The sequence below is a fragment of the Oreochromis aureus genome, linkage group 4 (assembly GCF_013358895.1).
Source record: "Oreochromis aureus strain Israel breed Guangdong linkage group 4, ZZ_aureus, whole genome shotgun sequence".
In the NCBI taxonomy this organism is placed as follows: domain Eukaryota; kingdom Metazoa; phylum Chordata; class Actinopteri; order Cichliformes; family Cichlidae; genus Oreochromis; species Oreochromis aureus.
The window spans coordinates 10,945,713-11,017,801 of NC_052945.1; the positions used below are offsets into that span (position 1 = coordinate 10,945,713).

The following is a 72,089-nucleotide window of genomic DNA, read 5'->3' on the forward strand; positions in this document are numbered from 1 at the left end:
CTACAAATGTCATTTTCTGAAATCTGTGTAACAAAGTATCAGATATTGTAGAAACTTGTATTTAGAAGCAATCTGTGGGATACGAGCACATATCAGGCAACAGCTTTATAATATTCTGCTTCATTACTCAATGGGATTGCAGTTATGTGAACAAAAAACAAAAAAATAACCATCACGATTCCTAAAGTATTGTGTTATTTTACATAGCCCTGTAAATAAATGTGTTTCAGTATTTTGCTTTGTTTTTGTCTGTTTTTATTTCCTGTTATGGATCTGTGTATGGTTATATATCATGAGCATTATTGGAAAACTCTATTATATTAGTTTATACTCCACTGTCTGAGATAAACAGGAGCTCAAGTGTTATATAAAGATGCTTTTAATACCTTCTGTCTGTGTAAGTGTGAGAAGGAGCTTTCCTAAAGAATGTGTGCATTACTTTGCATTTGTGGAGTGAAGTTGAAGCTTTACCTGGATTGTGTAAAAAGTCAATAGTGTTTCAAAACTGAAGCATGAATATATTTAAAAGTTTTTCCTCCTTTTGCTCTTGAATTTTAATTCTGAGTACACATTCAAAGCAGCTACAAGTATGAATGTCCTTGCAGACTAGAGCCATTCTTTCATGTTTTATTTTTGAGTGACAGTAACTGAACTGTCTTTGACTCAGTCTGTCAGTTTTGCTCTTTAGTTATTACTCTCTCAATGGAAGTGATACATATGTTTGGTGAAGACAAACATGAAAGACTGGTCCGGTCAAAGATTCAGTTATGTGTCAGGAGTTAGGAATTTACAGGAAAAAAAACAAATATTAAACTTCTATCTTACTGTCTGTTTTCCAAGAACAACAGTAACTATTTTTCCGTCTTTGAGCTGAAATCAGATAGACAAATGTGGAAAAAAGGCAAAAGCAAATGCACTTCTGAGTTGCAAATGTTTTGGAGCTGGTTACATCCCTGGACATCATCCAACATCAGCTTCAGGTGAACCGATTCTGTCTGGTAAGCAGCGCAGGGGGGCTGACAGATTATTTCATTAAAAATGTTCAGCTGCAGTAGAAGTAAAAACTTGCCACTTGTTTGTTTCCAAAAACACAGCAAAGCAGCATGGTGGAAAACCCCAAGGAGCCCTGAATGCTGTCTGTTTATAAAACAGCACAGAGTCTGCTGTCTGTCAATATTTCCAAAATGTATGTGGATGTTTTCTGAATTAATTAATAAACAAGTTGTTCAGAATCTCTGCAAAAATCTCTGAATGGGCAACAGGTGCACTGGAAGAAAAGCTCCAAAGAACAAATATAATTCCAACACACTGTCTCACTTACGGCTGATACGTGTAAAAAAAAAAAAGGTACCGTACAAAGACAGTGTCCATATATTCACACACACCCAATCAGAACATGCTGGTTGATTAACACACCGCACATGTGTGCGCCATTAATCAGACGAAAACATCAGTTTAACAATGCTAATCATAAATAAACACAGCATTTTTTCTCCTCTACACAAACATCTGCATAGGTCAAAGGTAGCAACAAACAATATAAACACAATGGCAATCCCACACTGACTAAATGTATTAGCTGTAAGCAATGTGAGCAGGAGGTATATTCAACCATTTTGTGTATTAATTAATAAAAACTGGCAATTTTTCTGTACAACACGATCCCAATTTACATATTTCTTTTAAATTAAAGCAGCAAGTTAATGATCAAGAAAGAGAAAAATATACTATATGCACATATGCATACTGAATGTGACTTTTAAGTTCTGTGTGCAGCGGAAGAGCTAGAAAATGCAGATATTAAGCTTCTGCCTCATTCTATTTATGAGGAATTTCACCTTCACCTCCATGCACCTAGCTGCTTAGTTTTATGTACGGTTTGAGTACACTTTTATCATTAAAATCCTTTATAAAACTAACTTTTTCACTTTTGTGCTTCACTCTTTTGTAGAGTCTGTGCCTTGAAGCAGCAGCTCTATGTTGCCACATAACTCAGCTCTGAATATCTCCCCTTCCAACCATTTCACACCCTTTCTGTTGCTTAGACTGTGCTTCAGAGGACACCGATACAACACACAGCTGCTACAAATGGATCCCAAACTTCATGAAAAAGGCAGGGATGCATCTGCACAGGGCTGGAGACGGAAACAGAATAGTAATATATTACATTGATATTTTTGCTTTAGAAATCTATCCACTCCTACATATTTAAACAAACTTTAACCATGGCACTGAAAGAGCCAAATATCTTTGCATTCCACCCCACATCTAGTTTTTTATTATAGTGACACTGAGGAACCGTGATCTAATGCTCAGGTGTGCGTACAGAAAACGCTCGACATGTAGAGAATTCCACTCAATCTTGATTAGTCATTTTGCTTAAAGTAGAAGTTAAATATGTAACGCACAACAGGAAACTTATTTTAAGGGTTTAGAAGCAGCTGTGAACACCTTTAAAGTCAAAGGGTTGGCTCTAGGAGATCTGAGCCACCAAACACATTAATTCGGGCCCAGAATAGATTCAGTTCAGGTTTATTTGGTTCATTTTTGGGTAACAAGAAAATTGCTACAGCTTGTTTGTCATCCAGATCTGGCAAATAGGAGGGGGCTATGCAGGCTGCATTATTCCACACAGTATGTGGTGTGTGCTGCCTAGGATGGGGTGGTGAAAAGAAAGAGCACAAAAAATATAACCCAGATTTAAGCAGCACACAAAATACTTTCATGAAATTAACTTTGTGACTCACCATGGCTGCAACAAGTGTTTCCCACCCATCTTCATCACTTTTTAATTTCCTCTAACTCATTTTTCCTCGCCTAAATGTTCCACATATTATATAAAATGTTTTCGCAAGTTGCTCAGTGTCAAACTTTTAGGGCAGATTTAGAAGATATTATGAAGCTACACGTCATAATGGCCTCAAGTTTCAATAGGCTCAAGCACAGTTTACCTTTTTCAGGCACTTATAATGAAACCCAAGTTGAAATGATCCCCTGCCTGAAATATTTGGGATGTTCCTTTAAAAGATAAACGTATATAGAATTATGATCTTGTGCATGACGTCAGAGGGTTGATTAAATATTTATACCTGGTAGTCTAAGTGCATATATCTTCACAACTTCATTATGAAAGGGAGAGGCGCGCCACGCATCAAAATCCCCACGAAGGAGAGCAGAACGCTCGCGCTGCAAAGAGTTTCAGAGACACCGAGGACGCCTTGGACTTTTTCTTCTCTCACACAATTGACACAAGAGAAAAGGAGAAGGAGGGTAATGATGGGCGTCGAATTCCTTCGGTATACGTTTCGAGACAGTGCCACCAGTAATTGATCCAAATGACTCTCTTCAAACTACTTACAAGTTGTTTAAAGGAGTGACCCATTTTTTCTCTCTGTGGTGTGATCATATTCGGCTGGGCAGCCTATGAAAAGAAATAACACGACTTATGCGCAGCTGATGCCTCCAAGAAACCACCCCTATCCTCATATGCCAGCCTGTCTGACTTTGGAACCCACATTACTACCGGACTCCGACCGCAGACCAACAGAGAAGGCAAGCTCCATGGAAAATCATGCAGGACTTTGAACCCATGGAGACATGGCACATAGGTTCCTTTCATCTGCGAACAGATTCAGCGCCAGATTCGCCTTCATATTCACCGTGTCACTGTCTTGCACCTATTTATGCTATAATATCATTTTTTGTCGCGGCACAATCATGACAAATCAGGGCTACGAGGGGAAACGATGTCCGCCAGGCAAGAACGCAGGAGGGAAGAAACTTCTTGGAAAATTGGACCACTGCGCTTTGCTGAAAGCCAGGTCCACTCTGGATGAGTCTGCTGCCCAGCGAGGAGCAAGCGATCTCCGCGAACAAAGTAAAGCCCCCTCCTCTTCTGACGGTCACTGGACTGACGCAAAGTTGAAAAACATGAGTGTTGCGCAAAAATATGGGAACAAGAAGCTGCCCAACGCGCTAATAGTCGGTGTAAAGAAAGGAGGAACCAGGGCGGTGTTGGAGTTCATCCGGATACATCCAGATGTGCGCGCACTTGGAACAGAGCCGCACTTTTTCGACAGAAACTATGACAGAGGATTAGATTGGTACAGGTGAGAAAAACGAAGCAAACACTGAAAACTAATTGTCCTTTCACTAAGATAAGTACGTTTACATTGTTGTTATCGATATGGCCAAATACCGCACATTTTTCTTTTTCTCTTTATGACTTGCGATTTATGATACGGGAGCTCTTCTAGGTGCATTAAAGTGGATTTCTGGAAAGCAAAATTGCGTAATTAAAGCACTTATCATTTACTCTCTCTTAAATAAGCTAAAATTAATTTGAAGGAGCTTAGTTGATGGGACTACTACACACACAAACACACGCATATGTTGTGTATTACAAGCACACCTACATCAGCTTCTAAGGACATAAACTGGCTCTGCTTTTTACAAGGTGTAATGTTGTGTTTTTTCAGCCATGCACATGTTAGCTGTCAGAGCTCCATGGTGCTGAGCAGACAGCGCCATGAGGCTGATGTAGACTGATGCAGTTCACACACATACACACACACGCGCATCACAGTCAACACCACAGCTGACAAAGGCAGCCCCCCAGGTTACCAGCTCCTTTCAAACAGGTTGCACCAGAGCACAGAATGTTCTTGCATTGGCAGGTGAAAGGACCCACAAGCGCAACAAGCCCAGGGCTCATCTCTGCCTACAGGTGTGTTGTGTTCACTAGATTTCCATCTGCATGGCCTTTTATAAATCTGACATGACACCTTTCTGACTTGTTTTTAACCCACAGAGCATTTCCAAATCTTAAACTCTAAGAAATAAATTGATTATAAAGCAGAAAGTAAAAAGTATCCTCAAAACCAAAAGCACACTAATTGCCATGAAAGCGTGAAGTCTGCAAGTGTTTCCCCAAAACAGCTTGATGGTTGTTGTCTCATCTTCCCAAAAACATACCTACTATGGCATCAGCACTGTGCATGCCATTGCTTGCAAAACAGGGAGGAAGTCTGTTCTCAGGCTGCACTGCAGGAATGAACACCACGGACTGCAGCAAATTATCATGTATATGAGTATGTGTCCATCACGGCTCAGCTCATGTTTTCTCAGATGTCTTCAGACATGCAGTTTGAGACATTTTAGCAGCAAGATTAAAGCACATTAACAGAATTTGTATGTTAAAGTTTTAGACAATAAAATCTCTTTTGTTTAACTGGAATTTGAGCTGCTAAAACCGCTAAAAGCTGTAAGACGGATTGATTGGCAGCTAATTCTTAAAATAAATCATGTTAACGTCTTTTAACTTGAAATTTACACATCTCTGGAATAAACTTATAATTTTAATGCTATTACTATTACAACTACTATTACTACTACACCAACATTTTTATTTTTTATTTTTTACAGTACATCCAATTCACCATTCGGTCATCATTCCACACCAGATTTTTCCCCGTCCTAAAATTAAAGTTGTGTATAAAGTTGCAAAATAAAAAAATAGCCTTTACCAAAAATGATTTTTGATGAAAATATTCATCATTTGTGGATTCCACATAGAACATGTTGGAACTCCATATTTATAATACATGTGTTTTTCTTGAATACTGTATGAACAAATTGTACTCATGCAAATATAAGAGAACCGCCAACACACACAACACACACACACACACTCACACACACACAATACTTTGACCTAAAGATTTCTAATACAATGGAATTATCACAAAAGCAGATCCCTACTGATGCAAAGAGAACTGAAAATCCTTTTCATCCCAATCTAGTGAACCAGAGGCTAATATTAAAAAAATTATCACAGTAAGACATAAAAGGTAACACAGAAACCTCCAGCAATGTTAAAATAGTAAACCTTTAATTATTTAACAATATTTTCACGTTACTAAAGACTTTACCACTTTTTGAGATTGATCTTAGTTTTGCTTTCATTTGTTATGAACCTTATATTGTGAGATAATTGTGTTTGCATGCTCAATAAGGAACTTAATTTTGAAACAGTGGAGTCGAACTTTCTAACCAGCTTCTTTATGGACATGGAGTCTTTATTGTTGTGTGTTTTGCAAATGAAATTGATTTAGAAACAATTCATTCACAAACAAAGGATCTTGGAAACAGTTAAACAGCATGAGGTGATAAGATGGCTAAACACTTCAGCAAGCACCCAGTAAACTTTCAGAAAGGCCCAGAGGACTGCATCTTTTCATTGCTGAAATTGGTGGATAATTTATGAAAACACTTGCGCACAACACAGTGTAGACATATCGCCAGTCGCACATAGTGTATTCATACACAGACCTTACAATAACAAGCATCGACACAGCGACAACAACAATACAATTACAGAAGAACCAAACATCTGAATTTCAATACAAAAAGATGAAGCTTCTGACCTCTGCTAGTCCATTGCTTGCTACAGCAACCTCCCATTGTCTAAATATGGCATTTAATACAGCTTAATGACACACAACAGTAACTGTTCACATCATTAGCAAACTACCATACTAGAAGTTCTGCTCCTGAGTCACTGAGTCACTCCAAATTTACACATAAATAAACCGAGGTCTCTCACTGATATGATGCACTTGTGGAAAATTACAAAGCTAAAATGTTGCACACTTGTGGCAAACTGACAGTTCATATACACGAGATAACCACTTAATTAATTGAAACTTTGTGTCCAAGGTATTGTTTAAGGCTAAAACAACTGTTATTCAACTGGATTTTATTGAGTTACTGAGGGATGTTCATTGTATAAGACTGGACCTCGGTGATTATGTGTCACAATGTTTGGGTTTTTGGCAGCACATCAAATTTCATTTAATTGTGGCATTTCTTTCCAAAGGCAAAGAAGATAATGCATTTATATAGGCTGTATGCATTTTCCTTGAAAAAAAAAAACAGAGCGCTCTCCAGTAACACAACTTATCAACTGGCATATTTGTTTATCACTGTGTGTCAAAAACAGCTGTTTTTTTAATTATAGTAAACAATACATTATAATTAATTTGTAATTGTCATAAACAATAAAACAATCTGGTCCCAACTAATCAAAATGTGACACCAAACGTTCACAACATCTAGCAAATTTTTGCAAGTGAAAACAGGTTGTACTCAGTCATCGTTTCTCAGACTTTAGCCACGACCGTTAAACATAATAAACTCTGCACAAGTTTAAACTGACTTTTGTTCATCAAGCAATAAATACAATACAAAACATCTGCTTGTTGAATTAATCATTGCAAGTATTAAACACGCAAACTAATTTGCAATAAAAAAAACTGAGGTGAGATGTAATTAAATATCCATAAAATAAAATTTTAAAGAGTAGTGTTTATAAATCCACAGTAATAATAAAAGCACTCAAATTCAGAGTAGACAATGAGACAAACTGAAAATGCCACAGTATGTGGTATCCCCTTTATTCAAGAGCAAGCTGCCCACTCTAGCCTATCCAAGTGAATATTAATAAGCCATTGCAGTTTACTTTAAATATATATTAATATACTGGACAGTTTATTGAATAGATCATACCTCATTTGATATTTTTTATAGTAATGTAATGATTTTACATTTAAATAACCATTTGTAAGTTTCACGTTTAGGTCGTAAGACAAAAAATAAATGTTGAGATTCGTCACAAAAGCAACTTGTGCCATTTTAAATCAGCTCTAATTCATATAAAATATAGACTAATATAAAATAGTCTAATAATTGTCATCTGGAAGTAAAACATCTTGCAATAATCAGTTGCTTTAATAAGTAGCTTGATTCTTATAGTCATGAATTAGTTTGTGATTTTGCAAAAGACATTTTATGATGTCATTCTTGGCTTTAGGACATTTCACAGCCATTTTCACTGTTTGCTTAGAAATCAAATGATTCATTCAATTTTGATGCGAAAATAAACCCATCATTAATATTTGAGAAGTTGTAAATGAGCATATTTTGCCCACATTAGTCATGTGGCTCTCCATTGCTGATTTAAAGTAAAGGATTTCCGTTACAAAGGTTCTCTATTTGGACAAGAGTACTGAGCCACGTATACGTTACACCAGTGTTTCCCAATCACTGTGTGCTGCGAGAAATGATCAGGTGTGCCGTGGAAGATTATCTGGTTCCACCTTATTAGTAGTCTAAGCAATTGCTGTGCGTTACGGGCAGAACGATTACATTCTCTTCCACTAGAGGGCAGTACAACTACCTGCTCTAATTAAATTTGTTACAAACTGCCAGTAAAACAGAAGAAGATGAAGAAGAAATTACATGCTGTGAGATGCAGCACGCAATAGCAAAAGATAAGTATTTGAAAAGAAAAAGTAGTCAATCTGACCTGGGTTCTGGAGAAAATTCCACCCAGATGAAGGCCCTAGCATGAGTAGTGGTCAGAAGAAAGCAAAAAAGGTATACTAGGGACAAACTGAACCAGTTACACCACACCAGGTGCGCGGGGGAAATTATCAATATGCTTTTTGTTTGGTGGTGTGCTGTGTGATTTTTCTAATGTGAAAAAGGTGCCGTGACTCCAAAAGGTTGGGAAACACTGCGTTACACCCAAACACTGTACATGGTCTGCCAATGAGTTGCTGTGGTTCCTAAACACTTCCACTTTGCAATAACGCTGCTTACAGTTAATTGTAGACTAGCTAAAAAGGGAAGACAAAGTGACTTGTAATCATGACTTCCTATTATAGTACTCAAATTCACTCATCTCCTTAGAACCACCACTCTATTTTTTGTTGTATTTATTTATTTTTACAAATGTTTAAAAAGGCAGACTGAAGAACTTGTTGAATGTTTTTATCTTTGGCAAATAGGACTGAAAAAGATGTGGATTTAAAGATTAAGAAATACAGATACAGCCATTCAAAAAAGCCAGAGGTCAGCTGGCAGCTGGGAGTCACCCCTCCTTCCCTTGGGAGGGATCTACATTTCACTATATGTCCTTTTCACTTCATTGCAAAATGTCACAAAGAGATTTCTCTTTCTTAAAAAAACAAAAAAACTTTGACTTGAATCGTTCGCTATAGCTGATTTTCTCAGTATTATTGTACGGTTTTTACCTTCTACACAAATGAGCAATGAAGCCACTGTTTTGATTTGGTGATACATAAAAAAAAACTGAATTGAATTTCACATTCTTTTCATAGCCTTTGTTGTAACCCACCCAATAACATAGAAATGTATGTTTTGAAAATGTAAAATAAATGGATAAAACTTTCCAGTCAGCTTGCCTATTCATACATTTTATACTGCAAACCACTAAAACTATTTCCTAGAAAATGAAATAGAGAAAAATATTATTCTTGCATACAACCTTCCTCGTAGATCCCAAGCCAGATGTGGAGGTCATTTCTGAGATTGGTAAACTTAATTTTTCATTTATGTTATTGTTTGTTGGGTTGTTACTTCTTCAGACCTCTGTTGTGATTATGGGCATTTTTTCCTGTTATGTTGAAACTCATGATTTTGATTTGTTCTTTAGGTTTCTTAAAACCTTAAACTGTGCAAAAGTCTTGAGCGATGCATAATTTCTCTATATTTTGCATATAGAGGAGCGACTTTCACCTAGTTTCTTTTTTACGTGCTCTCCAGACTTTATGAATGTATTTCAAAGCTGTTCTTTGGACAGTTCCTACTTTATAAGTCATTTTCAGTCCTGTACCTTAGAGGGGGGTGTCTTTCTAAGCTGTGCTTTTAACTTTGCAACCACAAAAATGAAAGTGTATTAGAAAGTGTTAATTTGACAGATGTGTGTGGGTGTGTAAATCTTGTCAGCTGTTTGGACTTTGGGGTTTTGTGGGAGCTGTCTTTGGAATTGTGGGACAACACTGAGCAAACAGAAGCAACCTCATGGTGCAATCCTGAAAATGGGACATGGGACTACCAAAAAAACGCAGTCTATACTGCTATGTAAATTTACGGTTTTCTTCCTTGAAATTCAGTTTCTGATATTTCTGTTGAAACCTTCAGTTTGTTTCAAGGAGGAGATTGCATCCTTCCACAGACACCCCAAGACAAAAAGGACTGATATTCTGATGTTGGATTTTTCATGAATGCAGTAGAAGTTACTTCTGGTTACACTCTTATGAATTCAACATGATGTCACAAAGATTGCAGATGTATTAACAACGGTAACATACTCTGTGCTGCCTACTTTTAAAAATGGGAATTAACTAAGGAAGTTTTACTGACAGGTAGAGATCGTAGGGAGGGCTTGCTTGTCTGCAGAAGGTTCTTATTCAGGGGGAGGGGGGGTGGAGAGCTGTTTGAATGTAATGTGTGATAAAGGAATCCGTTGAGATGTTAATGACAGTCTGCGCTCTCTTGTGTGTAAAAGTTAGTTTTGGCCTTAAAGTGATTTATCAGACATGTGCAGAACTTGGAAGGAGAGTTAAAAACAAAAACAAGCGGTTCACTGTGAGCAATTTACTGCATTTTAAAATAATGTAATCCATTCTTTATAAGTAAAACTACTGTTAAGACAAGCTGTTAATAATATAATAATATTCTCTGGGGGCAGGGAGCGCTGTTTGCATAGTCACTAAGACTGGGTTGATCGCTAATAACTGTTATTGCTCTCCTTCCTGTCAGAACATGGAGATTTCACTTACAACTAACTAGCTAAATAAATAAATAAATCTAATGTAGAACTTGTAAATGGCGAGGATTACCAGTAGTTTTAAGTACAATGTCAGAGTTTCATGGTTCTCTCCTACAGCAGCGTTTCACTGACTTTATTAATCTATCGAAATGTTTAGAACAAAGCGCCACATCTTTCTGGCATAAATACACACGTGTACTACATATTATTGCGCAAGTGTAGTGCGCGCGGAGCAAGCCTGTAAATGAATGAGCCTCCGTTTTTCTTAAATACTACTAAGAGGCATTACTACTCATGGTTGCATCGTCCATGTAGGTTTCCATCATGGTCCTGTCAGGGATGAGGCAGCCATTTTAAGTGGCTGTATCTGTATGGGCTAATACTTTTGTGCATACACTCAACTATTTATGAGTACCTTCTGCAGAATGTAATGGTCCATATTTGCATAATATTAACATGATAGCATCACACAGTTGCGGTTGGGCTCATCTATGATGCGAGTAATCCATTCTACCATATCCTAAAAGATCTCAACCAAGTAGTGATCTGGTGATCTGGAGTGCAGTGAACTCACTGCCATGTTAAAGAAACCGGTTTGAGATGATTTGAGCTTTGTGACAAAGATGCTTCTGGTAGCAGTCATCAGAAGATAAATACACTGTAATCATAAACTGATGGACATGGTCAGGAACAACACTCAGGTATGCTGTGGCGTTTAAACCATGATTTTATGTTTTTTAATGCCAAATAAAAACAAAAAACTCTGTTTGATATTGGTACAGATCTGCTGTCATGTGTTGAGTGTTACCCTACCTTCCAAAGGTTGCGGCAGAAATTGACACTTATCAGACGAGGCAACATTTTTCCTTTTATTTTCCACTTTTGGTGAGCCAGTGCAAATTTTAGTCTCAGTTTCCTGTTTTTTGGTGTGATCCCCATTTTCATAACATTGTTCTAACAAGTGGCTATTTGATTCATTGTCGCCATCCTCTCAAGTAATCTGGCCAGGGTCTGACCTTTGCCATCAACAAGTTATTTTCACCCAGATAACTGCTGCTTACTAGATATTTTCTGTTTTTCAGACCAGTCTCTGTAAACCCTAGAGATGGTTGTGTAAGAAAAATCCCAGTAGATCATTTTCTGAAATATTCAGCCCATCTGGCATCAACAACTCTGCCACGTTTAAAGTCACTTGAACCTTTCTTCCAAATTCTGATGCTTGGTTTGAATTTCAGTTGGTAATTTTGACCATGTCTACATGTCTAAAGACGTTGAGTTGCTGCTTTTTAATTGGATGATTAGATATTTGCATTAACAAGCAGTTGTACAAATTAGCAAAGAGGTGAACCTAATAAAATAGCCAGTACATGTATATGTAAAAATGCCTTTAAAATTGGCAGCATCCTTTTTTGAAGATGCTTTAAAAAAATCATACATTTTTTTCTTTTGTTTCTTGCATTTTCATTCATTCTCAGCAGCTTATAACTGAGAAACAGTCAAAAACATAGAACATGTGACACGAAATTAACTCCCCTAAGTTTCAGTAGAGTGGCCAGTTGTTTTGCACACTCTGTCTTGTTACATTAAGCGTGTGACAGACCATTTAGGCTCAGAAGAAAAATGGTTCAGTGTTCATTACTGTGCTTCCTGAACAGAACACACACATGGCCTCATTTATTTTGTGTGAGGGTACTCGCATAACCATACAGGACCTGATGAAACAGACATTTCTCTGCCACCAATTTCCTCACACGTTTCTCACCACTTTCTCCATTCTCAACAGAATCATAAAGATCAAACAAAAAAACCTTGCCATACACCATCAAGACTTAAAAGGGCATCTCAGCCCTATTGATTTCACAGGAGTCAGAAGCACTTCCAGTTGCTTCTCTGAAAAGTGTTGAAATTGTACAAGAGGCTGCATCTACGAATATTCTCCTGGTCCACATTAATTGGCTCGGGGAGGCAGGGAACTCTGGAACAGTATCATCAGAAAGGTTGATGAGGACAGAAAGTTAGATGGTTCTCATTTAACACAGAAAACTACGCATTATAGACTGAGGGATGGTCAAGTCTAACTCTGCATTATTAATAAGCTGTCTTTATTCTAGCGCAGCTCAGAGACATGCAGTGGTTATCATTAATTACCAAACTACTTTTTTTGAGTAGACAGCCTGAACTAAGAGAGTGTACTTTTGTCCTTATAGAAAAGTTCAGGATATAATCTGATCACGCATAAACTCAGCATAGATCAATGTATTTTGCTGGAAAATCACATTTTCCACCACAACTTTATTCATTATTGATTAGTAACGAGTAAATCAGTTCAACCTGCGGCAAGATGCATAAAACTATGTGAAGATTCAGATGTGTGTTATTTGTGTCATCAGATATATAAATAACTAAACATATGGTCCTCTTTTATAAATGTCAGCTGTTGTGAAATTTTACACATGTGCCCAAAGGTGATTTTCACTCCTGTCTTTAGTCGGAAATGCCTGCAGAAACTCCTATATTTCACTATTTGCAAATAACTATATAATTTGTTGCACAGTTACTGCAATTAAAAACAGGCTGCTTCCCTATATCAGGGACAGATGAAAACTACTGAAGGATAAAAATAATGGAGGATATCAGCTCTCTAAGTTTTGAGCAAAGGATGCTGGCAGAGGTAAAGAAAATGATTGGGAGGGGGGAACCATGGTCTTAGACATCTATGGTCCACACATTCTTCATTTTTCAATATTCCTAGTTCATGAGGAAAGCAGAAGAATTAAAAGCATATTTTTTGTGCGCATACTTCAGTCATACATCAAGCCCCAGACCGGTTAGCTTTTGGTCCAGACAGAAATATCTGTTACCATGACATTTTCTGCAGATTCAGTCCCCAGATAATGTATTATAACTTTAGTTAAACCCTGGCTTTCCTGTAAGATAGACTGTTGTGAAATTCATTCATATGATCCTCTAGAAGAATTCTAATAACTTCCCTTGGCTATCCTTGTGGCAGAAGCTTCCAGAATGTATCACTACAAAAGAAATTTAACATAACTAGAAAGAGTCAAGGATTTCTTGCAAATATTACCATTTGTTAAGAAACAAAAGAAATAACCAAAATTAATGACTCCAAACACCCTGAGAAGGGTTGCGGGATTTGGTGTCCGTTCTAATTTAATCCAGAGAGAGACAAAAACAACTTCCTGCTCATCATTTATATGTTTGCAGTTCATCAGACCAGATACACCTGTGGGAAGATCATAAGTAACAGATAAACCAGTAGGGGAAGGGAGGACTCAACACAGGTCAGTCAAACCAGCCTCAAAATTTACTAAACATGGTGAACAATGTTGTTCATATAGTTCATGTTGTCATTTTGATAATGTAAGCAGTTTTCTTAGGCTTAATCTCAAGGCATGACCCTGGATGTGAATCCTTGTAACCAGAGTCATGGTCCTATATATTGTGCACCCATCATTTACTCCCTCTTATGTACCATAAAGAACAGAATACTAACTTTTCAGCCCAACTGATTTGATGCCCTTTACAGAAAATAATCTGGTAAGCTTATTGTTTACTGGTACGCACTATTTTTTTTCAGATGGTTTGAACACAAACTTCAGCAAAACCATTACTTGTTCTAAGAGACAAGTAATGATATTGTAAGTATATTGTTTGTCAAGCAGCACATGTATGACAGTGATCTGACTGTGCAGTTACGTGCATAGAAAAAAGTACATATATTCGAATTTTTAGTTTCAGTCATCCCTCTACTAAATAGTAGGATTAAAATTACTATCATTTGACGTTATGATTGTGGAAATAGTTTGCTGTCAGCAATCTTTAGCTCACTTTTAGTAATCGTGAGCTTGTTAACTTTTTCCTCTTGGCTAACCCAGCGTGTCCCTGCTGAGCAGGGATCAAATCCTGTCTGAGCTTCCTCTTCTGTCTTTGCTCTCTCCTTTTGTAGTTTCCCATCATCTAAGTAAACATCGAAAAGCTCTAAAGGTGTGGAATGTGCTTCTCGTCATTTATAAATATCCTTGACTGTCACATTGCTAGAGGCTATACTGTAAACTCAGAGAGAACTGCTAAGGGCTTCGGTGTTGATGTAAATTCATGGCATCTCGATTCATGTCAGTTAAGATGGTGCTGTAAAGATGAACAACTAGGTGAGAAACTGAGGGGAAGTGTGAAGGGACAAAATGTAATCTGTTTATCAGTGAATAAGACATTCACAGTGTCATAATGTGGGGTTTCATGTAAATTCAAAGATACTAAAGCAGGTTTTTTTGTAGATATACAAATAATGCAAAAATATGAATATAGCAGTTCATCAACTACAACTTCAGCAACAGTCCAACCGCTTTAAATTCATTTTAAAGAGTTTTAAAAAATATATGGAATGAGCTGTAATCCTCCGGTGAGAATATGCAGTTTAGGATTTCAGAGGCTTTCCTGTCTGTCTCAGTGTCTTTCAGTGTCCATGGATACTTTGCCTTGCCACATGTTAATGTGACAGCTCGTAACTCAGTTCAATTGAACGTGTTATTGCTCAAGGAGAGCAAGTGTCAGTCATTTCCCTCTGCAGGCCAAACCATGAATAATTGTTATTTCAAGGAAAACAGGGGTCTTGAGTTGAAATGACAGCAGTTAAATAGGATTTTGTTTAAGGCTAAAAATTTCATGCATTTTTTACAGTGCTGCAGTACTGCATTGTACAGCATTAGATATGTTTTGATTTTATTATGTAGCTGACGACATGCCTGGTGTCAAAATGAACCCCTGCTGCAACACATCTGACTCAGTCAGTCTGCTGTTTTCAGCCAATTAAATTAGAGAAGTAGATGCTTGATTCTCAGGACACTGAATTGTTATTCACCTCTTTGCCTCACGTAGCCGAAGCTGGCCGCAGGTTTGCTGTAATCGCCTTGACTGCCCTTTGTTAACTCTTAATAGACTTTTGAGGTGGCAGGCTTCTGTTGCTGGTGATTAATGATCAGATGTCATCACAGCTGTAATCGAAGTGAGTGATAGTTTAATAATAGAGCCGCCTCACCAGTGGAGACTGGATCTGTGCTGTCATATCAGGAAAAAGGAAGATGCCATTTTTAGGAAGCACATTGTCACAGACATTATGAGAATCACGCAGCATAAGAACATTTTCTCTGCACAGTCTACCTGTGTAATACAAAGTGCTAATGGATTTAGACGGCATGGAGCAGGTCTGTGCATCTGTGGTATTGGCTTTTCAGGACATTTCAGGACAAATGGTTTGTACAGTTCAAAGAAATCATGCAAACAAAAACATCTGAAAACACTGGAATCTGTTTTTTTATTATTTCCAATTGGACAACTCAAGTTTGAACTGATTAATTTATAAAAGCAGCAGAACATTGTTAGTTTGGTGCTCATGCTCCATAAATATGTTGTATATAAAACTGAAGAGAGTAAACTACAGGTAGATGATGTGGTGGTGAAGGGGTTGCAAGAGGAAGAAATTTAAACAATCTGCAAAACTGGATACTTGTATTCAATATATGGCATGAGGAAAGTGAAGAATCTAAAGTATGTATGGCGCACAGCATCTTGAGCTGCTTATCTGAACTAGCTCAGACTTCACAATCTAAAAAGTGATTAAATGATGCAAGTAAATTCATCACAACTAACTTGCTGTATCTTAAATGAAACGGTAATGTAGATGAAGACTCTGTTTAAAAACATTGTATCCAAAGACATTAAAAAAATTAGACCAATCCTTGTATAATAGGGCACTAAAACAGTACATTGTTCAGACACTAATTATACAACAGGTTACACTAAAAAGATTTTAAAATTAGGTAAATGATTCGACTCAGTAATAAACATTTTTCCCCATGCACTACTGCCATACAAGTTTAAGTTGATTCTAGAAAATGCCTTGTTTTTGCTTTTACACCCAACTTTTTGTTCATTGCTAAGGCGTATGACTATCATTACTCTGCATGCTGCTTATTCCGATAACACACTTGCAATGAGAGCCCAAGTGACTTTTTCTTATAATTTATTGGGTAACTGTTTCATTGTTAAATTACTCCTGAGACTGGATAAACACGGCATGTAATGGATACTTTATTTTGGGCGTCTCTGCGGTCAGTCTGTGAGCTTGCATATTGTTTAATGGGCAGGGTTCATTATTACTCCTTCTAATGGCAAACACTGGTTGTCCGATGGGAGGTAAAGACATTCACTAAATTTCTTTGCCCCTGCAGAAACACTTCACATTGTGATTAATGGTTTCTAAGCTAAATCCCAAACAGATTTGCCAACTCATTAAACTGATTTATTAGTCATACTCTGTTGCAACACCTTGATTGATTAAAAGTTATAGGAAGGATGGTGTGCAGAAAACACTGGTTAGTTCCTTAGCTCTCACAGTCAAATGTGTTTTCTTCCTAATTATAAAAAATAATGTTGAAAACAATAGTTGTTAATGGAATATAATAATGATCATTTAGTTTAAATTAAAAAAAGGAGGAAATAAACCCCACTGAAGTCATTGTTGTAATGGGTACATCTAAATAGTGAAGCAAAATGTTCATGCTGCATAAGCTCAACTGTGATACAAAAATCATTAATGAGCAGCCATTAATACCCCACAAACATGGCACATATCTCACATTAATAGAGCAAAACTACAAAGCACAGCAATGTAGCAAAGATCTCACATTGAGTCTTCGATTTTAAGGAGGCAGTGTGGGTAGCTATGAAGAGGAAGAAAAGTGGAAACATGGTTGATCCAGATGACATACCTGTGGATATATGGAGATGTCTAGGGATGGGGTCTAGGGGAGGATACCCGAGAAATGGAGAAGAAGTGTACTGCTATAAATTTTCAAGAAGACGGGTGATGTGCAGAGCTGTGGTAACTGCAGAGGGATAAAGTTGATGAGCCATGTCAAGCTATGAGAAAGAGTTGAAGCTAGGTTAAGAAGAGAACTGATGATCAGTTCCTGTCAAGAAAGAGCACTACAGATGATCGGAAGGAGCATCGTTTCTTTGGGGATCTAGAGAAAGCGTAAGATAGGGTGCCAAGTAAGAACTGTGGTACTGTATGAGGAAGTCAAGAATGACAGAAGTATGGGAAGTACTGAGAATAGCCAGACAGTGGTGAAGTGTGTGGTAGGAGTGACAGATGGGTTTAAGGTGAGGATGGGATTACATCAGGGTTAAGCTCTGAACCTTTTATTTGGAATATTGATGAACAGGTTGACAGATGAGGTCGGACAGAAGTTCTCAAACTATGATGTTCACAGATGATATTGTCATCTGTAGTGAGAATAAGGAGATAGCAGGTAGAAGAGAACCCAGAGAGGTGGAGGCATGCTCTGGAGAGAAGAGGAATGAAAGTCAGTAGAAGCATGACAGAATATGTGTGTGAATGCAATACATGAGGGAGAGAGCTGTAACAGTGAATTTGTAATGAGTAGAGGCAGTGAAGGCAGATGAGTTTAAATACCTTGAGTCAACCATCCAAAGCAATGAACAGTGTACAAGAGAGGTGAAGAGGAGGATATAGGCAAGGTGGATTGGATGAAGACGAGTGTCAGGGTGATTTGTTACAGAAGAATAGCAGCGAGAGTGAAAGGGAAGGTTTACAAGTGATGTGTGGTTTGGAGATGGTGTCAGTGACAAAAGGACAAGAGGCAGAGCTGGAGCTGGGAGAGTTGAAGATGTGAAGGTTTTCACTGGGAGCGACGAGATTGGAATACAAATGAGTTTCAGAGGGATAGCTTGGGTTGAGTATTTTGGAGACAGAGTTAGAGAGGCAAGAGTGAGATGGTTTTGAAATGTGCAGAGGAGGGATAGTGGATATGTTGGACAAAGATCTCCATATTCAGTGGGATTGAAAGGATTGAAAATGGAGCTGGCAGTCAGGAACAACAGTTTGGTATGAGTTTAAAGAGGAAAAAAAAAATCTTTAATCAAATCAAAATGTATTTATATAGCACATATTAAAACAACAGTGTTGACCATAGTGCTTCACAGTCAGTAAAAGCATGAGGCAATTAAAAACAAACAATAAAAGAGGACAACAAACAATAGGTAACACCACAACAAGCTAGACCAGCCAACTAGTCAGAATCAAAAGCCAAAGTAAAAAGATAAGTTTTAAGACGTGATTTAAAAGACTGGATAGACTCGGCAGTACGAATATGAACAGGGAGGTTATTCCAGAGTCTTGGTGCCACGGATGCAAAGGCCCGGTCACCTCTCGACTTCATTCGAGACCTAGGTTGTGCTAGGAGCCTGTGATTGGACGATCTAAGTGCTCTGTTGGGATTGTATAAGTGGAGTAGTTCAGAAAGATAGCTGGGCGCTAAATTATTCAGAATTTTAAAAGTGAACAAAAGAATTTTAAAATCTATGCGATATTTAACAGGGAGCCAATGTAATTTGGCTAAAATTGGAGTTATGTGTTCATAGATTCTCGTACCTGTTAAAAAGAAGCCAGCAGCTGCATTTTGAATTAACTGAAGCCGGTAAAGAGAAGAGTGTTGGAGGCCCGAGTAGAGGGAGTTACAGTAGTCCAATCTGGATGTAATAAATGCGTGGATAAGCTTTTCAAGGTCCTTTAAAGGAAGGAACGGCTTTGCTTTGGATATCTGACGCAACTGGTAAAAGCTGTTTTTTACCACAGTGGAGACCTGTTTCTCAAGTTTAAAAGAGCCATCCAGGAACACTCCGAGGTTTCTTACAGTGAGCGAGAGATGGCTAGCGAGAGGGCCTAGGGCATCAGCTAACTGGTCTGGCGGAGTGTGACTACCAAAGACTATGATTTCAGTCTTATTCTCGTTCAATGTAAGAAAATTATGTGACAACCAAATTTTAATTTCATGCAAACAGTTGAACAGAGGTTGCAAAGAAGCAGACACATCGGATTTCAAAGGTGAATAAATCTGGATATCATCGGCATAACAGTGAAAGGAGATGTTGTATTTTCTAAAAATTAATCCCAACGGCAACATGTACAAAGAGAAAAGAGCAGGACCGAGCACGGACCCTTGAGGCACACCACAATAAACAGGGGCAGAAGCCGAGGAGTGTTGCCCCATAGCAACAGAGAACGACCTCTCTGAGAGGTAGGATTTAAACCAAGATAAAACCGTACCTTTGAGACCAACATGTTCCAATCTTGACAGAAGAATGTTGTGGTTAACCGTGTCAAAAGCAGCAGTCAAGTCAAGTAAAACTAAAACCACGGAATAGCCAGAGTCAACAGTTAAAAGAAGATCATTAAAAACTCTAAGTAAGGCTGTCTCTGTGCTGTGGCGAGGTTTAAACCCAGACTGAAACTTTTCATTAATACCATTTGCATCTAAAAAGGCCTGAAGTTGTTTTAGAATTACCTTTTCCAATATTTTGGAAATAAAAGGGAGTTTGGAGATCGGCCTGTAGTTAGTGAGACCATTAGGGTCAAGATTTTTCTTTTTCATAATAGGTAAGGTCAACTGTAGAATACAGAATAGTTCAACCAAACCAAACCGGTTCAAAAGTAACTGTATTTTACTGAAACTGCATCCAAGACAAAATTGCAACTTCCCAGGTTGTCATGCCCAACTGATTGTTGCAATTTTTGTGGCTGTAGTGCTCCTCCTACCCACTTCAAAGGGGTGTGTTTGTAGCCAGGAAAGAAGGTCCAATCAATCAAGTCAACAATCCAATTTTACAATTTAACAATTTTACAAAGTTTACAATCCAAGTCAACTCCATTAGCAGAAGAGCAATATGGACTGAGCAGGTACAGCACAACTATTGCCATCTTAATTAAGTAGGAGATGAACTAAAGAAACTTCTGCATCGGCTTCATTTTTCTGAATTTCCCATCTGGTATACTGTCTATGGTATATATGAGAAATGCACAAGTTACAGATGCACTTATATTTTCACTGAGAGAATGAACAGAGAACTTATGTTGAACTGGCAATATGCAGTAGTGTTTTTTTAAGTCCAAGCCACAGTAAAATGACAGTAATACATTCTGAGTTCATTGATTGTTCACAAGGAGATGATTCAAAGCTGACCTTTACTTGTTCTGATGGTCTGCATCCCTGATGAACCTGCATTGCTCTTTGGAAGTTTAAGTTGTTCAACAAAGCGCATCTGGAGAAGATCAGTTCTTTCTTTGCCTCAGTCTTTCTGTGCTGGAAGTGACACAGCAATTTGCAGCTATGCACTTTGTAGCCTATTAACAGTGTAGCACACATGCAGGGTCACACATAAAGGCCTGCTGCCTCATTAACAGTTTGAAATTAAATTCTGCTGAATTTTATCAGCGCTAGCTAACCATTTGTTAACCTAGGCTTTCTGCTTCAGGCTCTGTGCCACTCACATCACAAGGGGTGTTTTTCTTTACATGACTCATACTCTGCACAAAATGATCACTAATGTCACCTGCTCCAATCAGAGACGTTACATGATGATGATGATGATAAATTGGAGACAAGTGGAATTAATTTTTACTAACTGAATAGGTATTATTGGTGATAGTATTGGTGAAAGTACAAAAATGTGCAACAATACAAAAAAGAAACATGACTTGGTAGAGGAAGGTACTAAGATGGAAGACTGAATGCTTGAATATAGCTTGCTAGTCTGACTTTTCTGTCTCATATGTGTTCTCTATTTCCTGGCTAAATGACTGGTCGAGAGCAGGTTGTGTGTTCAGGGTTTCAGTTTAAAACTACATGTGGGTAGATGTGCCATGTTTTCATTAATTCTTTAATTTACTGTATGTTTAAAGCGAAATATAGATTCTTTACTGTAGGAATTTATTGTTTATGTTCAATTTGTTAAGCTGAACTATCAACATCAGGGGATGAAGCCTACTTGTAAAGTTACAGCAGCAAAAACTGTGTGTTACATTATCAGTGGGATTTGTACATATTTAGCTAACAATGCAGGAAATGTGTGACGGTTCTAATTCTTGTGATAAGTCTCTTTTGCCCTGCTGGAATTGCAGCTGCTAGAACACAAAACACACCAAGAACTCCTATTCAGTCAGTACCATTCATTGTACTTTGATCTGTCAAAAAAAGTGAAGCAGTTTCCACAACTTTATTATGCTATTGGACAAAGTCAGAGCTGAGCACACTCAATCACCTTTAATGTTTAAGAGTATCTAGTTTATAGTTTCAGAGCTCGAATGTGCAGGCATAACTTTAGAAAGAAACAGCAGCACAGAGAAAACAGTCAGAATTAAAATAGTTATCTAGTATTAACATGTTTGTTTGTTTTTCTTTCTTTTAAATTGCACTGTGTTTTAAAGCCCAAGATTAATGATTTCCTCCGGCATTAATTTCCTGTCAACACTGCTGCATTTTACTGTTATTTTTTATATGTTCTCTAAAGAATTTTATTACCATTTTATCATCATGTGATAATATCTTTGATTGAAGTAGGTGGCACTCATGGAGACCAGAGTCATATAACATGTGGAAAACCCTCTATTCTGTGTGAGCGTGCTCAAAGCCTGAAACAGAAAACTCAGTTTAAGTGAGAAAGCCGATAACTACTGTTGTGATACCCATTATCTCTCACTGGGATCTTAGGTTTTGTCAAAGCTGCTAACAGAATGAAATCATCTTTAATATATACCCCTCAGGTGGCACACAGAAATAACAACAGACATTGTGACAAAGCCTGAGGAAAGGCAGGCCTGTTTACACGCAAGGGCAATCGGGGAAGTGGCGGCAGCTGTGGCAAACTAAACACAGGTGTAGACAATCAAGACAATCACACAGGAAAAAACTAATGGAAGGAAGGAAGGAATACTGAGGAAACTAAACACAAATAACAAACTCCATGTAACAGTAACTGGGACTCAACTACAACAAGAACTAAAGGCTCACAGTGGGGAAAAAAGAACATAGAATCACAGTGAAACTGAACCAAGAAATATAATATTTTAATAACAATTTAATAATATTATTATATTATATAAAATATTATTATAATATTAATATTTTAAAATATAAACATATTTCTAAAATAACAATAATGAAACTGAAAATACTAGATGAGAAAGGGGACCAACAGGAAATCGAATCAAAATAATATAATAAAATAATATAGAAATTACGAAAATAATCAGAAATTATGAATAATAATGAAACCAAATTGAAAGCACTACAAAAATACAAAACTTACAATACTGGGACAAAATCCAAGTAGTGTAGAAAAATTAAACTTCCAATTAAAGACTTCAGAGAGGTTATGTTTGTATTTTTGTGCAGTAATCGTTTGGTGTTGAATTATGCTGTATTGATAGAAAGCAGTCTGGGATAACCTAATTTAAATCTTTATGTTGTCAGTGCACAGTATAGTCATAAGGATGAGGGTAATAAAATTTTTAATAGATATGTTAATAACCGTAACATAATACGAATTAACTGTAACAACAATGCTGCATATTGCACAGGGCAGTGCTTACATATACTGCACCTCCGGCCTACTGCAGTTGACCACAGAAAGTTGCTGTTCTTGTGATGGGTGGCAAAATGAAAGGATAAAAGAGGTAGAATCTTGATTTTATTCTCCGTCCTATACACATATATGTGTGTGTGTGTGTGTGTGTGTGTGTGTGTGTGTGTGTGTGTGTGTGTGTGTGTGTGTGTGTGTGTGTGTGTGTGTGTGTGTGTGCGTGTGTTATTTGCAAACAGATAATAACAGGCAAATGCTGTACCCGGGTTTAATAGGGAATCCTTGGTACTTCAAATAAAGATATTCATATTTGTAGGTTATTAATTTTGTAATGATATAGCAGCATCCAGGGGGAACTCAGCATGGAGCCCAGACCTCCTGCTTCCACATTGCCAACAGAGAAAATCATTGAGCAAACTAGCCAGCAAGCCTTTTCACGTTCACTTTAATATTTAGACTAGCTTTCAGCATACTACACTTCATTAATGAGAGGCAGTGACTGTCGTGCTTTCTGCAGTTGACCCCAACAAAACTGTAGATAAGAGATGCAAAAGGATGTTCATTTCTGTGTTTTTTCTTCCTTTTCTCATTAATATTCTACCACAGCACTTATCTATAATGTTTTCAAAAATGTTTTATATGACGCTCATACCGACATTGTAATTATTATCAAAATGGTCAGAGCAGTTATTCTAAGACTAGCTCCAGTACAAATTCTAAATATCACCACTTCTATCATTTAAGTCAGTGTGTTTAAAATTATTAGTGTGTTGGTAAGAAGTAAAAACGTATTACTGTGACATTAATACATTAAATCAGCTGTTGAATTTAAATATTAACTAAAAAAAAAGTGCAATTGCAGATTCAAATGCAGTGCTGAAGCATCCAGAACAAATTAGCTTTCATCCATGTTCTCCAGGAGCCGGCCTCATTTACTGTATTGAGCAGATCTTCCACCCATGAGTTCATTTTCTTGGAGTGATTAAAATGTCAGAGCCAAGACTGTAATGCATCCTGACTTAAAGTTTGACCAAGAATTGCGAAGTAGATTGCAAATTACCCCCAAAGAATTTACTACTTATTCTGAGTGAGAAGGTGGTAATCAATCAAGGCACTTCACTCAAATGTCAGTTAATCAAGGTGTGTGTCTGGGTTTTTGTGCATGTGTTTGTGTTCGCAGGTCCAAAAAGCAAAGTGTTCAAATGGGAGTGTATTTTAGTTCGAAGCATTTTGCTTCAAACTTTCAGAAACAGTGACTGCCCCCTAAGCAAGTCTAGGGGAATTAAAATCTATATATTTTGCAGTTACAAATAATTATTATCCACAGAGTTCGTGAGCAGCTTTTGCGTACCTGCTGCTGCAGAAACCCTCAGTTTTATCTTTTTATTTCAGATGCCGTCTGCAGTGCTGATAGTTTCTTGGTATGGTGAGGAAAAAAAAAAAAAAACGCTGAAAAGCACAATTTTTGATGGTGGGTTCAGACACCTGCCTCAGGTATCGCATATTCTCCTTCGGGCTTGATTCCTGCTATCTCGGTAACGAAGAGACACACAAATGAGGCTGCTACTACCATATGTTTAAGTGAGCAAAGGTGTATGATTTATTAAAATAAAATATTTCTGTTTCAGCTAAAAATCAGCCATACCCGACCGAATTGTGTGATAACCAGAAAAATAAACTTGGACATAAACCTTTGCTCCAGTGTTCATGATTAACATCTCTCCAAATATCCCACTAATATAAAAGCGTCCCTGTTAAATGGTTATGATTTTAATATATAAAAGAGGACCATCATTGTTTGATTATTTGATTGTACTTTTTGCTCCCTGGCTGAAGTTATAGCTAGTTAAACAATATGTTGAAACATCAGGTAATTATTTAAAGAATCATAAAAAGAACGTGAGAGTCAGAGGATGCAAAGCAGAAGATAAATATAAAAATTATTTTGTTTTGTCTTGCTAATCCTGTGTAAACAGATAATGAAGAAAAAACATAATTTGTTTCATAATTGGTAACAAATTGTGCTTCATTCAAGAACTTCATTCAGAAAACAATAATTAACTCATATAAGATTTATTCATCCATTAATGACAATTACTGTAAAAGCCTGAATAGCTTTAGTAGGAATCACACTCACTGCTGGTGTAATGCTTTCCACTCAGGCCTGAGAAAAGTTGGTGGAGATATCCTGTACAGGCTGGGAACTCAGCCCTATTCAATCCTGAAATAGATTTCTAGATGTTCCCTGAAGATATATTTTAAATGGCTTCGTCTCATTTTCCTGGTTTTGGGCTCATAAAACATGTACACAAAAGCTGAGGTAGAAAGCATCCATGTCTGAGATTAACTAAACCAGCTGAACACCTCCCAGCACACATTGATGGGATAAATTTATTTAATTATTACCACTCATCTAGAGTTTATAAATCTTTCTGGACTAAAGCCTAAAATCGTAAACATGTATTCATTATTTCAAAGTTTTCCAATGATTGCATTTGCAGAAAATGCATTTTGTTCAAGTGTATGTAACGTAAAGAAATCATGCATTGCTATTTTGTGCTCACTGGTTATTATTTTCTAATACTGGAAGGAAATAATCCATTACTTTAATTCTTTCATAATGTTGGATGTGATATCTGATGAATCTATTAAACCTACACTGATTACACTTACACCTTCCTGCCACCGTGAGTCAGACCACCTTCAGATGTGTTTTAGATGTATTTGATTGTAAATGTATGCTGCATGCATTAGCACCTTTCAAATGTTAATAATTTTCAATGTTAATGGGATTTTAACATGGGGCTGACTGCAGTGTTTTCTCTGTGAACATGTTTATTTAAAAAGCTACGTGCTTTTTTCAAGTAAAAACCTTTTGTCTTGAACAAAAGACCAGAACAGGAGAAGCAGGTCACAAATGAAAAATGCTAGTAGACCATGTGGTTTAATCTGGTTTGTGGATTACTCCTAAAAGCATAGCGGTGTACTACAAAGCAGGTTTAATGTAGTTGGGCGTTCTTGGCAAAAACCTCAAACTCCATTTAGAGGTAATGACAGTATAAAAAGTGGTTAGCATGTTTCTCTCTTTACCTGGTCTTCCTGCTTCAGGTTCGCATAAAATGTGACATACCATTTCACTCTTTTGAGCATGACGAGAGGTTAAAGTGGGATCGAGCACCTAAGATTGGGTGTAACAGTGCAGATATGAAAAACGAATGACTTATAAGACACATGATAATTTGTTTTGTGAGCTCCAGGAGATTTTTCTTTGTGTGCAGACTGTGATCAGCTAGCCTATACTGCTACTCCAGTACTCTGTGCTCTTTGTGGATTTAGTCAACCTGGTCTACAAGCTGTAAGTAGATAAGTATAGCTCTATGGCTTATTTCCAACACTGTTAAAGTCTGAAAAATATGAAAAAATATGAGAAAAAACTGAAACATCTGCAAAATAGAATGACATAAAGCATATAAGGTGAAAACAGAGTTTGTATAATTCTAACAAGCTTAACAGTCAATATTTGCTCTGTCCAATTTTATTCTTCAACACAGCCTGAGCTCTCTTAGGCGAGCTTTCTTGTAATTTTTTTATGTAGTCTCCAGGAATAGTTTTCCAGGCTTCTTGAAACACATTCAAAGCTCTTTTTTGGATGTTGGCTGCCTTTTATTGTTCCATTGTGTGTATCCAGGTATGCTTTTATTCCACTGACAGTGTATTTGGGATTATTACCTTGCTGAAAAATTAAGCAGTTGGCAATCAGACAATATCCAGGAAGTACTGCATGGTGGATCAAAATCTGACAGGGTTTTTTTGTGTTTGTAATTCTATCAATTTCTACAAGAGTCACAGCACCACTGGATGAAATTTAGCCCCAAACCATGACAGAGCCTCTGATGTTTTACACATGGCTGGAGAAATGCACTGCTCTCCTGACCTCCTCCGTACATATTAGTGACAGTGAGTCAGAGATCAGTGTTAAGTTTAAAACTTTAAATGATATAGCACTTTAAAAAAATCTTAATTTACACTCTCTCCTTGGCAGCAGGTAGCTATGCTTTGGTTCTGCAGCCACAGTTTCTTTTTCACCGTGAACACATAACAATGAATGTGTTGAAGGTGTAAGCAGGCACGCAAACAGGCTGTAGCACACACACACACACACACACACACACACACACACACACACACATATAACCCACACCTGTCTCTAAAACATTTAGAACATATCAGAGTTTTTCTTGTTTTTTTCTGATAATTTTAAAACAGCAAGATTTTTAGACCATTGAGTTCTGACACCGTCCTGACTAATAAAGAAAATGGGGAAATATCACTAGTTTGTTACCAGATCAATGTGAAATTAATGTTACTGATTGAATGTGATAAATAGCCTACAAAAATACCTGATCAGTTTTCTGTGTGCTTTTAGCTGCCATTCCACCAGTGTAAAAGACACTGGTGCAGCACATTAGGACTAATTATTAAAAGAAAATACTGCAACTTGGGTTTCATTTGCTAATATTACAAGTAGTGTTATTAAGACAGTTTGCAAAATTGTGTGTATAAATGTATTCCTTCAGAAGAAAATCTTTAGAACTCAAAGCAAACTGTAAATAAAAGATAACGTGACATTTTCAAATGGTTTCATGTGTTTGGCATCAGGGACAAAGGGAGCCAACTTTGTGACACTGAAAACTTTAAGTTCAACATAACATGATTTAATTGTGCTTTGTAGAATACCATCAGGATGGAGACAGGACAATTACTCCAAGCCACACTTGATCAGTGGCTTATAACACATCCTTTCCTCCCTTAACTTAAAAATAGAAATTTATTTATAGAAATTTATTTGAGATTCATGTTTTTTTTTTGTTCATGTTCTTATAAGGAGATCATGTCAATACAATTTCCATGTCTAGTCCTGTGCCTCACTGGCAATAAACAAGCTTAAAAGACAGGCTCACTGCCAGTGGGAGTTAGAAATCCCTGTGAAATATCTTCTTAATTTGACATTCTTATAGTTTTCATAAATGTCACAGTCCCAGCCTCTTCTTGCTGCGCAGCAAAGGTGTTAACATGTTCTCTACAGAAAAGACTTGTATAAGCTTGCACAGTAAACACTATGCGCCCGTTCTCTGTATGTGCTAATGTTCAGTTTTGTGTAGTTTTAAATTGCAGTTTTTAACCAGTGCATATTGAATTTATTTCTCAACTACAATATCTTCATCTCTGAGGGTGGTAAAAATGTAAGGAATTGACAAGTCAGATAACAAAAACACTTGTTCGAGAAGACAACTCAAGATCTCTTTAGATTCTGCACCTCCTTTTTTTTATTTTTATTTATTTATTTTTTCAGTGTGTAGCAAAGCTGTTTGCTTGAAAAGGTGCTGTTCTTATAAAAGATTAATAGTTCCCTGGTGGCCCTGAGGCACCCGAGCCAACAACTAAGGATTCATAAATAAAACTAAATGGATCAATAATTCCAAGACTGTAGAGGTAACCTATGGCTACCCCTACCTTGAAAGAAAAGGCTTTCAGAAAGGTTAGGTTTTAATCGAAGCCTTCCTCCGGTAATAATAAAGAAAGTTTGATATTTATCATCAGAACTGTGTAGTAATGTATCTGATATCCAGAAACCAATTCACATGCTGAGAATGTAGCTATGTAACATGGTTTAAAGTCCCCCAGCACTGTGCTGGACTTGCAGACAAGTATCAAAAATTTAACCTTTATTTATGCCATGTCCAGAACCTAATTACTGAGGTCATATGGGCACTAAATGTGGCTGATTACTAACCACAATACCATAGATGGTATTTTTTCCACAGATGCAGATGATGAAGCATATCAGTATGTTATGTGAGTGTTCTAAGTACTCATGCAATTCAAGGCTCATCAAAACATCTGACACAGCAACATCTGAAGTCAATGTCAGTGTTTTTTGAACATCTCTCACTACCTGTCATTTGTTTTAATTAGCGCTACACAATGGAGTTGGGGTTTGACACATTACAATCTTTAAACATTTTACTGATGTTTCAGCATTGTTTCAGTCTGAACTTTGTGTCAACCCTGACTTTAGATAAACTATGTGGATAAAAACGTACTGGGCCAGAATCTCTAATCTTTGAATTCAGGTGTTTTCAGTCCTATTGCAGCAAGAGTACAAAAATCAAGCCAGTAACCATGCAGTCTGCCCTGTGGAAGAGTAGATCATTCTAAAGAGCTCACTGAATTTAAGCCTGGTACTGGAACAGGATGTCATCATTGTGATCAGTGAGTCCATGAAATTTTCTCCATCCTAGCTGTTCCACAATCAGCTGTAAGTAGTATTATTGCAAACTGGAAGTGTTAAGGAAGCACAGTAACTCAGCAACAAAGTAAGAGACAACATAAAGTTACATAGCAGGGTCACAGAATGCTGAGACATATAGTGAGTTAGTACTCTGTTGGCCCAGCAACTGCAGAGTTTGAAACCTCCTCTTGCATTAACATCTGTGATAAAAAATGCATGCCAGAAACTTCACAGCATGGGTTTCCATGGACGAGCAGCTCCTGGAGGTTTAGGAGTCCCAGTGCATTGCAGTCTACTACAGCATACACTATATCTGGGTGTATGTTGTTTTGAGATTTCCCTATTGGGAGTGTCCCTAAGAGGGTCTTGGACTCCCTGTTGTTCCTCTGCCTAATCACAGCCAAGGTGTAAAAACGGGTGTTGGTCTCAATCAGCCAAGGTTTCGGGTGAGCCCATTCTGAGACCTTGCCCCACCCTATCATGTGAATTACTGAGAACAAATGACCCAAGGTGTGAGTGAGCGTTAAGGCGTCTGGGAAGGGATCTCAAAGCTGGATTTTCACTAGCTGGGCCCACGCCCTCATTTTAGGTTTGACAGCGTTTTAGTAGATAAAGTTGAATGGCTTGGACGTGAATTGAGCTGCGGTTTGGGGAAGGCCTCGAAGAGGACTGCTGATGGTTCCTAGGCCTAGCAGATCCCCATGTACTAAATACAAGTGATTAAAGAATTGAAAAGGGGAAGGAGGGTGGGGCACATAAACGAGAATGAACAGCTTGAAGAACTGGGCGAACATATATAGATAAGAACCAGAAGGAACGTGTTTGGAGGCGTGGTCCCGCTCCTGAAATTCCGATACTTTATCTCCAAATAGATGGCAGACAGTTGGTGTTGTAAGCCATCCCCTCTGTTTAAAGAGGGTCATTCACAGTGGACACTCTTTCATCTTGAACTCTCCACCAATTGCTTTTAGAAATGAAGAAGCTTCTCAGATGACAGGTGAAATGTCTTCAAGAAACTTGAAGAAGTCCAGACGCTTTTCTTTCCAAGCTCCTTAGACTACGATGACCTGGATGACTGAGACCCTTCACTGACATGTACAGTACAGACATTTAAGAGAATGACATTTAAGCATTATTTTAAACATGTCGTCAACCCAGCTTTTGTCCCAACTGCCAAACATCAAACATATTGCAGACACAAAATATTAATGGTTGACACTTGTATATGTTTCGAGGTACTCTGTCATCTGTAATAATAAACATAAAAGGCTATTTTAAAAGAACTGTCTCCGAGCTGTTCCTATCAAATTGGTGAGTTATTTTGCCAAAGCTACAGCAGTCACTTGAATATGTAGAGCAAAGACATAACTATAGAGAAGTATGGATGATCTCTGAATCATGAACAGGGGATCCATTGTCTCAACAGCCAACACCAGATGGTTATTAATCAACTTTTATTGAACCAAAGTGCCAAAGCAGAATGACATATTACACTGCGAAGGGAAACTCTTGTGACAAATAGGACGAATAAAATCATTTGCCTGTGGTTTGCAAAGCCATTATCTTGGCAGCATGATGATGATAATTATGATGCATGTTTTGGTTGTACAAGCTGTCCTGTCAGCATCAAATGCCTAACAAATACATCCACACCGTGTTTATTTGGGTGTTTGTTTTAACAATGCAGTACAAAAGACGGACAACTTTCTTTGTTAGCTCTTAAATATTTTGTATTTTTCTCTTGCTGTTACACAAAAGTCAGAAAGATTTGACATTGACATTTAACGAATGCTTTTTTTTCTTGTTTCTTCTTTCCTTATATTATTAATTAATATTTTCAACGCAAGACCAAAAAAGACATATTTGTCAATTGTGAATAATAGTTTTTTTTTTTTTGAGGAATAATTTTATAACTATAAAAAAATTACAGACACACTAAGTCTAAATTTTAATTTGCCATTATGCATAATTTATGCTTTTGGTTTTGTTTGTTATTAACAGCAATATGCTTAACTAAAGATTTTGAATTTTCTTCATTGTGGTATTACTGCTTGCTGTGAATCCTAAAAATATTTGAGCACCCATTTTTTTTTAGATCTGTGATCCAACTGACAGGCAGTAAACTTCCACCTAAGATAGATGTGTGTGTGTTTTGTTTGTTTTTTTGTTTTTTCAGTCATAAAACATAAAAGCATGTGGAAATATTCCTGGACATGAAAATAACAACTCCTGGTGACTCATTCATTTGTATTTTATTTTTTGTCTTTCCTCCCAGGGGACTAATGCCACGTACACTAGACAGCCAGATCACATTAGAGAAGACTCCCAGCTACTTTGTTACCAGAGAGGCTCCCAGACGCATTTCCAGCATGTCCCATGAGACCAAGCTGATCGTTGTGGTTCGTAACCCAGTCACAAGAGCCATTTCTGACTACACACAGACGCTTTCCAAGAAACCTGACATTCCCACGTTTGAAGAGCTGGCCTTTAAGAACAGAAGCTTAGGTCTTGTTGATACTTCCTGGAATGCCATTCGGATTGGGATGTATATTGTGCATCTGGAGAACTGGCTGCAATACTTTCGCTTGTCGCAAATGCACTTTGTGAGCGGTGAGCGACTGATAACAGATCCAGCAGGGGAAATGGGACGTGTTCAGGACTTTTTGGGACTGAAACGAATTATTACGGACAAACACTTCTACTTTAATCGAACCAAAGGTTTCCCCTGCCTGAAGAAACCAGAGAGCAGCAGCCAGCCACGATGCCTCGGTAAATCCAAGGGCAGGACTCATGTACAGATTGAGGAGGAGGTCATAGAACAGCTGCAGGAGTTTTATAGACCATTTAACATCAAATTCTATGAAACTGTAGGACAAGACTTCAAGTGGGATTGAATGTACCTTATTGAGAGAGTGTTGTTTATTAAAATGTCTGTACCACTGGAGAAATGTATCTTTAACAAAATGTTTAAAAGAAAAGTTTATTGAGATATGTAGATTAAAGAAAAGATCTAAAAGAAATGATATAGAACTCTGACTTCAAAGCTTAAATATATAAATGATTTCACAACATTCCCGATCATTCTGGGGACAAAAGTTTCTTTAAGAAAACACTTAATACACAGTTTTCTTGTCATACAAGGCATTAGGAATTCATTAACATGCAAATAGTTCTCCATTAACTAATTCATTAAGAAGTAGCCAACACCTTCTTAATGAATTAGAAGGCTTAGTCATTTAGTCACACCAGATATAAAAAGATTACATTGTTTGAATATTCATTAACAACATTGCTTATTTATTCAGTATTTCTGCTGGAAATGAACCACTGTCTTTACTGTCAAAAAGCACTCAACATGATGTCGCAGCAAACCGCCAAACTGATAATAAAACCAGCCTGTCAGTTATTCTGCAATGCATTTTATTGCCTTACTGTTGACAAAAGCTCACAAGGAAAATTAAGAAACTGTGTGAATAAAATAAATAAAACGTGAATAAAAAATCATCATCTTTATTAAAATGGATTCTGTAATACTGATAAAGGTTACAATTTGCTGAACTCATTCAGCTCTTGCTGTGTTTAAATTTTTGTTGTGATCATCAAAATAAAAGGCTACATTCAAGGTTTTATCTTTTTTAAATTCTTGGTGTGAATAATCTTATAATTGAGACATAATAAAGACAAATAAAGATTTGCTATTTGTCCCAGTTAGAAAGCACTAATCATACAAGATCACTTATACAAAACCATCTTATCTATCGAGATGAAAAAGAAAATTCCCCTCTCGCTCCTGCAGGCGGTCTATCGTTCAAGCTCGGGTCCTCTACCAGAGGCCTGGGAGCTTGATGGTCCTGGGCAGTATTTTATCTTTCCCAGGACTGTGCTCTTCTGCACTGGGATCTCCGACGTTGTTCCTGGGATCTGCTGGAGCCACTCGCCTAGCATGGAAGTCACCATACCGAGCGCTCTGAATACCACTGGGACCACTGATACCTTCACCCTCCACATCTTCTCAAGCTCTTCTCTGAGCCCTTGGTACTTCTCCAGCTTTTTGTGTTCCTTCTTCCAGATATTGCTGTCATTCAGTATCGCTGCATCTAGCACTACGGCCGTCTTCGTCTGGTTGGTTAGCCACCACCATTTTGTTCGTCTGTATCTGGAAGTCCCACAGGATCTTAGATCGGTCATTCTCAACCACCCTAGGAGGCGTCTCCGGCGCAGATGTTTCTGTATACTATGCCGGCCACTTAGTTATGGCATTCCATGTATGCCCTGCTGCTAGCACCTTGCACCCTGCTCTTATGTGCTGGATTGTCTCAGAGGCATCTTTACACAGCCTGCACCTGGGGTCTTGCCTGGTGTGACAGACCCCAGCCTCTACTGAATTTGTGCTCAGAGCTTGTTCCTGTGCTGACATGATTAGTGCCTCTGTGCTGTCTTTCTTTCCAGCTTTGACTCACCATTGCTGGGTCAGCCACTTCCTCTATCTGCCGGTGGTACATACCATGCAGGGGCCACATTAACCACACAAATTTCACCCTGAAGCCAATCAGAGTTGTCATTAATGATTTCCACTGATGACTCCAAAATTTTCAGAAAAAAAGGAGAAAATTAATGAAAGCAAAAAGTCAATCTTCAAAAGTACTGATGCGCTTAAAGAGTCTGACTGGAGAGTCTGAGATAGCTCTTGGTTTTTTGCAGTTTCTCTAAGCACTGCACACTCTGATCATGGGCTAAATTTGGTGGGATGTCCACTCCTAGGGGCAGGATTGGGGTACTGAAATTGGGGCATTGTGTTATCACACACCTGCATGTATTCAGAAAATATCTGAATCTAAAACTTTGCAAATAAAAATTACACACACTGTTCATGACATCAGCTAAACTTAATAGCAACTTCAAATGAAAACGCCTAGAATCACAATGTCATTTTCAGTGATGTTTCACAGTAATGACACGGGATAGCTTCATCTTGAAAATGTAGCTCTCTTTTATAATATTATACTGCACCATAATTAAATAATAACATTATATTATTTTATTTTATAGATTTTTATATGTGATTTACACATATATATATCCAAGGAAAACATCCTGGCTGAACCAAATTGCTGTACTAATTTTCAAACTAGTTCTTGCATATTTAGCGCATGAAAAGCAGTAAATTCTTCTATAGGTGTTTCACTTTCATTGTTTAATCTCCTGCTACAGGGCTTTAAATTCAGGAGTTCTATCTAGTCATACTTAGACTAATGCGCAAATGTGACAATGTGACCTTCCATATTAAGGAAATTAGATATTCACTTGCATTCCGACTGTGCTCCACCAGTACATGTCCGTCGGCCAACGGCAGTATTTAAACTGTCATTTGTGATATTCCCCATTAATTTTTGATTAACCTGCCAATGCTGTCTTCAGCTGCCTGCTACTTAGTGAGCCATCAGCAGACACACCAGTTTAGCAACAGGCTCAACTTTATCTCTGCTCAGTTAATTATAACTTTTCCCCAAGAATGCTTAGAGCTTGATGACATGGCGCTGAGGAAAAGCTCCCACATCATTGCCACCATATGATACCCAATGAATACTCTCATGTGTTATCAGTTCTAAATATGACTTTTTTTCCCCGTGTGACTTCTATTAAAAGATAATAAACTTTTTTGGAAATATTCATGCTTCCTTAACCAAATGCAACATATTGCACTGGGCCAAATAGCTTTTCCACATTTATATTTTTGTTGTTGTTGCTTGTTGCTTTTTTTTTTAAAAACAACCTCTACCTGCAATGTCACAAATGCAGCTGCGGCGATCAAAGCACACAGTTCATTGATGTATATATTGTATTAACTCCTCATTATGAAGAAACAAAGGTTCACAAGCTGTCTGACTAACCTTTCTAACCTTCAAAGTAAATACCAAAGAAGCTCTTGTAAATGTCATGAACTTTGAAAGACTCCCAGGTAAAATACACCTCTGCTACTCATCAGAAATGTCTGGCAGTACACACTGAAATCCATTACCATGGAGTCCATTTATTTTCGTTTTTATTAAATAAAAATAAATAATGAAGCAGAATTCAAATATGTCTTTTACAGTCACCTCTTGTGGACTCTAAAGCTGCAGAGTGCTTTTGAAACTGCCATTATAAAAGCCTATTGAGCTTGTATTTCAACCTTGAAACTTCTCACACACTTCACAATCATCTGTGCGTGTGTGCCACTGTATTTTAGGTAAGACATCTAAAGAAAAACAGCTATTTATATTCTCTAGCTCATATACCCTGTCTAAAAATAAATAAATAAAAAACAATAAAATGATTAAAAAAACGTTAGAATATTTGTAGACTTGTTCTCTCTAGTGTGCCTTGTTTTATATTCAATTTCTTGACATTTCCACATGCAATGGAAACTGATCTCCACCTTGTTTCTTGGTGGAATGTATAATTTCTCCAAAAAAGTATTTTTTTTTTCATTTGGGGTATAGTGTGACGGTATTTATATGGATACATCTCCTTGTCCCCTTTAATGAGCCAAAGCCATGGAGGATAATGAGGATGTCCCTTTTCTCGATGGACAATGAGAAGAGCAGACTTTCTTTTAGATGATTTGAAACTTGGCAGCCAGAAACCCCTCTAGATGAAATCTCATTAAATACTAAAATGGCATACGCGGTAACCTCTACCTGCATCGATGCGCCGTTTGAATATGTCATCATTCCCCAAGGTATTTCCTAGAATATGTTCTATCACTGTGCATCTTCAAGTACTTCAAGCTTTTCCTCTAAATTAAAGGATGTACAAAACTGATTTATTTCCACTGCAGATGCATGTTAGGATTTTCTGAGGACGTTTCAAATGTCTCTGCAATTTCTCCATGGTTGATGCGACTGACAAATTTTTGTGCCGCACTAATGAAATTCTTCCCATTAAGAGCTCTACACATTCTTGGGAGAAAGAGGAGTAACATAGCCACACACGCACAACTGCTATATGTACATGCACACACCACTAACCAATGTAAAAACCTTTCCCCTCACCTCATTTCCTCTGGTCTGTTGAACATGTGCTGCTTGCCTTACCTTCAGAAAGGTCAAGTGCAGAACTGGTCTCCAGGCACACACTCAACTAATTAAGCAGTAGTGGTGGAAGATGCGTACCAGCTCCTAGGAGACCGCTGCAGTCAGTAGCCACCCTCAAGGGTACCGAATATATTGTTTCGAATGCAAGCACGGTAGGGATTTGCATTACACTGCTCTTGTGAAATATGAAAGAACACTACTATTATATCAGGACAGAAATTAACTTTATGGTAACATTGAGAAAAAACCCAAAAACCAATGTCTGAGTCGTTCAACTCAGCTATTCCCTAATGCAAATCATTAAAACATTACTTATTATTAAATACTATAAAACATATATATATATATATATATATATATATATATATATATTATCTCGATTCTGATAGTATAAGAATGTATTTGATTAAAAGATTTGGTCATTTATTTTTATCCATCGATGACTTTATCATTGAAAGGAAATGTTCCTTAAAAAGAAAGAGAAAAAACCAAACAACCAAAAAGAAACTACCTCTACTACAGTCCAGCCAACAGCATTGCAGAAGTGTTATTCTGGATGATATTTTTTACTGGAAAAATAAGAAATAAATGCATATAGGTACTAGTTCAGTGCTGAATTTACATTCACCGGCCACTTTATTGGGAATGCCTGTGTTTCCGGGTAATAATCACACACATTTACAGTTTGCTAGGTTATTAATATGTTATTAAATAGAAACAGGCAGTTTTGCATTTTCTGGTCTCTTTCCTGCTTATTACACAGAAACTGCCACAGTTAATTGAATGGTAATAACTTAGAAATTACCACATTATTACAATATTGTTTCAGCCTTGTCACCCTACTATTACCACTTTATTACCAAGCTGTATTTCCACATTATAACCCTCAGTTTTTTAGCCCTCATTATCCAATTACATAAATTCAACTGTAACCACTGTTGTTACCATGATATTACTTGGTTACTACTTTGGTAATTGCATGGTAACAATTTAGAATATACCACATTATCACATCGTGTTTCTGCCTTGTTAATCTACTATTACCACTTTATTACTGTGCTGTGATAGAAAGTGCTACCCAGATATCTAATAAGCCAATCACATGGCAGCAACTCAATACATCTAGAAATGCACATTTTTGAACCTTGAAGGAGATGGGATACAGTACCATACGACCACACCAGCTATCAATCTATGAGTTTGTGTCAGCTGGAGGAGACAAAGATAGAATCCTTGGTGTCAATACTGTTGAAAATCTTAATTTGATCTTAATTCAAAATAGTTTTTTTTCTGACAACCCTAATTTTAACAGACACATACAATATGAGAGTCTTCTCATCTAACTTTTCTCTAAAGCATATTCGCCAAATACATTGAACCCCTCCTTTACAGAGATCTGGGAAACGGTCTTTTAGCAACAATTTGTACTTAATGTCAGTATATAATGCAATATTTAAAATTTCCTAATAATCTGCTCAAAACTGCACAGACATTGTATTTATTTATTTATTTATTTTTTGATAAAAACATTGGGAGAACACATGATAAACTGTTACCGAGGCAGCAGCTTTGGAAGACAAGCAACTATTCAGGGTTGTCAGAGGAATATGCTCTGCCCGCTGCCCTCCATTTCAAAGTGGGATCACAGACAAAGTCAGTTCAGTGTACAGGACTGTGCCCAAGGGACCTCCCAAAGGAGAAGCAGAGGTACGCAATGATAACAGGCAGACTCTGCAGGATCCCTGATAAATGTAGTCTGGAACTAGTTAATTAAGACCTTTTTCAGCTATGTGAATGTGCCTGGCAGCATGTTCAGGATTGCTTAGCAAAAAAAAAAGAAAAAGGAGCTCAGCCAAATGACCACCACTGACCCAAACTTTCACTACTCTTCTTGTTCTTACTAAATCCCAGAGCCCATCAGCCTCAGTTACAAGAAGCTCATAGTTTTGGAAAACTTTTTTAGACTGAGCAGGTGGTGAAAATGAATAAAACATCATTTAAAAAAAAAACCATAAACTTAACTCCTAGTAAAAAAAAAAAAAAAGAACACCTAAACTAGTAATCTCAATATTGTTACTGGTGGACAATAATTTCTCACATACACCTAGTACAATAAATAATGACTGTGTGTAATATGTCATGTGCTTTATGTTCATCAGAGATTGTATTCAAGTAATTTTAAGACATGCTAAGGACCAGATGATTTTTATTATATCCTAATATATAAAACTTATGAATTGCTTGGTAATTTATATATTGCCTTTTCTTTTTCCTACTTTTGGGATATGAAAAATGCATACCAAGCATAAAATTATGACCATCTGCTATAATATTGCGTTGGTCCCCCTTTTGCTGCCAAACTGGCCTGACCAGTGGAGGCATGGACTCCACTAAAGCCCTGAAGGTGTGCTGTGGTATTTGGAACCAAGATGTTAGCAGTAGATCTTTTCAGTCCTGTAAGTTGTGATGTTGGGTCTCCATGGGTCTCAGACTTTGACCAGCATATCCCTTTAGATGCTCGATTAGACTGAGATCTGGGAAATTTGGAGGTCAAGTCAACATCTCAAACATGTTGTTGTGTTCCTCAAACCATTCGTGGATCATTTTAGCTTTGTGGCAGGGTGCATTATTCCATGAGTCCACATGGTCTGGTTTAGGTAGGTAGTACTTGCCAAAGAAGTAAAAAACATGATAAATCAGACCAGGCAACCTTATTCCATTGCTCCATAGTCCCGTTCTGATGCTCACTGTTGGAGCTTTAGGTGCTGAACAGGGGTAAGCATGGGTACCATGACTGGTCTGTGGCTGTGTAGCCCTATGCACAACAAACTGCTCTGGACTGTGCATTCAAACAATGTTCTCTGATAACCAGCATTAAATGTTTCTGCAATTTGAGCCACAGAAGCTCGTCTGTTGGATCAGACCACACGAGGCAAACTACAATCCCCATATGCATCAGTGAATCTTGGCCACCATGATTCTGTTGCTGGATCACCCTTGTTCCATCCTTGGGCCACTTTTGATAGATCCTAACCTCTACAGACCAGAAATACCCCAAAGAGCTGCAGTTTTGGAGATGCTCTGACCCATTTGTCAACCCATCATAAGTTGGCCCTTGTCAAATTCGTTTAAATCCTCGTGCATGCCCATTTTTGCTGCTTCTAAAACAACAACTTTGAGGACAAAATTTTTACTTGCTCCTTTACATATCTCACCCACTAACAGGTGATTTATCAAATGCTCCCAACCACCTCTGCTCCCACTATGAGCACAATGCTTGCACAATTGTACACTATTTAAACTCTTAGTTTCTATACTACAATTACAAATTATAAGAATTATACTTGTGTTTGACTTGTTCGAATGATATTGCATATTTGTGCTCCTTGTTCAGACATAATTATTAATGTAAGGTTGAGATTTATGAAGGCATCTCTAATGAAATGGAACTATAAAGCTGTCATGATTGTTTTCAGGGTATGAGCAAAATGCCATCAGTGTCATAAACATGGATGAGGACGTGCTCTGTTGATATAATGCCTCATTGACCCTTAATGTGTAGGCATTTTAAGGGGGGGAAATGGGGAATCATTTTTGAATATAACTCTCAGTAATTGTGGAACTAATGGCCTTACTTTGGAGAACAGGAGACAATAATCAGAGCAAATGCAAAGCCACTGAGATTGCCTCTGTCTGCCTGGGATGGATTCTGGAGAGAAATTAGCTTAGATTGTAGCAAAGGTTTTTGCAATCACCCTGGCTCTGCTTTAGCGTAATGTGACTTATTAAAGCATTTCCATTGTGTCATTACTTTCATGCTTTCAGAGAAAATGGGCTCATTCAGTCAGTATCAGTCCAACTCCTTCTCTTATCTTTTACCGTCTCGCCTTTCAGCAACCCTCAACCCCCAACCCACATATTAAATATTTTAAGATATTTGCTGCTCACTCCAACCAGCTCTCTGCCCCGATTACTCTTCCTCATACCCTTTGATTGTTTGACTGTGCAGTATATTTCTTTATGCAAAGAAGAATGGGCATCAATGTTTTTCACTGGTTTTAAGAATTTTTTTTTAAAGAGAGAGAGGCATCTATCTGGATTTCAAACTATTCTGCTTTTTATGTAGTTCAGTGTAAGGACTTAAAGGTAGATGCTGAGACAAAGAGGAAAGGCAGATTAGTGGAATAATAAAAAAAAAAATACAAGTTTAAGGCAAATTGAAGATTAAAAAAAAGCCAGACTTTAAAACAACTAAATTGTGAGAGAGACAAAAACAAACTAAGACAAAGAAGAAAATAAATGGGTAAATATACCAAGGTAATTAGGAGCAGGTTTAAATAATCAGGGTATCACAGAGGCAGGGACAGGTCAAAGACGCAAAGAAAAACTAAGATGTACCAAAAAAATACTGAAGAAAACTAACAGACAAACAGGGTTATTTCAAATAGATCTAGAGACAGAATGAATTAAAACCATGCACATGACAAACAAAGCATTAGACTCTGTGTCATATATTCAGGTTTTCAGGCTTTCTTCTGCTCTCCTTTAGTAATGCTCCAATAGGCCTGGGCAGCTGGGGGCTTCCCATGATGCACTGCACAGTTCTTCTTCATTCACATCTTTTCATTCTCTGCTTTCACTTTGGTTATACATCGCTTTGCATTTAATTATTAGTTGTTATTAATCTCTGTGTCTCTTCCACATTGTCTTTCCCCTCAACCCCAGGTGGTCGCAGCAGATGGCTCCCCCTCCCTGATCCTGGTTGTGCGGTTTCTTGCGGAGGTTCCTTCCTGTTAAAGGGGAGTTTTTCCTTCCCATTGTCGCCAAGCTCTTGCCTACGGGAGTTAGTCTGATTGCTGTGTTTTTTCTGTGTTATTGTAGGATCTTTATTTACAATTTAAAGCACCTTAAGGTGACTGTCGTTGTGATTTGGTGCTATGTAAATTAAACTGATTTGAATTGAACTGAACTGAAAGTTCCAAGAAAGCTCTATACAGCATTGGTTTAAAAAAAAAAAAAGAGGCATTGTATTTCTAGTGACGCATGAATGGCTTCACCTTGCTAGGGAGCAAAACAAATCTGTATTTTTTCTTTTCTTTGCTTTTCTTCTGAAACGTGGACAATTTGGGAGTGACGTTGCTCGCAGCTCCTACATCCGACTTCTGAGGTAAACGAAACACAGCATTATAAACAGGATTTGAGAAAACGTCAGGTTACAAAGGTGTTTCACTTCTTACTGAGGTAAGAAGTGGTAACTTACACAGCAGACCTACTCAGGAGCAGGTAATATTGTAGATAAGAGATCAAGGGGTATGAAATCACCACCTACAGAGCAATCAGTTCTCTGGAAAATAGTGTCCGTTCCTGGAAAAGCCGCTGGATGTCAGTGAGCAGGCAGTAAGAGAGCGTATACATTTGAAAGATATTCTACAATTTTTGTCTTTCTCTGATGAGCCTCAATCAACAAACAGAACTTTTAAGCAGCAACATTGTTCATGCTTTTTTCCTGTTTAAAGCAATATTGTTCTATAAACCTTAATACAGTGACATCATCCTAAAACAAGGCACCTACGTCTTTTAATTGCTGCCATTTTTATGCTTTCTTGGGTTGCAGATGAAAGAAAAAGGCCAAAACTGTTTTACAGAAACTAATCAACATATTTAATTAATTTAATAGAATAGCAATTGTAATTATATATCAGATATTACAGGTATGTTAAACTTGATTCATGGCATAAGCCCAGAAACACATTACTCAGTGACAATAGCTAAAATTATTATTTTTATACTTTGGGTACATAGAGAAAATGTGCTAATAACAGGGCTAATGAAGAGCTGCAAGCCAGACCTTTATTAATATTATTCATCTTTTTATTATGAATTTGTAAAATACAGATATGAAAGAAGTATTGATCTTTTCATCAGAAATTTCAAACATTAAGCGCACAACCTCAAAGATGACAAACTTGGCACAAACAGAAAGCTACAGCCATCCAAAGTAAGTTTATATCAATAGCAACTTTCAAACATTATGACTGCTTTGAACAACAGCCCGCTAAGACACAAAAATACATCAAACAAATGGTCACAGAGACAATTTAAAAAATATATATAATTGATTTTAAGTATAGAACGTAGATAAGAAAAGGAGAATTAAAATTAATTAAGCCATGGCACACAAAGACTGTTTCAATTAGATTGTGAAGTAGTCGAAGTTATAGCGAGATGAGACTTTCTTCAGCTCATCATAGACAGATAACCTGAAGATTTAAGTATTTTGAGCATTAAACAGGTCTGCTGCTTCTAAAGCCTGAATATGATTAATGTGGATGTTTGTGGTTTTATTAATTCATGCATCTAGAATTTTCTGCAATCCATTGCTTATTGCAGCACAATTATTGATTTTATAGAAAGCATTTAAACTTTGGCAATATCCCCACACTGAGAAAATTTAGAACAGACCCCAAGAAGACACAGGCTGTGTGTGTTAATGCATGCCTCATTTTGGCATTTTTTCAACACTACTTGCTAAGAGCTTAAAATGATATGTTAATGCACACTTAAAACAACATTCTTCTCTGCAAATGAGAGAAAATCACCCATTTAACGTCAGATTTCATTAGTTCTCCTCGTGTGGAAGTACAGTTATTTAAGTCTGAATGATTTCAAACACACCCTCGAAATCTTGAGAGAGAAGGTAAAGACATAACAAGGCTCATCTGTTCTCTCTGCCTGTGAAATGGGTGCAGCTTAATGGCTTGTAGCTGGCAGAGGCGCTTTACAGCTATATGCAAGCAACAAAGAATCAATGTGAAATGCATGACAAGTTACTCTACATGGGTTCGAAATGTAAGAGGATTAGTAATGTTTGCTGACATAACTGGGACTTTCAGTGAGCTCCACTGCAATTGTCAGCCTTTGTCTTATAGTATCAAAGTTGTGTAAGACGATTCAGTTGAATAAAACATTGGTTGTACACAAAAAGAAAGAAAAGCGTTGCAAGAATCTCCTCTATTAATGGCCGTACTATTTGGATAGTAACAGAAGGTGATGACATGACTCTGAGATGAGAGTTCAATTTGCAATCATGCATTTCGGGACTTTACAGAGACCTTTTTTCCCAGCATGTAAATATTTAACAGAAAACAGAGCTTGTACTGAAAGGTTTGTACTGGATTTCCTTGAGACTGAAGCAGAGAATTTATTTTTTTTATAATGCTTGCTCTGCAGCTGCTCTTATATAAATATTGTGTTATCTGTAAGTGTTGAGCAGTGACTTACCACAAAGTGTCAAGAACAAGTAAGTGCAGTTCTATTTGCTGCAGATTTTTTTTTTTTCTCTTTCTAGAAGTCGTGTTGGTGCTTTAACACAGCCAGAAATCAATGCTTGACTTTGAAGTGAATGTCTGTTTCTTTAAAACACGCCAACGCTTCCAAACGTCTTCAAGGAGCTCATGCTGAAGGTTTCCGAATGCATTTTTCTTTCTCTCAAAATGAATGACGTGTGCTTCACTCAGCAGCAAGAACGGAAATAAAAAAAATGATGACATATCAAAATTCAAGGACTATTCAAGTACCAAAGTATAATTCCAGTAGTTAAAGCTAGTCAACTATGCTCCAAAAACTTTTTGATACAGTTTTTTTCCCCATCTTTCTAGAATTCATTGTTTTCACGTCACAGAAAGTTTCCAAAAAAGAAATTATTTGAGGGTGAATTTTTATGTTACTGACTAAATTTGAGCTATTTCTTTTTCTTGTTAGAGGGTCATTTTGCTGTATAATTCTGGCAGAATGATAAACACAAAAAACTAAATAAAAAACACTGAATAAAGAAATTATATAACAGTTAGTGAACCTTGTAGTGCTATTTGATAATGAATTTGGTCATTAAAACTAATTTGTTATTTCTTATCATTTTTATGTCAACATGACCATCAAAAAAGTACTTCAATATGTTATGCACATCATGTTTGCAACAATACTTTCCCACTTAACTAACAGAACAATGTGCATGTAGAGGGTACAGTTTCAGTTGAAGTTCATCACAGTGCACTTACAGAACTTAGGAAAAAGGAAAAAGGACTTGGGTGAAAGAAGTAGAACTGGCAAGCATAGACTCAACTCTGTTTTATCACTAAGACAACTCAATGTTTTTTCCTCAAGCTAAAAACACATTAGAGCAAATAAAGGGGTATGATGTGGTTGAGGAGATATGATTCATGGGGCCAAGCAACAGCAGTGTGTCCTAATTGCTTGTTAAATGTTCTGAAAATGGATAGTGGCCTTTCAAAAACTCCAGAACTCTGTCATGCTTTCTTGCACTGAGGAGAGTTGAGCCTCTTTGCCAAAGACTCCCAAGACAAAACGATATGTCAGAACCGTGGCCCCACATGGTCCATCATGTAAAGGTCACACATATTGCTGCACAGAGAGTCTGATGAGCATCCAAAGAGAGAGACCATGTTAAGTCGACAGGAGATGCATTTCAACACAGAGCTGCAGTTTGGTACCGATTATCACAAAATACTACGAATATTTCACGCTGTAATGTACTGTCCCGTCCAGCTTTTAAAGTGACTGCCGCTGCATTTTCCCCATTTAGTGACTGTGAGCTGGCTTGTCATTTTTCAACACACCAAGTTTGATTTCAGGATAATGAGGTGCTATGAACTGAAATGCTGACATTGCACTGTTGACACATAATATGAAAAAGGGACACCAGAGAAATCTTATGAAGCCTAGGAGGCACTATTTGATAAACAAACAAGAAAACCATTTTTTGCACAGTTTTTTTTAACTAATTTAAAAAAAAATAACTAATCAGCTCCAAGTTTGGATTCATGATGCTTTCTACAGTTTAGAATTAGGGTTAGAGCTTTTCTTTTTGATAAAGCAGGATCTGGTGACCCTCAACCATCCCTCAGTTATACTGCAGTAGGCTTAGGCTGCTGAGGCACTTCCCACGATTCACTCATCTCTTTATACAGTTTTGTGTTGTTTGTTTCTTTGTTTTTGTTTAAAATAAAGCCTCAAATTACAGTACATTACATTACAGACATCACTGCTATATTTAAGCAGTAATTGTTCAACTTTGGCTGTAGCTCCCATAGTTCTCTCTCTGTTCTCTTTTCTTTCACCTCACCCCCAACCCATCACAGCAGATGGTTACCCCTCCCTGAGCCTGGTTCTGCCAGAGGTTTCTTGCTATTTAGAGGGAGTTTTCTCTTTCCCAGGTGCTTGCTTACAGGTAGTCATTTGATTATTGGGGTTTCTTTCTAATATTGTAGGGTAACATTATGATCATCTGCCTAATATTCTGCTGCTGCCAAAATAACTCTGACTGGCTTGAGGCATGGACTCAAGGTGTCCTGGGGTATCTGGAACCAAGATGGTAGCAATAGATCCTTTAAATCCTGTGAGATGCAAGGTGAGGCCTCCATGGATTGAACCTGTTTGTCCAGTAATGAATAAAAAGCACACTATAAAAACAACCTGAATAGTTTAAACTAGTTTAAACTATCAATGTGTGCAGCAATAAATGTGATGTGTATCCACAAACGTATGCACCTAACTGTATATATTATATGCTGCATAACATGCTGCATTAGACTGATCAAGATAGTGTTTCTACTATGCCATCCTTGTATTATTCAGAATAGATAAGAGTGTGATAATGTACTGCAGAGGTTACGAAATGCCACTGAATCAGCAATGTTTGAAATCAGGAGCCTTCAGCCGTGCTGCCTTAAACTTCAAAGGGAATCAGTTCAGCACTGTAGTTTTTGATCATTGGAGACAATTGATCTTTAGTGTTCAAAGAATATTTATGCTTCAGGCTTCCCTTAGAAATTTTTCAGACAACCTGCCATGAAGCGTGTGATTGTAATATCAATGTCAAGAAAAATTCAAATCACTTCCTGATAGTACAGTAGTGTATATGTTCTGGGATTTTTCTGTTTTCCTGCAATTACTTAGAAATTTCATGTTCAGCAGCAGTCAGTCCGAGACAGTCTGAGGATTAAATCAGTTGGATGGATGCTTAGAGGCACTCATAGACACAGTTAGCACTAAAAACGCAGTAAAGGTGACTGTTATTTTCTACACTACACTGTTAAATGTAGGTTTGTATCTGTGACAATAGCACTCATGCGCTTAAAATACTTGGGGTTTTTTTGTGTTTAATATCTTTTTTTATGCTCTTTTGATCCAACCATTTTCTTCTGCTTATCCAGTGCAGGATAGCGGTTGTGCCAGAGCCTATCCCAGTGGTCACAAGCAGGTCACAAAGCTATCATAGAGAGACAGACAATCATGCACACTCACCTATGGCCAATTTAGAATCACCAGTTAGCCTAACATGCATGTCATGTCTTTTCTCTTGCCGCTTGATCTAATATGTGCTTCGAGTAGTTAAGTAAAGTAGAACAGTGCTATGTAAGAACCAATCTATTTACCATTTGCCCGTCTACTGCAAATAAGAAGGGGCTCAGAACCGATCCCTGATGAAATCACACCCCCACTTTGAGTCCATCTGTTAGTCCTGCTGCACATCCCACCACTGTCCACATATCTTGCACCAGCCTCACATACATGTAGAACCACAGTCTACATGTGCATGCTACATGCTTTCTCTAGATCCACAAAAACACTGTGCCACTCTGACCTGCTCTGCACCTCTCCATCAACACACTTAAAGCAAATATAACATCTCTCAGCATGAAGCCATACTGCAGCTCACTGATTCTCACCTCTTTTTTCAGCCTACCTTCAGCATCTGTTCCCATAGCTTCATGGTATGGCTCATCAACTTTATCCCTCTGTAGTTACTACAACTGTGCACATCACCTTTGTTCCTGGAAATCAGTACCCGTACATCTATTCATTCCTCACACAACACAGTCTTGGAGAGAGAGGATGAGCAATCTGGTTAAAACATCAACTGCCCTTTCCCAAGACATCTCCATCCCTCCACAGGTTTGTCACCTGGACCAGCTGCCTTTCCGCTCCTCATCCTCTTCATAGTTGCATTTACTTCCTCCTTACGAATTCTCTGCACTTTCATATTCACTATCTGTCCTCCTTTATCTCATTCAGAGCACTCCTTCCACCATCTTTTCACTTGTTAGTACATTTCCACATCTATCTTTAATTCTTTAATCACCCTACCCTGCTGTGGGGCCTTTCCAGCTCAATCTCTTTACCTAGCCAACTGATATAAGTCATTTTCTCGTTTCTTAGTGTCCAGCCAACTCACTATAAGTCTTTTCCTTTGCATTTGCCAGAATGGCAGTCAGTAGTTTGTAAAGTCTCTGTTGGATTTAGGTCAGGTGAGCGTGTGGGCCAGTTAATGCTATCAATTCCCTCATCCTCCAGGAACTGCCTGCATACTCTCACCACATGAGGCTGAGCATTGTTATGCAGCAGGAGAAACCCAGGACCCACTGGACCATCGCAGGGCTTGACAATGGGTCCAAGGTTTTCATCCCAAAACCTAATGGGAGTCAGGCCAGTTGCCTAGCCTGTAGAGCAGGAGTCCCCAATCCCAGTCCACGAGGGCTGGTGTCCCTGCAGGTTTCAGATCTCACCCTGAGTTAACACACCTGAATCACATGATTAGTTCATTACCAGGCCTCTGGAGAACTTCAAGACATGTTGAGAAGGTAATTTATCCATTTAAATCAGCTGTGATGGATCAAGGACACATCTAAAACCTGCAGGGACACCGGCCCTCGTGGACTGGGATTGGGGACCCCTGCTGTAGAGTTTTGTGTGTCCCTCCACTGATATTCCCTGACCCACCACTAAACCAGTCATGCAGAATAATGTTAAAGGCAACATAATGTTCTCAATGTTCTCAGACCCTTTCACATCTGTCACATGTGCTCAGGGTGAACCTGTGAAAAACAATGAGTGTTAGTAGTGAACCTGCCATTTCTGGTGTTCTGTGGCAAATGTCAGTCGGGCTCCATGGTGCCGGGCAGTGCACACAGGGCCCACTAAGGAATGCCGTACCTTCAGGCCACCCTTATCAAATTTGTTTCTAATTGTTATGTCAGAGACATTCACACCAGTGGCTTGCTGGGGTTATTTTGTAAGCATCTGGCAGTGCTCATCCTGTTCCTCCTTGGGAAAAGGAGCAGTTACCGGTCCTGCTGCTGGGTTAAAGACCTTTTAAATCCTTGTTCAGGTCTCCTAGAGTAGCTGCCTGTCTCTTGGAAATTTCTCTATGCTCTTGAGACTGTGTTGGGAGATGCAGCAAATTTTCTGGCAATGGCACATATAGATGTGCCATCCTTGAAGAGTTTAAGATGCTGCTGTAAAACAATGACAAATAGCAAATCATGGCTGTAGTGATAAAAATATGTCTATAGGAGATATGATGATTGAAGCCTAGTGTTTAATAACCAATAGATTAGTACAGCTACATTGTATTGTATTAAGCTATTCATTTATATGTTCATTTATGTATTCATCTAAATGTAAGAGCACCAGTTTACTGATATAGTATAAATCTCATTCACCAGTGACTCAGACTGGGATGACCACAAACCCTTAAAGTCACACAAGTGCAACTTGGCAGCGAGATGGATTTTTTCTGGAGCCTGAGGAAACCTGGCTGTTGTGCAAGAGCCTCGAGTCCAGAAACATATCCAAAAAACAAAGAGGCACTGGCATACTCCCTGGCAGTTTTATCATCGGTATTTAACATGTTCAGAAAATGGGACAGCCTGGAGTAGCTGTGCATGCACTCCAAAGTCTTTACACCAAACCAACACTCCATTTGGTGTGAATGAAAAAGTCTCAAGTTGAATGAGAGTTTGAGCCAAACACTCTGGGTCCAAAGACACTGCCTTATAATTTAGCTGAATGACTAAATTACAATTTAAAAAAGACAGAAAAACATCTAAAATGCATAACTATATATTACTGGGATTTTGGTCAAATAAGCTTTCTTAATGCACAAATAGAGAAATAAAGAGTCTGGTCTTGGTTAAACAAATATCTGGTAGGTGCAGATACACTGAAAGTGATCCTGAATATTTATGGCACACAAACTGGCCTAAAGGAACAATCACAAGGCTCTGCTGTAAGAATCAGATTGCAGCTCTGTGACTGCACACCAGCCACACACAAGCTGCTCATTTGCACTGGCTTCACACTTCTGATTGCACAAGTGGTGCGACTTGCAGCGCGCATGATGAATTTATCTGTTAGGTGTGTGTTTGGTAGATTTTTTTTTCATTTTTTCAAACTGTATATCTTCACCTAAATCAGATGTTGAGAGGACAGAGGGTGCTGCAAGGGTGTGAATGAAGTACACGGGTCACTTTGTTATGCACTGAGTGGCCCCACTGAGGTCAGGGATCAAAAAAGAGGCCTTGATACTGACAATTCCTCATGCTTAGCTACCTGGCCCTATGCTAATTTACATGCCAGGAATGGTTGGCTGACATTCTAACAAGTTTCCAAGCTCTGTGGCAATTCGGAGAGCTTGTGTTTTTTCTCTGATTGAACATGAATGTGTATGTTATTGAATGGAAATCCATAAAACATATATTGTTTATTCTCCTGGGTATGTAGAAAGAGATTGACATGGATAGAAATTCAGCATAAGAGGTCAGTTTCAGTGCAAAGAGATTAATATAGGCTTGTTTTAGCCACTGAAGGAGAAATCTGCTGATGCTAGTTATAATAAATATTTCTTCTGTGTAACTATAATCCCTACTTTCAAACTACATTAATCCTTATTTGAATTTCTGATTTCTGGAGGCTAATGGTAATGATTGAGTTTAATTGACCAGCAAAATTAGCAACAGTGAAGCATCTCTGCTTTCTTCTTCTTTTTATTCAAGTGATATTTTAAACTCCTCAGTTAGCCTCCCACTCATTCAGAGTTTTTTTCCGAATTAGTACCTAGTAAATGGGCCATAAAAACTCCTTTATGTTTATTAGTGGAGATATTTTTCACCTTACAGATATAAGCTGGGGGGAAATGCTAAAGAAGCATCTTTTTTGAGTAACAACTCAATGCGATATTTTATTTTTATTTACATTTCAACATCTCTAAAGTACAAACGACACACAGAAAGGCCACAGCCAGGTGGTGAAGTCAAACTCAGGACCTTCTTGCTGTGAATCAAGAGTGCTAACCACCACACCACTGTGCTGCCCTCTACATGTATAGTCATGCTACAAAGAATGCGATTGTAGTGAAGTAGATTTTGGGTTGGGATGTTACATGATGTCCCTAAACGCACCACTGACATCCACACCTTTCAGCCGACAATTACCTGGCTATAAGAAACAGCTGCGCTTCACTACTGAGAGAAGGCATTTGGCAGTCTTGGCAATCTAAGGTGGTTGCAGCACTAGGCAGTTGAGCTCCACATATCTCTTAGGGAAAGCTACTCAGTTGCCCTTAGAGAGTGGTAAGTGCGACTTTTGTTTATTATACTGTGGCATAGTAGGGTGGACTTTTGACTACTGTTTTCCTCTTTTGTTGCAGGTGTATATTATACTGCTGCTGTCTTGTCAGATGCCGTTTTGTTTGTTATGCACTACTTTTATAAAGTATAGTGATTTGGGATGTGGTTTTATGTAGATCTTTTATTGATTGTTTAATGTTTTATCTTTTCCTTTATTGCTTTAGTGGAGGTGCGGCCGCTTGTTCAGAGGCTAGGCACGTGAGGTGGAATCCCTCCCGATGCATGCGAGTGTACACACCGGGCATAGGCAGATTGCACCCTTTAGAGTTTAGTGTGAGTGAGGTTTGCTGTGAAATCACACGGGTGAGTAATTGGTGGCACCCTTGGGCACTCCCTCCTGTAGGTTGCCTCCTCAAGTGGCGGTCTCCACCATTTTGTTTAGTTGCTGCTTTTTAATATATTGTGCTTGTTTTAGGGTAGCATTGTGGCAGGGAGTATGTTGTTTTAATTATTGTTTGGTAATAAAGGGTTTTAATTTATTTTACTCTCTTACCCCTGCTACCCTAGGTGCCTTTTTAATCTTTTAGTTATGTTTTAGTAGTTTTTCTTAATAAACTTTGCATTATAAACTCCCTTTGTCTCACCTCTGCCTTTAAATAACGAGTCTGTGGGCTTTGGTAGCCAATACAATCTTCTCATTGGCTAGAGAAATCTTTCCTGGGGTTGTAGCGCCTCCCCAGGTGGCGTTGTCACTACTTTAGTAACCGTCCCCGGTTATATCTTATTTCCGCGACACCACAATCTGGCGTTGTCGACAGGATATTTTCAGGCAGAGATCTGTTGCATGTTGTTTTGTTTTGTTTTTGGGGGGGTTAAATCTGTTTGGTTTGTTTGGTTATTGTAGTGCAGCGGCAAGACAGCAGCAGTGGCAGCGTCGGGACGGACTTCTGGTTTTTTTATAAAGTGATATTTAAATACTCTGGTTCATTATGGAGGAAGAGCTCACACAGCTACGAGACTTGGTAGCTCAGCTGCAAGCAGAAAATCGGCGGATGCGGCAAGAGCGAGGATCGGAGCAACCTGGCACCAGTGCTGCTGCTACAGGTTCATCCACCAATGGGCATTCTGCTGTCTCAGCTCCCGCGACTGAGAGACTGATTTATATTCCTCGGGAGAGGAAGTGCCCATGGTTCAACGGTAAGACTGGTATAGGTATTGCCGAATGGGTGGAAGAGGTGCAGGCCTGTTTGAGGGTACGACATCTTTCACCAGCCGACCAAGCCCTTTTCATCTATGATCATCTAGAAGGCGAGCCCAGAGAAGAAATTAAATATCGGCTTCCAGAGGAGAAAGACGATCCCGAAAAGATTTTGACTATTTTACAGGAACTGTATGGATGTACTAAGTCATATGTTTCTCTGCAGGAAGAGTTCTTTTCAAGACGACAGCAGGAGGGAGAAACATTGCAAGAGTTTTCGCATGCTCTTATGTGCCTCATGGACAGAGTTGCGAAACAGTCCCCTCATGTTCTGCTGAACAAAGATGTGTTGCTTAGAGACCAATTTGTTGAAAATGTGCTTGATTGTTTCTTACGCAGAGAATTAAAACAGTATGTCCGCAGCCACCCTACTGCCACCTTGATGGATGTTCGTCATGAGGCTATATTATGGGGCGTGGAGGTATGCCAGGGGCGGGAGGGATAGAAGTTACTCGGTTCCCCGGCGCTAGGCTTCCAACACACTGTCCAGGAGGTCCCTTTTAGAGGTAGTCCGGCAGGTATTGCATCCTATGCCTCTGAAGTACGGGAGTTAAAAGAGATTCTTAAAAGTCAGCAAGAACAGTTGAATCAGCTCGCAAAGAGTCTTACTGCTTTGAATAGTGCTTCGACACCATATCCTGCCTCACGTAATAAGGCTGTCATTTGCAGACGGTGCCAGAAGGTTGGGCATTTTGCCAGGGAGTGCCCTGGTGAGCCCACAGTCATGCCTGTGCAGTCAGCTGGTACAGCAACGCAAGCCAGTTTGAGTAATGTCGTTTGTTCTTCCATGCAGGAAAACTTCCACCCCCTGAACCATTGAGCCGAGATTCAGGTGGGGGCATCCTAGGCTCAGAGCTTGTACTACCTGACCCGTTGCCGCAGGTTACTGGTAGGAAACCAGTAACCCCCGCTGTCAAAACCATCACTTCACCCCTCTCTGGGTACGCATTGTCTGACCTTCGTATGTTGCAGGAGACTGACCCGTGATCCGGGAGTTTCTGCCCTTTTGGAGGCGGAGGCGGGGCCCTGACGCTAAGGGCGTGGTCGCACTTCAAGGCTGGCCTCGGGTTGGTCAGGCAATGGAGTAGGCTAGTGGGGTGGAATGGGGTGTTATATCGGAAGGTCTGTCATCCAAGGAGAGGAGAGACACTGCAGGTATTGCTGCCCAGGTCCCTTCAGGGTCAAGTTTTGCAACATGTGTGCCAGGAGCATGGTCATCAGGGTGTTCGGAGCAAAGTAGATGTGGTTTCTCAATGGTGCTACTGGGTAGGGATGTATAGAGGCGTCCAACGGTGGTGCCAGGAGTGTGAGCGATGCCAGTCGGCTCAAGATGCACCAACCCAACCGAGCAAATCCCTGTAGCTGATTGGCGAAGACGCGCCACGACCAGCAAGTTAAGGATGCTCCCCTGCGAGAAGGTCAGCTGGTTTATCTGAAGAAAGTTGAGCTCAGAGGTTGTGATAAAATTAAGGGTGCTTCGAGTTCAGTGGTGTATAAAGTGCTTAAGGCCCCTGACCAAAATGGGTCCGTGTGTATACTACCCTGTAGAAGAACTGATGCAAGATGGCGAGTGGGTTTTATTGGTCTCGGAACCTACTCCAGCCCCAAGCAGTTGCCAACAAAGACCAGAGACTCCTAGCCCTCGTAGGTCAGATGAGCTAGAACCCTCAACGTCCTCCAGCGGGGTCGGCCTGCCCTGACCAGCTGCCAGTTATGGCTGGTGTTCATAACGATATAGCCCCTTTACGTAGGACTAATCGTGGTAATGCTGGGACGCACCCAAATCCGCACCATTTGCCCCAGGCAGCAGGAAGTAGAGCAATAGAGGCCGTGAACTCACAGGCACCTGTGCCTACTACAGTTACCCTGTTTAGACCTTGGCAGTGAGTGTCAATCGTCGGGACGACGATTCAAATCTCTCGGGGTAGATTGTAGTGAAGTAGATTTTGGGTTGGGATGTTACATGATGTCCCTAAACGCACCACTGACATCCACACCTTTCAGCCGACAATTACCTGGCTATAAGAAACAGCTGCGCTTCACTACTGAGAGAAGGCATTTGGCAGTCTTGGCAATCTAAGGTGGTTGCAGCACTAGGCAGTTGAGCTCCACATATCTCTTAGGAAAGCTACTCAGTTGCCCTTAGAGAGTGGTAAGTGCGACTTTTGTTTATTATACTGTGGCATAGTAGGGTGGACTTTTGACTACTGTTTTCCTCTTTTGTTGCAGGTGTATATTATACTGCTGCTGTCTTGTCAGATGCCGTTTTGTTTGTTATGCACTACTTTTATAAAGTATAGTGATTTGGGATGTGGTTTTATGTAGATCTTTTATTGATTGTTTAATGTTTTATCTTTTCCTTTATTGCTTTAGTGGAGGTGCGGCCGCTTGTTCAGAGGCTAGGCACGTGAGGTGGAATCCTCCCGATGCATGCGAGTGTACACACCGGGCATAGGCAGATTGCACCCTTTAGAGTTTAGTGTGAGTGAGGTTTGCTGTGAAATCACACGGGTGAGTAATTGGTGGCACCCTTGGGCACTCCTCCTGTAGGTTGCCTCCTCAAGTGGCGGTCTCCACCATTTTGTTTAGTTGCTGCTTTTTAATATATTGTGCTTGTTTTAGGGTAGCATTGTGGCAGGGAGTATGTTGTTTTAATTATTGTTTGGTAATAAAGGGTTTTAATTTATTTTACTCTCTTACCCCTGCTACCCTAGGTGCCTTTTTAATCTTTTAGTTATGTTTTAGTAGTTTTTCTTAATAAACTTTGCATTATAAACTCCCTTTGTCTCACCTCTGCCTTTAAATAACGAGTCTGTGGGCTTTGGTAGCCAATACAATCTTCTCATTGGCTAGAGAAATCTTTCCTGGGGTTGTAGCGCCCTCCCCCAGGTGGCGTTGTCACTACTTTAGTAACCGTCCCCGGTTATATCTTATTTCCGCGACACCACACTTTCCAGGCTCTATGCAGTGCTGTGAAAAAGTAGATCCTTACAGTTTACATAGAAATTAAGAGGCTAAGTGCTCCCAATCAAATGGATTATATCAACTGAGCATCAGCAAGTGTGACCACCTCTCATAAAGCACAAGTTTTGGCAGTTTGCAGGTCTGAAGGCTTCAGGTGTGTAATAACACAATATTAAAACCTTCCAAGGAGTGGACATTCCGGCAAATTTACCCCAAGATCAGATTAGAGAATGGGCAGGGAATTTCCAAAAACCCCAAGAACTACATCTCAGAATTTATAGGGCTCAATAGTCAAGGCTAACTGTTTGAGTTCATGGTTGTACAATTTGAAAAACAGTGAATAAATATGACTTGTTTGGAAGAGTTTTCAAGAGAAAGCGCCATCTCGCTAAAATTCAATTCAATTTTATTTTATTTATGCAATGACAAATCACATCAACAGTTGCCTAAGGGGGCTTTATAGACCCTACAATTATGCATACAGAGAAAACCCAGCAATCATATGACCCCATATAAGCAAGCCAATTTGGCGACAGCGGGAAGGAAAAACTCCCTTTCAACAAGAAACCTCCAGCAGAACCAGGCTCAGGAAGGGGCGGCCACCTGTCGCGACCAGTTGGGGTGAGAGGAGGAAGACAAGACAGAAGACAGGCTGTGGAAGAGAGACAGTTATTATTAACAAGTAACGATTCAATGCAGAGAGATTTATTAAAACACAGTGAGTGAGAAAGGTCCCTGAAGAAGAAATACTCAGTGCATCATGGGAATCCCCAAGCAGCCTACACCTACTGCAGCATAACTAAGGGAGGATTCAGGGTCACCTGATCCAGCCCTAATTATATGCTTTAGCAAAAAGAAAAGTTAAGCCTAAAAAGTAGAGATAGCATCTGTGTCTGAATCCATACTGGAAGCTTATTCCACAGAAGATGGGCCTGAAAACTGAAGGCTCTGCCTCCCATTCTACTTTTATGTACTGTAGGAACAACAAGTAAGCCTGCAGTGCGAGAGCAAATGGCTCTAATGGGGTGATGGGTTATAGCATAGCTTAAGTTTGCAAAGTTCTGAACATCTGAACAAACCACAAGACTTGTGGAACAATGGCCTCTGGACATATGAGACCAAAGTAGTGATGTTTGGCCATCATGCACACCATCATATATACAGAAAACCAAACACAGCATATCAGCACAAGCACCCCAAACCAACTGTTAAGTAGAGTGGTGAAGGGGTGATGATCTGAGAGAGTTATCCAGCCACAGAACCTGAAATGAAACACCAGTGTAAAGAAGAGTGGCTCAAATTCCTGCATCGAATCCTATGAAAACCTTTCGTTTTTCATATCAGCATGAATGAATCCATTTGAGTTGTTTCTTCAGTGTTTCTTGGTCACTGAAAAACCATGAGACATAAAAGAAACTTTGAAATGACCAAAAAAAATATTTTACTACATAATCTTTGACGCAAAAAATACTGAGAAGTTGGAAAGTTATGCCTGCACACAACAAATATAGCATTATTGCAGTTCTGATTATGAACGCAGTGTTTTCTTTTGGTATCTACAGCAAATTATTTGGAGATTAACTTACATGGGTGCAGGCAGTAACAATAACACTTCATTATGTAGAAAGACCAGGAGATATTTATTCTGTGTTATTTTTTTGGCAAATCCCTGACAGGCACCATAGATTACCCCTTGCTGTCATGTCTCTTTTAGGGATACAGATGATTTGAAAACACTCTTTTCATCCATGGGATGTCTCGCTCTAGTGTTGCGTTAAAGAACAGCAACAGTCTGGTAAATAACATGTCCAAGTGACACATTGTTCGTTGGCAGGAAGTGGAGTGAAGGCGGACAGGTCAGTGCCCTCAAAAACACTCAAGCGTATCCTGGCCTCAGCTCTGCCAGACAGAAACTGAAAACAAACAAGAAAGGGCAAAACTGAGCCAAACAAGAAGTCTTATATATAAAGTATATTAGGTAGACTTATGTTGCCTTGTTATTGATTTTTCATATAGAGTTCATGTCTTATAAAATGATGAGTGCACGGTATTGTACAGAAGATTCTTTTGAACTGATATGCCCGAGAGGAGCAGAATCATGTCTTATATAATTTATCAGAAGTAAAACCCAACTTGTTTGATGTTCAGAAAGGCCTGCAGACGGACATTACACATTCTTGTAAAACACCAACTAATTGCTGAGGGTTCACAGGACTGGATAAAGTGTGGTAATTACTGTCAACTGTGATTGATAGATTGACGATCATTATTTTTAATGACTGTCATTTTCACTAAGGGCATCGGGTTATAGATAACATATTATCCACCTGTACAATAAAAAAGTGACATTTTGATACAACTTGACCCAAATCATTAGAGCGCTTTGTCATTTGGCTTTCAAGCCCAATACAATGAACAGAAATAATTTATGCAAACAAAAAAACAAAGAAACACTGAGACTGATGAAATACAACAACCCCCCCCCCGCAAAAAAACCCAAAATACATGATGCATGAAGATCAGTGTGGATTCAGGTTTGGGAGATGTGCATGAGATTGGATGTAGTGGGTGAGCGCTGTGTGGTGCAGGAAAACAAAATCAAAAGAAGGATTACAGGATCCCTGCCCTGCCCACCAGGCACCTGAGACATGGGCAGACAAAGAAAAGAACTGACAGCAAAGTCCAAGGGTCATCACATTTTAACACGCGTCTGCTGCTGCTGTAGTGTACTCTTCTAACAAGGTCAAAGACATATTTCAAACAATGACCTGATTTTTAAGTGTCAGTTGGCTGCAAAATAGCTCTCATTGTAAAGCAAACTCCCTTCACTTTACAAGATTTACAGCAGCTCTCAGATTCTTTTCGTATTCATTATTGATTATGATGATGTCCATCACTTTAATAAACCCACAGCCATGTGAAATCGCATTTGTGTTTGCTTTTGCTTCTTTCCAACCAGTCAGAAGGCAAATTATTGACACAAAATAAATAAATAAATACATAGATACATTAAAAGAAAAAAATCAAACCATTTCTCCTGAACCAACACAGTCACAGGAGAGAAGCTTCTCCACTTTGAAATGATAAAAATACTCCTGGACTTGTGTTTGCAGATCGGAGAGAAGATCGATAACAATCAAGGCACTGATTAGAAGAAAAGAGCCTATCTTGTTTGGATTGCTCTACATCAGATCTTTTAAAGTATTCAGGCCTGTATGTTACCAGTGTCTGGACAAATAAAACCAGACATGTTGACTTTCCGTAGAGATAACTAAAATAAAGCCTTTGTGCTTTTCCCATTATAGATAACAAAGGTTTTCACAATTCTAATCTTATAAAGGAAAACGCTGTCTTCATGTTTCCATTTGATATCGATGTTTCATATTTTATAAATCAGTCATAGAGAGTATATGAGAAAAGCTATAGGTATCTCACACGCTTACATGGCTTCTATAATGCACCAGACTGTAAGGATAAGCTCAACCATAGCTGCTGAGTGAGCAACAGTCTCAGTGATCCAGAGTGACTTTAAAGATGGCAGATCAGCCGAGAACTGCAGATGAGAGATGAAAGGGGGAGGGAGAATCAGAAAAGGAGGACTGGAGGAGAAACGGGAAGAGATAGAGTGGGGTGAGGAGTTAATATCTCCCAAACGACATATCCTGCATATCATCCAAGTGAAATAACAGCAAGTCCATCAATGCAAATATGCACAATTACAGCTACTTGATATTTTAGACACGTCACAGGGATTTTGAGCTTGAACCTCAGACTGTCGTTGGAATCTCAGTATAACCAGCTGCAGTCTTGCAAAAGGATCAGCCCAATAATCTTTGTAGTATTAAAAAACACATTCATTAGTCTGCATTGTGAAGAAGGATGTGGCCTTACTGAGCAACTGATTCCCACTTTAAACACATACAAGTCCTTAAAAACTGCACAGAGAATTCTGGGTATTTACTGTCCTGATCTGCATGCCTTTGCATCTCTTAAGCTAATCGTCATATAGATACCTAATGGTAAATTCTACAGCACATTGTGTCCTTTAACAGATTTAAATAAATAAACTGTTGCAATTAAACCTCTATACACAGCAGTGTGTCATCTGAGCTCTAAGGTTTCACCTGTCAGTTGAGGTTATCTACATTTTGAAGATGGAGCTCATGTCCAGTTTCATTTGTGGGGTTATTACAAAACTGGAGCTGGCTCTGGGTGATTTTTCAGGTGAAACAAACAGAATGTTAACATTATTTTTAAACATTTGACATTTGAGTTAATTCCCTGAAGCCCCAAGTCGTATTTCATCTTTGTTAAGTTGTGTGCAAACATAAATTAGATACTGCATTAGCATGTGCAGAACACATTAAACACCACGTCCTTTTCCATCTCAGTCCTTGGCTTATATTTCAAGTAAATATGGAAATGGGCAGTCATATATTTACAGTGTGATTTAGTATTCATTGCTGTAATAAGAAAACAACATCTGAAAAATTAAAAATAATTTGATTATAATAATAATTATAATTTGATTTGAGCTGTTGAGTTAGATACCCTATCAAAATCACCCATATGTATGTGTTGTCTCATTATAACCCAAACAGAGACTCTAAATCATTCCTGCAGACTCTTAAGTTTTCCTGAAAACAACCACTTGTGTTCTTGAGACACAAGGTTCAACCTGACAGCAGACCAAACTCTGAACCTTTCATATAGCACCCTGTCCTGCCAATTCCTGTCCCTATATTAAGATTAATTACACAAGAGGCCAGTATGCTGAAATGGGAAATTATATGCCCCCAGGAACGGGGCCGTTAGATGCTCTGTCTCAGTTAGTAGAACAGCTTTTAGATTGCTCTTGCATATTCTTATGCTGAGCAAAGCAGGCATGGGATTGGCTGTCCTGGTCTATTCTATGGGTTTGATAATACCTGGCAGAGGCAACTTGGGATATGATGACACTGATTAAAGAAACTTTTGCTCCATGCCAGGTGGGGGCTGCAGTCCCTTTATCTTTCTAATCAGCCGTTAATCACAGTGAAACAATGCGGCTCTGTGTGTTCTGATCAGATCTGTTGGTACAAATTTTTCCATTAAAACAGAATTTATAAATGTGTCCGGTAGCATTTTGAACTGTATTGTGGGAATGTCATACCTGGAGGAGGAGAGGAAGTAAAAAAAAATTAGGAACACAGTTATTTAAAGTTAATATAGCAAACTTGTTAGCAAACGGTTGCTCACAATTGCAATATTTCCATATTAAATTCCATTATCCATTCACAGTTCATTTTTATAGCAAGCTGCCAAATGTAAGACCAATATTCACACTTGTTAAGTTCAGCTTTTGATCTTTAGCAAATCTGGAAAATGTGTCACTATGTTTACTGGTAAGCTAAATTTTTCAGTTATTTAATCTTGTTTTATTTTTGGAAAGTGCTGTCTGCTAAATTACTATGAAAAAGGTGAGAGTGAAACATGACAGTGGGGGCTAGACTGCTAAACAATCAGCTGGAAGTTGTGTCTACTGATTTGACTTTTGAACTATAATAAAGTAGCAAATTGATGTTCATTAGCACTTGAAACCATTTAAAATTATTTCACTAGTAATTAATTCAAGGTTTTGTCAGGGATGTTTTTCTATGTATTACAACAGCTTCCCTAAAGAAAAAAGATTTCATGACATGTCACTTTCATGTTTGTTGTTTTGGTGTTTTTACTTTGAGATAAATGTTGTAAATCTTGCATCACATTGCACAAGATCTGCTGCCCATTTTTCGAGTGCTTCAAAGTTCCAGTTATTATCTTTTAGCTGATGTTTAATTCAAACTGACACAAGTGGAATGACCGTTTTTCTACAAAACTGCTTTTTGTTAACAACTTTGCCTCACTGTTACTGCATATTTAGCTTAAAATTTGATGCATTGTGCCTCTGAAACTAGGATTATATGCGTAACATTTCTCTGTTTTACTGAGCCAAAGCTGCACGCAGACAGTAGACTGATGACTATCACAGACTTTTCTTTGCAATCATTGCAGAAACAGCATCAAAGGCCCTTCATGTATTAGAGGAAAAGCTTTGACCAACTTGGACCAGCTCAACCACCCAATCCCCCACTGTGAACATTACCAAGGGAAAATTCATGCCGAGAGAACTGTAGGGGAGCAGAGGAAAGTGTAGCACCTGGCATGTTATGTAATGCAACCTCCTCATTGTTCATTGTGCAGCTCTGTGTGCTGTGATTTGCAGTCTGTGACACATTATGTCCTGGACTGTGTTCGATCCTCTCACCAAGGATGGAAGCTGAGCTGGGCAGCTGGTGGCTGCTTCTAAACTATTTCACACATGACAGACTCTGACAAAAATTTGAATAAATTCAGTTCTGAAGAAAGACTTTGAAGAGAACACTAATGACTAATGCAATGCTTTCAAGGCAAAAGGACAAAAGGGAATCCAAAATCTAAACACAACAGGCCCCAAAAGAGTGCACCTCTACTATTTTGTACCAGTTCATAAAACGAATATTTCAAGCTGCATAGACGGTGTGTATGACACAGCACACATGTGCTCAGTTTGCTCCCATTATAAAGTTTTGGATTATCCTTTATCAAGGATGAAGGTCCAGAGTAGGGGTGGATACTATAAAATTATATCATGATATTTCAAGAAAACTTGCGATAGCAGTATTTCTGATGATACAGAAAAACTGCTGAGTGTTTTATCAATGCTCGCGGCTTGCAGGCAGCAGCATTCATACAGTAAGTGTAAGTAAATGAAGAGCATTTCCCATTTTTCTTTTCCAGTGAGCTACTGTCATTGATGATACACTACCTAATTTGAAGTGTGAATCTATTGAAAAAGGTGCTAGCAGCAGCAACATTATAGTGTGATAGTAGTGACACAGCATAAGTCAAATGTAAGCACAAAAGTAGCCTCGGTAGTGTTTACTTTTGAAGTTCTAAGTAACAATATAAAACAACTCAGTCACACTTTAGTTTAACATTAACTAAAGTAACTTAACCTTGTAACTCTTCTTCACTTATTATTGTCACATAATATTGGGCTGAGCTTTTTTAACCACTTGCTTAAAGACCTGCTTTCCCATCTTTTTGTTCTTTGTGTCATAAAGAGAGCAACTAGCAGATACTCCACTGGGTGGTACTGGGTGGTGCAATTTGTTTACATTTACATTAAACATCACCAGCTACTAGCATTCACTCCTTCATAACCTGGTTATTCTTGACCAGTGGTGGTCAAGTGCTAAAACACATTTCTCATTTCCAACTTGAACAGTTCCACAATTTTCTTGCATATTTTGCAAAAGCACTGCGTTTTGCTGACGGTTGCTAAAGTAGCGCCCTTGTTCAGTAATAATTATGGTGGCTGAACACGTCTCTTGCTCCACATGTCTGGGCTTATTTCTGGTGCACTAGAGAACATAAACACATGATTATGTTATAGATGCTATTGTGATGATATTTTTATATCACTTATATATTTTTTTACCAGTATTACAATATGCTATAGCAAAGCTCTGGTCCAGAGAATGTTTGGTTGTTAATGCATGGGTTTACACAAAGTGTAAAAAAAAATAGAGCTATTAGCTATTTGCCAATATTTGGATGAACATTTATTAATGGTCAACAAATGAATTTAAAGAGTGAAGAAGAGAGAGCTGTAAGGTCATATTACCTTAGTAAAGACCCATAAACTACACAGTTTTAGGGAAATCTTTGTATGTTTCATGTATATGAAAGAAAAAATTATTTTAAATCACCAAATACAAAAACATAAATGTCCTCATATTTGATCACTGTTTTTTTCACCATATATTTTCCACTGTGCACAATATTGTAAATTAACTTTTACAAAAGCTTTTTTTACTCAGTGAAATATTAGACTGTGTGCACAACTAGTGTACCACTGTTTGGACCATCACCTACAATGTTATACAAAAGGTATTCAGAACTGAGATCAATACTGAGATTCATGATAGACACAACAGCCAGTGCAGACAGTCGGGGGCTTTGGAGGTACGCAGCAATAGCCAACTGTGTTTTTATCCTATTTCTGTGTTTTACTTCAACATTTTTCAATATGTGTCTTCTGGCTTCCACTTCTTTATATGTATACATTGTCTTTGTTGTGACGATAGTTGTCTGGAAAACTGAGTTACACATGTAAGCACTATAGAGAGAAAAAATAAAAGGGGAAGGGGGGAAAATGTACGATTTGAACAGTGGTTTTTGAAGCTGGCAAAAAGTCTCTGCTGAGGACAAGAAGAGAATACCAAGGAGAATTGCTGGAGCAAGCAGTAAGGCAGTGAACAATAAGTATCCATCTATTCGTCCATTTTCTTCCACTTATTCAGCTAAGGGTTGTGGTTGGGTTGGAGCCTATCCCAGCTGTTATAGAGCAGGAGGCAAAGTATGCACAATATCACCGATATATTCTACAAATTAAGATTTGCAAACAACTGACAAACAACTGTCGTGTGTAAAAAGTGCAATACATAAAAGAAAATACTGTTCGAAGCCACTGAGGTGTTCATGGACAGGGGTGATGCGATGTCACTGGTATGCATGACTTGATACAGTCCAATAACTCCAGCCTTACTCATCTTGTCCTTTAGATTCTTTATTTCCACGATTTAACATGGCAGCGCAGCGGTCACAAACTGTTTGCCTCCTTCCAATCAACAACACATCTGCCGCTAATTACGTGTGTCTACCTTAAATACATTCAACATACCAAAAAACTGAAAAAGTGACCTCTAGCTGCATACATAAGGTATTATCGAGAATAGAAATATTTTACTGCTATTATTTGTTGCTATTTTATAATCGTCATTACCATTTCATGTGATGTTGCATTCAGATGCATTCAGATGTTCAAATATATTGGTATTATATTAGTTTTTATTACAGGTTCAGTTATAATTTATATTACAGGGGTTATCATAATCAAATATTAACAGGTTTATTACAGGTTGTTCTAAAATTTAAAGGTTTTCGAATGTTTTATATTCTTACATATAGTCTTCCGTGGGTGAGAAAACTGAGTTGCAGGCTGACAGGAAACGGCGTGCTTTTGCAAAAGTGAAACCAAAACCAGAGTCTGGGTTTGTATAATGAGTTTATACATTTTACATAGAAGTTAAGATCATCACAACACAGGATGGCCTTAGCCTGGTTGCCTCACGTGAGGTCAACTAAGGTGCAGAGAGCAGATGCACACTCTGTGCACGCGCGAGAGACATACACACACACACTGTTAGGGTGTGGGTGAAAGTTGACTGATGAAGCAGTAGATGCACGATGCGAGAGCTGAGCTGGCTTACGGAAACCACCGGGAGAAGATGGAAGCCAGTGTACTTTTAATTGTGCCTTAAGTTGTCAAATAGAACATTTGTGGTTTTGAAGCTGATGTATGTGATGACGCAATGAGGGGGCGTCACTAAATATACTCTGATGCATATAAAACTGTATTTTGATGTTAGGAGGATGAGATTGTGGGGCTGTCTGCTTACAGAGTCCGCTCATTCTCCCACGCGTGTCATTTCATTAAAATCATCGTCTTTACCCTTTGGACCAGTGTGGTTACTTGCATTCCTCCTGTGTTTCCTTCCCTATATTTTTGAACCTTAACATTTGGGGGCTTCGTCCGAGGGGGAAGTGAGACAGGACGGAGAAAGGTCCGAGGCGTCAGGCGCTCAGGCATTGGTCAGTGGTCAAAGTGAGTGACAAGCCGGCATATAACAAAAGGTAGGCACCACCTGTTGATCTTATGAACCAAAGTGTGTCAAATTGGGCTGTGTAAATTGAAAGTCTACTCACTGAAACTACTGGTAGATGTCTGCTTTGATTTTGGTGAAAAGTTGAAGGTTGAAGTAATGATAATGATAAGGAAGTATAAGTGACAGTACTGAGTAATGAGAATAAAGGAATGAAAAGAGAATTAAAGCAGTTGGACTGCGAAGTGAACTTTAGAATGATAGGGAATTTGGTTATCGTGTGGGTTCAAGTCCCATTGGTTATGCAACCCTTAAGAACTTTCTCGGAGGTGACGCTCCCTGCTGGATAGAGAAATCTATCCTTCACCTAGCGATGACTAGGGATAGTTTCGGGCAACATCCGAAGAGGACTGGGGAATCTCTAAAACTGTTGAGGGTTGTCCTCAATCTTAATCCTGTGTTGGGTGTAGATTGTTGTTTCAAATTATTCTAAATTTGTCTAGGACGACAGCGGCGTCTGTTAAGAAGCGCATAGCCCGGACGTTGCGATCCCTCCTCGATGCGGACGCCGCATTGTTGACCTACCGGCAGTAGGGTTAGCTCGGTTTGGCTTGACCGTGGGGTACAGGGCATCCTGAGATAAGCTAGGGGTTCAAGTCCCCTATTCTTGCGCTTTTTTGGCTACCGGTAAATTAAGTTAGGGCTAGAAATCTGGACAGAGCAGTTCGAGTCTGGTCTGGTGAATTGATTGCAAAAAACCTGAGGTTTGCCCGTTCGAGTCGGTTATGGTAAATTTTCGAAATTTGTAGGAGCGACAAGGCCTAAAAAAATCTGTGCAGTTGTAATTTAAGACGTCTGTAATATAAAATATGAGATCTATGAGTAGGATCAGTCTCTGTGTCAGTCATGCACAGCCGGAAGTGCACTGATTGTGTGTGTAAATGCAAATGAGCAGCAGTGACGCGCAGAGAGGGTGGTTTCAATTTTGAGAGGACTGAGAGCTTTTTGCTAAATGCCTGTATATAAGAGCTTATTATGAGAGTGTAAATACAGTGTGAATATATTAGTGTGGATGCATAGTAAATGACTGAATTTTGATAGATGTATATTTCGTGAGCCATAAATGTTGGTGTGTTTTATTTTTTCAGTTATGTGTGTGGGGAGAAGCCGTGAGGATGATGAGAGGTTTCAGTTTTCTTTTCTTTTTCTTTTGACTTGCTCTTTCTGATCATGGAAGGCATGTCCAAAATACTCGTATGAAAGCGTATTTCGAGTGATTTTAACTGTGTGAGTGCTGTCAGTATTTGATTTGAGTGACTCTGCGTGAGTTCTCTGAGTGAGAGAAAGGCAGTGCGTGTGAGACGATTTATGGCGTCTGAAAGAGGTGAGAACTTTTAAAGGTGTGTATGGAATAAAGGAGTGTGAAATATATTTCTTGGGTGATGAAAAAGTAGGATGTGCTAAAGTTTTGAAAGTGTTTTTAATTCAAGAAAACAAAAACAAAGGAGTTAGATTAGTTTGAGGAACAGGAAATATTGCTCTGTGTATCGGGGCTGCAGCAACAGGAAATAGTGAACAGGAACTGTGCATGCCCATATATGGGAACTGAGTGTGTGCAGAAAGAACACAGAGAGACAGACGAGGAAATGGGAGCAAATGAAGCCTTTAAGAAAAAATGAATATAATACTAATTATATGGTCAATACAGGTGGGCGTCTTTCAACTTTGCAACCTTGAGTTCAGCAGCAGAAAAGTAGATTAAAAGAATTGGGAGAATAAGCCAGTTTTTGGCTCGAAATTGTGCGGCTGGATCTCTCACTTTGTCCCTGAAGCGGAGAAGAAGTTCAAAGGACAGTCAATCGCCTGATGAAGACCGATAGAACATCGTGAACTTGAATACAGCAGGCAAACGGCAGTGCCACTGATCCATTAACCCTGATGACGACTGACGACCAGCAGCAGCATGTAAGAGTAATGTAACATGTACTGTGAAAATACAGGCTGGGCAGTTGAACAGTGGGATAAAGAATTGTGGAAGAGCACTGGACATTGAGTGATATTTTGCCATGCTGGGACTTAAATCTGAAAGAAAGACTGTAAAGAAACAGAGAAGAAGACAACAGCTGAGTTGAGACTGTGTTTGCTGGAGCTTTGAAGCCCGAACAGGACATTGTGCAGAGAGGACCAGTGAGAGATGAAGCTGGACGAGTTTGACTGCGAGAATATAGGATATAATTGGATTGAAAATTGAAACCTGAACTCATGAATTGTTTAGGGATGTCCACTACAGCATAACAAAGAGGTAAACATTAGAAAAGGTAGGAATAATGAACGAAAATAATTGTCATTACCTTAATGAATAGAAAACACACATACAAATTGTTACATGTGAGATTATTTTTGAAATGAATCAGAAGTGAGATAGTTTGAGTCTAAAGCTCAGTGGTGAAATGCATAAATTAAATATGAATATATCGGATGCAATGAAGAAACAGCTTACACGTAGTGTACATTAACATGAATACATCGCAAGGCAACGAAGAACTCAATGAGTTAATTTAATGAAGAAGCAGTTTACACCCAATTAACATAAAATGCAGGGAAGAACACGCTTACATGCATGGCATAATTGGTGTTTCTGATCAGAGATAGAGAAATGGGTTATTTAACCACTGGTGATAATAATGAAAATGTCTTAGTTTGTTATTTTCAGGGTAAAGCAGACCCAGGCCAATTCTCCAGATGCAGGAGTCTGAAGAAATTACAGGTTAACATGAATGGATATGTTAAGGCAAGTTTCTGGTTGAATTGTTCACAGCATGATGTGTCCAGGAACCTGAAAAGCAAGCCCCAGCTCCTGGCTGAAGACTAGGAGTGCTTTATTTAAGGTGGGAAATCAAAATGTGGGTTAGTAATTGGGGAAAAAGAAAACTGACTGCTTAACTGGAGAGTGGGGAAGAAGTCTGGGAGACTGTGAAGCCATAGATGCAAAATAACATATACCCATACACACACAAACAGAAAATGCATTAACCTTATAAAGACAAGCTCTTGAAGCTTAATGAACAGGTATTGATTTAAAACCTGGCTAAGAACATAAGCATATGCAATGAAGATCTGCTTGCTGCTTGTATGAGTGAGAGAATGGTGTGAATGGTTAATACAATTGATGGAAAGATTTAAAATAGATGGAAAAACAAAAGAAAAGTGTCTATAAGAGTGACTCAGGAGTGCTCTTGCACTGATTTATCAAAGTAAGTGATTAGTATAGAAAGAAAATGAAAATGATTCAATGATGTGATAAGGTTTAAAAACATGTATTCCTCTTGTTAAGTTGGCTGTTGAGCTGTGGGTTTATGCAAATTAGCTGGAGTGAGTGAGTGACAAAGACACTTCCTGTGTGCGTGTGTGGCGGAGGCTTTCGGTTCAGTTCAAGAGAGAGCAGTGGCTGTTGAAGAGTATTGGGAGAAATATATAATGGTAAAGTATCAGGATATTTGATTACGGTGGTCAGGTCTGTTCAGAGGGCAGATTTGGACAGGAAATTTATAATTTAAGGATGATATGTGGTTGAAATTGGTTTTATCTTGTGCTGAATGAAAACGGTCTTTGATCTTTTGACGAGGTTTTCGTGTGTTGAACGGGTGAAATTTAAGATTGTTTCAGATTTTTGAGGCTGTTGTTTTATTTCCAGAGAGGGTGTTTCATTAAGGCAGGGATAGGTCTGAGAGGGCCCCAAAAATTTTTGTAGTAGTAAGTGCACTCAGGAAAAAACCTGTCAGGTGATTTTGTTTGGTACTTTGATGAGCTAATAATCAGCTCTCTTTTTCATTTTTGTTCTAAGCAGGCCTGGAAGAGAGTGAGCGGACGGCGCTGACAAAGTTACCAAGTACGAAAATCAGGTGGGCAGTACGGATTATAATTGATTACAATCAGAGACTGATCGTGGCGAGTCTCTGTCTAAAAATGGATTGATCGATTCAATCCAGTCAAAAGTATAGAGAACTATTTTCCTAAAAAGGAAAACGAAATAAAACAAATGATTGAACTGATTTTGCTGATGTGGAGCATCTGATGACGTCTTGCGGAAGGCTGCAGATCAGCAAAAAAATATCATGTGTGAATGCATGGGAGTGAATGTGAGTGGTTGGACCAAGGGGGGAAATAAATAAAGGTTGACAAACAGGAGAAGTGGAAGACTTAAATCTGGGGATGCTGATGTTCCTTTGAGTGAATTTCTGCTTTGTTGATTTGGGTTAGACCATATTAATACATTATAAAATGCTAAAAGGAAACATTGATGTAACTTAAGTTACCATTAACTGAGGTAACACATGATTAATAACTGTTCTGTTTAAGTTTATTTTGTGTCATGACACAGATTGGATCATATAGGGGGAGAGTTGAGTAAAGGTTTTGTTTTCAGGAAATTCCAAGGATCCAGACTTTGCATGGAGCAACGATTTTGAGGAGATTTGACATGATGATTAAATTGATTTTGTTCCTTAAACACAGGTTTTCAGGGCTGGAGCAAAACACCGGAGAGGACAATTGCTGAGCTGTTCTGAGAAATGAAATGACTAACCTTTTTTCCTTTTGATTTGTTAAGCTTGGGTGGAGCATGTTGAGTTTTTTGCCACATGAGATGTGTCAAAAAAGAGAGGGGTTTAAGATTTAATTTGTTTAATGTGAAAGGGGTTTTACTAGGATTTTATAACGATTGGGGTTGTTTGATAATTTAGATATGGTAAAACTGAGGCAGAGATTGTTAATTCTAAAGAAAGGAGTAAAATGAACTGAATTCTGTTTAGAAGATAAATTGCTGGGGTTAAAAAGAAGTTGTACACCAAATTAAAGGGGAAATTGTGGGAATAAAGGATATGCTTTGGGGAAAATAGTGAACATTTTATGAGTAGAAAATGTGGGATTTTTCTTTTTGATTTTTAGGATAAGTGGTAACAGTGACATAATGTTAGAATGTTGTTATTTTTAGGGTAGTGGAGAGCTTTTTATGAGGATGTTAAAAGTCTCGCTGACTCAAATGAATAATATTGGAGATTATATATGTAGAAATGATTTTTCATACACATTGCATTTTGGGGCCTTTAACGGAGTTGTGGCTCAGAGAGTCGTCTCTTGAGGGTCATAAACTTTTGGTTAACGTTATGATTAGCCAATCTACTGTGAGAATGACCTGAGTTTTGAAGGATTGCACACGCTTACAGACATACAGAGTTCATCAACACACAGGACAGTATTGATTTGAGGCCTAGGGCCTGAAATTCCTTTAGCTTTTAACTGAATTTGAGTTGGCCCAATAACAAATGACAGAAAGAGGAACTGAATAGGAGTTTTGCTTGTAACTAAACTGAGTGACATATAAAATATTGAGATAACAGATGCAGCTCTAACTTAGTCCTCTTATATAAAAAGCAGTTACAGAATACAGAAATACAGAAAACAGAAGCAAAGGGAGAGAAAGCTTATATATGTTGGTTAAGTCTGATAAAGTTTAAGTTAGAGGAGGCATTACATTAAAAGCAGCAAAATGAAATAAAATGATATATTCAAACAGGTTATTACCCAGAAAATGGGAGTTCAAAATACTGTTAGAGTTCAGTTTTTAGCTATGATGAAGTTTATCTAGAAGCAATTAACTAGGTGCTTACACTTAGTGATTAAAGTGGTTGTTTTTTCTTTGATCCTTTTAGTAGAATAAGCCCTTATAATGATTTTATGATGATTTTGCTTGTGAAAGGTGACTTTAGATGAGAGGCCCTTGCAGCAGTGGCAGTTTTGTGTACAGGATGTTGATGATCAGATAAGGAAAAACAGGAAACGTATGACAGCAGTGCTGTAAGACTGTTAGAAAGCTGTAGATTGAGATGAGTGATGTTTAAGATTATATAGGAATAAAAGTCAAAAACCAAATATGAAATTAGGTTCATGTTTTGAGAACAATCGAGGAACAGAGTAACTTAGAGCATAGTAGGGAGAAAGTGTTTTCTATCCTTTACAGGAGAAGATTTCCACGAGAGAGGGACCAAGGACAACCTGACTTTACCCATGGAGTGTTCTTAGGGGGAGCTGGCATTTCTAGAGAGGGTCAGAGTAATGTTATAAGTGTATGGTGACCCTTTTTAAGGGTCACCAAGAGAGGGAGTATCGAGAATAGAAATATTTTACTGCTATTATTTGTTGCTATTTTATAATCGTCATTACCATTTCATGTGATGTTGCATTCAGATGCATTCAGATGTTCAAATATATTGGTATTATATTAGTTTTATTACAGGTTCAGTTATAATTTATATTACAGGGGTTATCATAATCAAATATTAACAGGTTTATTACAGGTTGTTCTAAAATTTAAAGGTTTTCGAATGTTTTATATTCTTACATATAGTCTTCCGTGGGTGAGAAAACTGAGTTGCAGGCTGACAGGAAACGGCGTGCTTTTGCAAAAGTGAAACCAAAACCAGAGTCTGGGTTTGTATAATGAGTTTATACATTTTACATAGAAGTTAAGATCATCACAACACAGGATGGCCTTAGCCTGGTTGCCTACGTGAGGTCAACTAAGGTGCAGAGAGCAGATGCACACTCTGTGCGCAGAGAGACATACACACACACACTGTTGGGGTGTAGGTGAAAGTTGACTGATGAAGCAGTAGATGCACGATGCGAGAGCTGAGCTGGCTTACGGAAACCACCGGGAGAAGATGGAAGCCAGTGTACTTTTAATTGTGCCTTAAGTTGTCAAATAGAACATTTGTGGTTTTGAAGCTGATGTATGTGATGACGCAATGAGGGGCGTCACTAAATATACTCTGATGCATATAAAACTGTATTTTGATGTTAGGAGGATGAGATTGTGGGGCTGTCTGCTTACAGAGTCCGCTCATTCTCCCACGCGTGTCATTTCATTAAAATCATCGTCTTTACCCTTTGGACCAGTGTGGTTACTTGCATTCCTCCTGTGTTTCCTTCCCTATATTTTTGAACCTTAACAGTATCAACTCCAAAATAGCTCCTACAGTAATAAGGAAATTTTAACACTGAATGGTGGCTGGAAAAGCATTCAAAACAGGCTTTAAGGGATAGCCTGTGAAAGTTTATGTAGATGAGAACAAGCACTTGAACAGTATAAGCTATAACATTTCATACATATCATTTAATTGAAACCTTTTAGACACTGGCATTGATCACTTAGTAACCAGAACCAAAGCTGTGACTTAAGACATGGAGGT

The 72,089-nt window shown here is 38.5% G+C and overlaps 1 protein-coding gene across 1 annotated transcript; it reads left to right on the forward strand.

Moving 5' to 3' along the window:
- The first annotated feature begins 3,201 nt into the window (after nucleotides 1-3,201).
- On the forward strand, nucleotides 3,202-32,920 carry hs3st2 (heparan sulfate (glucosamine) 3-O-sulfotransferase 2). Its single transcript, XM_031737404.2, has 2 exons — nucleotides 3,202-4,109; nucleotides 31,663-32,920. The coding sequence occupies exons 1-2, from the start codon at nucleotides 3,598-3,600 to the stop codon at nucleotides 32,279-32,281; spliced, it is 1,131 nt and encodes a 376-aa protein (XP_031593264.1). The 5' UTR covers nucleotides 3,202-3,597; the 3' UTR covers nucleotides 32,282-32,920.
- The last annotated feature ends 39,169 nt before the right edge of the window (nucleotides 32,921-72,089 follow it).

Excerpts from the sequence above, each read along its gene's own strand:
- hs3st2 (XM_031737404.2), top strand. The coding sequence starts at position 3,598 with ATGGCACATAGGTTCCTTTCATCTGCGAACAGATTCAGCGCCAGATTC. Across the intron at positions 4,110-31,662 it reads AGAGGATTAGATTGGTACAG|GGGACTAATGCCACGTACAC; the intron begins GTGAGAAAAACG and ends CTTTCCTCCCAG.